General features: G+C 44.0%; 4 protein-coding genes, 1 long non-coding RNA gene, 1 other non-coding gene and 3 pseudogenes across 9 annotated transcripts; 6 read left to right on the top strand and 3 right to left on the bottom strand.

The window, feature by feature from the left end:
• Positions 1-13,009: 13,009 nt before the first annotated feature.
• LOC133900898 (biogenesis of lysosome-related organelles complex 1 subunit 1-like) lies at positions 13,010-14,336 on the top strand. 2 transcript variants are annotated; one of them, XM_062342173.1, is made up of 3 exons: positions 13,010-13,277; positions 13,392-13,597; positions 13,701-14,052. In XM_062342173.1, exons 1-3 carry the CDS (start codon positions 13,049-13,051, stop codon positions 13,809-13,811), a joined length of 546 nt encoding a protein of 181 aa, XP_062198157.1. In that variant the 5' UTR covers positions 13,010-13,048; the 3' UTR covers positions 13,812-14,052. The 2 variants fall into 2 exon arrangements, with proteins under 2 accessions (XP_062198157.1, XP_062198158.1); XM_062342174.1 differs by lacking the exon at positions 13,701-14,052 and adding an exon at positions 14,096-14,336 and having other exon boundaries at positions 13,029-13,277.
• Positions 14,337-22,063: 7,727 nt separating this feature from the next.
• TRNAP-CGG (transfer RNA proline (anticodon CGG)) lies at positions 22,064-22,135 on the top strand. The gene has a single exon. It is a non-coding gene; the product is annotated as a tRNA-Pro (tRNA).
• A 131-nt stretch (positions 22,136-22,266) lies between these two features.
• Positions 22,267-23,670, bottom strand: LOC133900763 (uncharacterized). Its single transcript, XR_009906588.1, has 2 exons — positions 22,763-23,670; positions 22,267-22,664 (listed from the first exon to the last, which is right to left on the bottom strand). It is a non-coding gene; the product is annotated as an uncharacterized LOC133900763 (long non-coding RNA).
• Positions 23,671-25,161: 1,491 nt separating this feature from the next.
• On the top strand, positions 25,162-29,228 carry LOC133900839 (RNA-directed DNA methylation 4-like). The gene is made up of 10 exons (XM_062342089.1): positions 25,162-25,375; positions 25,472-25,567; positions 25,879-25,973; positions 26,418-26,489; positions 26,707-26,748; positions 27,808-27,956; positions 28,042-28,160; positions 28,505-28,586; positions 28,659-28,729; positions 28,823-29,228. Exons 1-10 carry the CDS (start codon positions 25,270-25,272, stop codon positions 28,966-28,968), a joined length of 978 nt encoding a protein of 325 aa, XP_062198073.1. The 5' UTR covers positions 25,162-25,269; the 3' UTR covers positions 28,969-29,228.
• Positions 29,229-34,692: 5,464 nt separating this feature from the next.
• Positions 34,693-37,253, top strand: LOC133900302 (uncharacterized; annotated as a pseudogene).
• A 6,006-nt stretch (positions 37,254-43,259) lies between these two features.
• LOC133900051 (regulatory-associated protein of TOR 1-like) lies at positions 43,260-53,582 on the top strand. 3 transcript variants are annotated; one of them, XM_062341132.1, is made up of 23 exons: positions 43,261-43,847; positions 45,094-45,196; positions 45,847-45,929; positions 46,013-46,171; positions 46,266-46,382; positions 46,518-46,675; positions 46,796-46,950; positions 47,072-47,216; positions 47,293-47,371; positions 47,490-47,591; positions 47,813-47,896; positions 47,993-48,103; positions 48,192-48,545; positions 48,624-48,804; positions 48,920-49,531; positions 49,649-49,975; positions 50,081-50,204; positions 50,294-50,418; positions 50,489-50,628; positions 50,727-50,828; positions 51,665-51,750; positions 51,900-51,984; positions 52,116-53,582. In XM_062341132.1, the coding sequence occupies exons 1-23, from the start codon at positions 43,545-43,547 to the stop codon at positions 52,449-52,451; spliced, it is 4,071 nt and encodes a 1,356-aa protein (XP_062197116.1). In that variant the 5' UTR covers positions 43,261-43,544; the 3' UTR covers positions 52,452-53,582. The 3 variants fall into 3 exon arrangements, with proteins under 3 accessions (XP_062197118.1, XP_062197116.1, XP_062197117.1); XM_062341133.1 differs by having other exon boundaries at positions 43,262-43,847; positions 50,084-50,204; XM_062341134.1 differs by lacking the exons at positions 51,900-51,984; positions 52,116-53,582 and having other exon boundaries at positions 43,260-43,847; positions 51,622-51,741.
• On the top strand, positions 52,577-56,122 carry LOC133900301 (double-stranded RNA-binding protein 8-like; annotated as a pseudogene).
• A 253-nt stretch (positions 56,123-56,375) lies between these two features.
• Positions 56,376-59,147, bottom strand: LOC133899998 (pentatricopeptide repeat-containing protein At4g13650-like). Its single transcript, XM_062341063.1, has one exon. The coding sequence runs from the start codon at positions 59,087-59,089 to the stop codon at positions 56,660-56,662; it is 2,430 nt and encodes an 809-aa protein (XP_062197047.1). The 5' UTR covers positions 59,090-59,147; the 3' UTR covers positions 56,376-56,659.
• A 187-nt stretch (positions 59,148-59,334) lies between these two features.
• Positions 59,335-60,925, bottom strand: LOC133900300 (uncharacterized; annotated as a pseudogene).
• Positions 60,926-69,813: the final 8,888 nt, after the last annotated feature.

The raw sequence follows: 69,813 nt of genomic DNA, 5'->3' as shown, positions 1-69,813 counted from the left end.
GTTTCACACTTGGTCTAGGTGTAAATATGCCGGTATATATATTTTTGTGTATGTGCAAGTTTTGGTAGTACGTAGAATGAGGCAGCAGAGCAGGAGTTGAAGCCTGATCGCCGGCCGCCTGTGACTTTGTAAAAGGACATCATCACTGAAGACTGTAGTCTAGGACGGCATGCATGCAGATGCAGCTCTGGACCTTGTGGTTCTGGTGAATGAGAACACTTGGACCTGTAGTATCAAAGCTGGGCGACACAAACACGGTTACGTAAAGGCACATTGCCCTTTTCTTAGGGACGGTTAAGCAAAGCTTCCATTCCTGCTACTGCTACTTGTTTATGTTGCCCGCCATTCTGGATGCGTTCCCCGTAATTTTTGGTAAACTGTTCATATTTTTTTTCACCAACAATTTCTCTTGCAACAGATGTCACGGCTTCAATCCTGCAATTATCAGGATGACATGATCCTACCATCCTCTTGGGCTCTTGGGCTCTTGGCTTTGGTTATTGCAATTTACAAATGATCGATCTTGATGGGGAGAAGAATTTTCTCTTGCTCTTTCTGTTCCCTTTTTGCCTTTTGGAGGAAATGAAGTCCGGCCTGGCCGGAAGCATTCTGATCGTCCTCATCATAGATGTCAGAAACATGCATGGTCAAATATGTATGGCACTGACTATTCAACTATTCATCAAGTCTCCTTTCAAGGTTATATTAACTCTTTACCCATAGGATAAGATATGCATAAAGTCTCTTTCAAGGTTACAGATTATACTTATTATATATTAACTCTTTACCCGCAGGATAAAATATGCTATCTCTCACGCTCGGTTTGTTCTTAAGTCTTCATGGTTTGTTATCTCCATTTGTCTGTCAGAACGTCGGCAGGAGTCAACAGTCTCCAGGCTGAGGAGAATATTTTGCTTCAAAGCTAAGTTGTTGCGAATAGGACAGGCATATGCATCCACAAGCTCAGGGCAGTCCATCCTCTCAAGTTTCTACAATATAATGCCTGGGCCACAACTATCTACCATCTGTTGATAGTGTATTTAAATTATGTTATTGCAATATTTGTTTCTAATTGTTTGATCAAAGTATATGATAAAGCCATTAGGTACGGTTCACTGTCGCACACCCAAGTACCCAATCACCCTTCTCTCGGTCACTTAATCGGAACCCAAGTAGTAGGACAAATAAATCTTTTTCATTTGGGCATGCATTATTCTAGACCTGCAGTCTTGCTTCTGATTCAAAGGAATTGAAAGGATGGAGAAGGTTCCAAATGGTGCCTCATTTTAACAGTGATTAGTCTAATCAGCTTTTTTTTAGATCAGCCATATGGAAATGATTTGAGTATATATAGTTTTCAAGAAAAAGAATGTGCATCCTTTTTATTTCAAGTAAAGTGAGTCAGTGAAAACAATTGATCCTGCATCCATGCGTGTTTCCTCTGATTTTACCTGAAATAAAGGCTAGCAATATGTCATGTGGCATTTCATTTCCCCATGGCGGTCGGGATTTATATAAATGAAATGAATTGTCGTTGATCTGCAGGGATTCATTATAGAGTGGTATCCTTTCCTACATGCTGTTCCACAGACAAGCTAGTATTTTAAATTCGTAATGCTGATAGATTGTCATGAGGGATGAGATTGTAGTTTGAGCTCATGACATTGACTACATATCTATCTTACGTTACCCCACACCTAGCTAAAAGATAGATCGATGCTAAACAAAAGTTGCGTAAGGTGAGCTAGATCGATCAATCAAAGAATCAGGCAGGCAGCTGGTGCAAAGACAGGATACAGCAGGTGCAGACATGTGGCTCAAGCTGACTGTTGGAGGAACGGATAACTAATAAATATAAATGGTTACTACCTGATATAACTGTACGATCTAATAATGAAATACCCATTAGATCAAGGATTATATATTTGTATGGGCATATATGCATTTGCCATGAGATAAAACAAGCCAGAAATTTATCATAAACTAAAAAAAAAAATCTCTTAGATATTTAAAAGGTAACACTATCCGGCTATTCCACTAATACTATATATAATGAGGGACATGGGGCACATTTAAAGGTCCCGATCCAATCCCTTATTCCTCAACACAAATCACATCCTAACAGAGCCCGACAACGCAATCCTATACAAGATTCGACACACTGTGTTTATCCATCTCTCTACAGTCAAGTAGTTGGAGACTCAGGTATCTCAGGTTTTATAGATATTTGCTAAGATCGATTTACCTATCTTGGACGATGACCATCCACCAACACGCATGTGCAGGCCGGGCATGTAAATGTAAAGCGATACTTGGGGGACAGAAGTTCAGAGGTAAAGAGTCGCATGCACGACATGACATTTGTAGAAGACTCAAGATGCCACGGCATCCGAAACCTTTTTTACTAGTTGGGCTCCGGGCGCCATTTCGTCTAGATATATGATTATTGGATTGGAAGAGTCGTAGCCTCGTAGGTCGTCGTCGTGCATGCCATGCCATGCAGCTAGCAGCTGTCTGATTTTGAAAACTTTTGACGCCGCGCGGCCGGCCGTTGCTAGCTTTACCAACCCCATTGATGCTCAACCAAAACTCAACTTCTATCGACTAGTTTGACAAACGGTGCAGCTAGCTAGCTGTATGCATGATCGATCGATTTTAGCACATTAGTTTGACATCGTTGCCTTATTCGCTCTTGGACCAATCAAGCATGCTAAACATCTTTGTGTTATGGTACATGCATGCCTGCAGTTTGACAAATTCACCTTTTTTAACTTTGAACTCACTTGATTATTACTGGTATCAAATTTCGTGTTATTTATGTTTTCTCTCTTTTGGAACACTGCAATACAAGTCCTCAGTCCTCATACGATGCCCCCTCCCCTCGATCGTGGTGGCAGCCTGGGATGCTTGGGCGGGCACAAGAAGATTCATAGGTGTACATATGTACATCTAGTTTTTTATAAAAAATTCAATATATAGTATTATGTATTAGGTATGTATCAGATATTTAGCTAACTAACTAAGCCCATGTGACCAAATATAGCCTAGTTGCCCACGATCACACTCCACCTCACTGGCCCATACGGCCATGCCGACTCCCCACGCCCACTCAACGCACACGGCAGTACGACACATACACAAGTCCAACAGTCAACATTTCAGTTCTTCACAAACGTCGAAACCTAGAAGCAACGATATGGAAGGCGACGGTGCAAGCCGGATTGAAGTGGGCCTGGCAGGGCACAGCGGCGGCGCGGGTGCAAACAAGACAGAGGAAGGCCTGACGCTGGTGGGGCACGGCAGCGGTGTGGGCGCCAGTAGGGCAGAGGCGGGCCTGCCTGCTGGTGCCGAAGCAATTACGAGTGATCTAGATTTTTTCTTTCTTGCTGCAGATGTGAGTTAACACATGAATCTAGACTTTAATGTTGTAATTCAACAACCGTTTTATATATCAGTCATGCATATTGATATGCTACCTTCTCTAGCTAATAGAGTTTATTGAATATGGATGTATGTGTTTTTGTTGCAATATACAAACACTTAGCTAATGTCATGTTCTGTATGTGTGCCTGGTGATTGTGCTTCACAATAACTCAAGCCCATATCACCATGATCTGATCGGTGTTGACACGGCCACAACTGTCACGTCCTAAATCCGTAATCACCTAATTAAGCATAATTATGCTTCTTAAGCATTATGTTTAAGTTTGTGTGATTTTGTTTTGTAACTCTAGAGCAATTCATTTAAAGTCATTTGGATAAGAGAAAGAAAATTGGGAGAAAAAAAATAGAAATCGCATTGAAAATACCTCCTTTATCTAACATGTGGGCCCCACAAGTGGCCCCACCATCCCAACCACCAAATGGGGCAGAACCACTTGCTCCATCTCTCTCTTCCCTCACTCCCCACACCCTCACTTGAGCAGCACTGCTGCTGCTGCTCACTCAGCCCCCTCGCTCTCAAGCTCTCTCTCACTCCTCCCTCGAATCCGCACTCTAGAAGCGAAGCCAAGGTATGCATGTGGTACCATTGTGTTCTCTAGCTCATGAGTTACTCATCTATCCAATCCATTGTCGTTTTCGTAGAAGAATCGAGTAGTTCTTGAAGTTCTTGATGTTCTTGAGCTTTTTGGAGCAAAAATAAAGTTTTGGTCGAAAATGAGCTCTAGAGTCGTGTTGCAAGTTGATGAGCGAGTTTCAGGACCCTTGGGCTATCCCTAACATGTCCCCTTTAGGCTTAGAAAAGATCGCAACTCGAACCGACCAAAAATCCACTCGAGAACAGCTTTTATGGGCTGACCCAAATATTCCGGCCTCACCCGGATACTCCGGGTTCAGCAGAAATTGTCGAATTGTGTTCAAAATTGGTTAGGGTTTAGGGTGCGAGATCTGTTTAGAATCCTTTGGATGGGGTATATGCATGTTTGTGTAGCACAGATTTGTAAAGTGAGTCGAATCACCTGAGGGAAAAGTTGTGAAGAACCCAAGTCTGTATCACCTGGATAATCCGAGTAAGCCCAGAGACTCCTGGTAATTGCGTTATCGAATAACCGAGAGCCTCTTCCGGAGCCTCACTCGGAGTGTCCGGCATATCCTGGATAGTTCGGACCAACCTGGAGGTTCCGGGTTAAGTTAGAGTAGTGGCTAACTGAGAGCCTTCACTGGAGGATGGCCTGGAGGCTCTGGAACCCGGATGTTCTAGATTCAACCGGATACTCCAGGTCAGTTAAGAAAAAAGGCAGTAACCGAGCGCCTCTTCTGGAGGTTCACCCGGAGGGTCTAAACCCGGATACTCCAAACCAACCCGGATACTCTGGATGGCTGTTATTTTTTCAGATTTCGTTTAGAGTTGCATTGATTCGCATGTCTTATATTTCCAGCATGTTTTTAGCATTGTGGAATACCTTATTGCATTCATTCATACTCATCATTGCACGCGTTCTTGTTTAGTGAACAAGGAGCCGAAGCGTGGCGCGGTTGTAGTTGAAGACGACTCCAATCTTCCAGATTTCTGCGAGTGTTGCGTGGGTAATTACAGGTAGCCACCTGAGCAGTAAGGCAAGCAACTAAGCATATTGCACGTTTATTCAATTGAATGAAGTTTAAAATTGATAAATTATACTTATGTATATTGCATGATTAGCGAGTCGGTGTCGGGTATAAATGGGTAGATCCTATGCTGGTTGCATTCGCTCTACCTTGAGATATTGTTTACTCGCACCCTTGTAGCCTTGAGAGTATGTTGTCATCTAAGTACATTTTCGATCTAAATGCTTAGCAATGCATAGGTCACCGGTAGAAGTCGAGCGGTGGAATATTCCATCGTTCGCGAGTGATAGGTTTAATTGTTGATCACAATGTTGGATATGGGTTGATGATGGTTATATGAGTGGTGCTAGGAGGTGTTTATCCTGCCCGGATGTGGAGTTCCCTTGGGTAGGTTGGGAGAGGAAACCGGACACCGTAGATTATTTGCGTCGTTTAAGCACCGATCGTCGGTGTAGTCGGCTTTAGCACTTACCGTGCTCACCACATGCTAATCTAATGGTAAGGCGAACCGAATACCTTTGTAGTTGTGGTCATTTGGGGCGTGAACATCGATGGTGTGAGCGGATGGGCTTGTAGTGGTACTAGTTTGCTCTGGGAGTAGTTCTAGTACCGCCGCGCTGAGCGATGCATGTTTCAAATGATCGGGGCTTATTGGGAAAGGTTGACATGAGTACCCCCTTGTATGGATCTGTGTGGTCATGCAAGCCGTATGGTTCTCAAGTCGTGTGGGTCCAGGAGTATCCCCCTGCAAGACGTAAAAACATTTTGAAATATCGCGCTCTCGGTCATGAGCATGCTTCTGTCCATCTGCATTGGTCGTAGAGTTTTCATTTGTGGTTGATGGTTGGATATGTGGGAGATGGTTGAGTTGGTCTTTGTTACATGTATGTTCATAATGGTTTCGTTTATTTATGTTCAGTTGGTTATGGCAGGTTAGAGTTATGTTGTTGTTGATTAAGTTTGTTGCTCACACATATATGTCTAGGTTGCTTACCGCTTATGTTTAACTTAACCTTGTGGCTTTTTCTTGCTAATGGCTCAATGCATAATCCTTGGAGTCGAGCTATGTATTTGTGCTCTATATGGTTTAAGTCTTGCGAGTACCTTCGTACTCATGCCTGCGTTTTCAGGTGCTGCCGGTGAGGAAGAGCTGGTGTTTGGCTACTTCGTGCCTGCCGATCAGGGTGGCAGGTAAGAGTAGTGCATCCTACTCTCGGAGGTCGTGTTTTTGGGGTGGAGTCTAAGGGCATGTGGCTCCACTCTCCTTTGTTGTGTAGGTTTATGTTTCTGCTGTGTAGTTGTTGTTACCTTGTTGTAAATTGTTGGAAATAGTTGCATGCTTAAGAACTTATAATATAAGTGTTAATTACTTGCTCTTTCTTAAGCTATGTTGTAATACTAATTGTTGGAAGGCATGTGTTTCGATTTTGGGCACAAAACACGTGCCAGAACTATCGGGATGATATTCTGTTTAATCATCGAGGTTGTGATTATAAATAATGATCCTCCTGGTGATTAATTAGAATATTATTTGGACGGTTCCCCACAACAGCCCATGACCCACTACCCACACAGCCATGCATAGTGGCTTAGGTGCCCTCAAGACACAAGTGATGACTGCGTACATGAGTGCGTCGATCATTGTAAGACCCCAATCTCAAGATATCTTGTACCTCCTGTATCAATCTCTAAATCAAGTAGCTGATATGCACAGTACAATAGTTATAGTATCATAGTCAAACTTCATACATAATTACTAAGGTTCGGAGTACAAAAGATTATAACTCATACTGTATATTACAAACCTGCCCGAGAGGCCAACATAACATAACGGAAAGCAAAGACCCAAGACACAAGCAGGTAGGGTGCGAACGCGACTTCTAAGTCTATTCTGCATCCTCGCCTTCACTTCCGGCGAAGTCAGCATCGGCTTTCTCATCTGAATGACAGTAAGAGTGAATATGGAAGGTCAACAAGTCCTATACTACTTCAAGGTATTGATAGATGAATAAATGGGGTAATTCAAGGATAAGGCTTTACGGTTTAGTTTTAAGCGTGAAGAAATTTATGTAGGTATCCAATTGTATCATCTACGATTGACTTCAAAATAGTTTAAGCAGTTCAGAACCATGTAACAAGCTATATCTTGAGGTTTTTGGTCCTGGGAGGGTTTACATCTCACTCCGCAGATTCTTTCATCACATCTGGTGTACCTCTAGTACCACACAAATCCTAGCGAATTTAGCTAGCAACCTCATCACACGGATATCTAGTCTACACACTCACTCATCAAGATACACGCACCCAGAGTCTAGTCAACTCAATTGCTGCTTTCGCACGTCCATGACCATGGACATGGCTATTCGAATAGGTTTACACTCTATAGAGGTTATACACTATACCCACGTGATATGCTCAGCCTCCAACCATTGCAAGCGGAGGAGCAAATCATACCGAGAAACTCCGATCACCTTTCATGTTAGGTTTTTCTACAAGATTTTCCCCCAAGCATCAGGATCCATATACTGAAGGCCAATCCCTTTTTTAAGCCTAGGCTGGTACTAGTAACCTTCAAACAGAGAGACAGATGGACACTTGACTACTCGATGCTCTCAGCCTCCTAGTATATTGCTCAGGACAGTCCGATGAAGAAGAAGTCAAGTTCTGCCCATTCAAGACGCATGGTTGCACGAGGTGGCTAGACTAGAAAGCGCAATGACTCGGTCCTTAAGCGACCGGGGTAGGTATCTTTTGACAATGAACACCACAGAGGTGACTTAAGCCCCTAGGAGCATCCTCATCTAGAATACTACTCCACCTGCCCCCGCCAAACAGTTTCACCCATTTGTACACATCACCCGTCATATCACACACGACATCAAGGATTTCACAATTATGAATTCACAACCATCAAGGATTCATGGTATATGAGTTATCATTGATAACACTAAATCTTATCTCCGAGGAGAGGTGTTTTAAAAACGACGTCTCCGAGGAGACATATTCAATCCTTAGCATGCTAGATATTAAGACGTCGTCTATCATTAATATAGATAACAACACGTAATCCTAGGGTGATATGTATTTTGGATGATAATATTTATGGCATGACAAGTGTTTAACATGATCAACTACTACAAGCAGTTTGTAGAAGCGCATTACATAGCACATGCGATATATATCCAGTTTTAGTTGATCATGTAGATTAGTTAAAAATATAGGTTCAATATGATCAAGAAGATAAGACTTGCCTTCTCTAAGGTTTTCTTCAAGATCTTGGTTGTAGTCACGATCTTTCTCGCTCTTGACGCTTCCCGCGCAGCACTCGTACAATTATGGATATACTAGGAAAGAATCAAATAACACCAAATAAAAATCCAAATAAGACCTAATGGATATCACACTATGATGGATAGATAGTTTTTGAATTTAGATAAATTTTGGCGAAAGAATCGCCAGAATCGAAGCGTACACGGAGAAGTTGTGATTCCCAAAAGATTTAATCTAAAATTAAATCGAGAAATTACAAAACTATACTATTCATGAGTGAGGCCCACAGGTGGGACCCAGTAAACAGTAGCATGGGCCCACATGAATAGTGACTTGGTGGAACCCATATGAACAGTACCATTTGGGCCAAAATGAGCTCAAATTGGGCCAGGTTCAGGCCTGGATGGGTTGGGTCGAGATTGGTCTGTACAGTGTTTGGCTGCACAATATTGGCCCGCTCGAGTTTGGTTGGCTGGCTTAGCAGGTTGCAGAGCTGGTCTGGCTCACTAAGGTGCTACTTTTGGTGGTTGGGCTAGCCTGGCAGGCCAGCCACTACTGGGCCTGATCCATGGCCTGCTTGGCCAGGATGAGCAGTGCGCGGACAGTGGCCCAGCCACTAGCGTGCGCGAGTGCACGAAGCTTGATGCGACTGAGTGGCGAAGGGGATCGTTCGGCGATGAGGAATCATGGTGGTGCCGCGCCAACGAGCTCACCAGAACAGGGTTTTCGTCGGAGGTTCTCGACAATGAATGGAAGTCAGACTTCTACATGACATGGCAGACTCGGCTTGGGGCTTATCGGCGACATGTTGTGGCCGGAGCGGTGCCAGACGACGGTCGGAGCAGGTCTAAGCGGCAACAGAAAATTAGGCAGCATCTCACCTCAACTATGCGTGATCTCCCTACAAGAAAAGGATCATAAGGCTCCCTGGACTACACGACACGATGGTCGGACCACAAGCAGAGGCACAAGCACACCGGTAGCGAGCTAAAGCACCGCGACGGAGCAAAAGCTCGGTGGCATGTGGCTACGCGCGAGAAGGAAGCACAGGGCGACAACATGCTATCTAGGGGGTTGCACGAGGGGGTAGGAAGCTCACCGAGCTCAGAAATGGCTAGAAGCTGGACATCGACTGGTGATGCAACGAAGCAGTGGCAACAGAGGTGGCTCGGCTACCGGCATGAGCAAGCACCCGTCAGGCTTCTAGTGAACAGACGGTGGCGTCCTCCTCGAGCTCCTAGGCAGCACGTGGACGATTGATCGATGACGGCGAGCTGTGTTGGCATGCAATGGTAGTGACGGCGGTGAAATGGGAAAAACGGGGAAGGAGAGGGGTTGGGGCTACGCTATTTATAGAGGGGAAGGGAGCTACATGGAGGCGGTGCGACCGCTTGCACCACGTGGTGGAAGGCAGCAACACGGCAGTGAGGTGGCAGGACGGCACCCACAATTTTTCCCGTGGCATGGGCACGCTGCGCCGGCCACGCGTGTGCGTGGGTAAGAAATTCGCGGTGCCAGACGGTATGGGCGGCGCGTGAGAGAGCGAAGAAGAGGGGGAGAGAGAGAGAGAGAGAGAGAGAGAGAGAGAGAGAGAGAGAGAGAGAGCATGAGGGGACGGCAACCGTAGAGGGATGGATGAGAGAGGCAAGTGGCCCTCGTCGGCCGTCGCGCTGGAGGAGGAAGGAGAAGGCAACGGTGACAGTGTAGCCATTTGGATGGGCGACGCGTGGATGGCCACGCTCACGCAGGCGCGGTGAGCCGTGGGTTGGGAGCGCATGCGAGGGAGCGGGCCGGCGATGCGAGAATTGGGCCGTGTGGGGCTGCGGCAGCCTGCGCGAGCGAGGGAGGGGAAAGAAGGTCGGCAAGTTGGGTGTGGGCCGCGCGAGGGAGAAAAGAGGGGGAGGAAGGTCGAGCCGACTGGGCTGAGAAAAAGAGATGGGAGGGAGAGATTGAGCCCAAGGAAAAATGGTTGAAAAGGAAAAAAGGGAAAAGGAAAAGGAAAAAAGTAGGGTTTTCGAATAAATTCAAAAGAGAGTTTTAAAATTTGGATTTGAGTTTGGTCATGACATAAATTTAGTTGGGGACATTTGAATCATGATTTGGATTTGGATCTTGAGATCTTGAAGTTGATTTTAATTAAAAGTTTTGAATTCAAATTGGAATTGAGCTGAATAGAATCTACGAACATATTTGAAATTGAGAGACAATCAATTTCAATTCTCCACACAAAGAACCATAAAAAACATAAACCAATTCACACGAACTAATTTAATGCAGGGATTATTTTGGAAACAATTTTAGTGGATTCTGTAATACCTGGTCAACTTAATACATTTAATATATAAATGTATACATACTGATATATATACATTTATATATATATATACCTCTTTGATTTTAGTTAGCCTAATTAATCACAAAATTTTTTAATTTAGAGTGAAATTTGTAACTAATTAACATGTTAAACTCAAGATGTTACAATCATGAGAGGCTGAGACCATGTGTAACTGCGTGACAGCTACGTTCTTGAGATGGAGGGTGGCGACGGTGCAAGCGCGGATGAGGCAAGGGTCACGGTGGCGGAGCGAGGTGTAGGCGCGGTCTCAAGCCTAAAGGGATGCGGCGGTGGCAGTGCGGGCTTGAGCTAGATGGGGTGCAACGGCGGCATAAGCACTAGCAAGGCGAGGCGCATGTGGTTACGTGCGTGGGCACGAGCGCGATAGGTATGTATATCCAAATTGAAAATCTTGGGCCCGCCGCTGCTGGGATGTCTGAATCGGCGAGGTGGTGGGTGGATCCGCACTGGATCTACACGGTGACTGGCGAATCTATGCGATGATGGCAGTTGCCATGGCCACCTGCTATCATGGTGGTCTTCCCTCCATGGGTCTCACCTTTCAGATCCGCGTGGTACCTAGGTTCGACGTGGTTGTTGGAGCTCCCTTAGAGAGAAGATGCTCACATGAAGCTCATGGGTTCGCCGATCTGGTCATTGGTCATGTTGGGTAGTCGCCCGTTACTATTTGATGGTGGTGGTTGGTTGTGTGCGGCTTAAAGTCTAGTGTCTTACCGGTCACCGGAGGCCTTACTAGGTTATAGATGCTTGTGAGCTATTTTAGGTACCCATGTTGTTTGCCTCTTATTCGCAGGAGGAAATCGGTTGTTGGGTAGTCTTTGAGATCCACTCAATCTAGGGTATAAGGCAATAAGTGTTGGTGCATGAAACAAGCATTTTTGTTCTGGAATGTGGGGTGGTTATGAGCTGTAGGTCTAGGTTTGAGATATCAGTGTTGCTCTATGCACATCTAGTTTCAGTTTATTCTCCTTTTATTTTTTTAATAATAGCTTGGTTCATCAGCACTTTACAGGGTGTAAAGGCTAGAACATTATTTCATCTTAAATAAAGCTTCCTTCATCTAAAAACAATCTCCATCCATATTACTTATTTGTAGTAAAATTATCATCACACTTGCAATATGGAATATATCACCCTTAAGATGCAGAAGGCCAAACAAGTGCTCTTTCCAATCACAAATATTTGAAATTTTGGACAACAGCATGACCTACGAACCGTAGCTTTGTCAACTATTTTGTATTAAAATATATGTATAAAATATAATACATTTATGATATTATGAAATTACTTATTGAGAAGATGGGTGTGCATCTGTCTGCTCAATCCCGTCTCCTTATATCTTTGCTTCACTTTTGTATCTCTTCGGTTGCCCAGGCCCACCCCAGTCCAGCCCAGTTCAGGGGTCCAGTCGGGTACCTGACATACCAACATGATGCAGCTTGAACAGTTGAACTTGAGATGCATATAGGTAGGGGTTGTTTAGTAGAGCTTTCCAACTTTCTGATTCTGTGGTAGAAATAATTCTATGGTGAAAGTGATTCTATTTGTGAAATCGTTTGGTATGTTAGTGGTAGAAGTGATTTATGAAAGAAGATTATGTTGAAATTAAGGAGAATCAGTCAGGAATCGGTGGAAGCTAGATTTTTTGACTCCCACCTCGTAGTACAAAACGCAGGAGTGATTCTCTCTGATTCTAACGCGAAATCAATTCACCTACAGAACGTTTGGTAGCGTTCCCGTCGATTCTGAGACGAAATCAGCCCACAGAACGCTACCAAACGCCCCGTATTCTTCACCACAGCAACGACAAACCTTCTCAAACCACATGGCTCACTGACAACGCCATGGATGAGCTAGCGGAATCTCCTCCTCCAACCCAACTAAAGAATTGAAGAGCTTACAAGCAAGCAATTGCAAATCGAAGCCCCCAGTCCCATGCACTTGTGATGCTTCGATTTGTATCGTCGCCTCCACCGCTCCGTGAAGCATTGCCAATGTTGCGTCAACCTAGCCGTTGTCACCATGGATGCGACTCAAGAACGGTTTCCAATTTTCCATGTCAGCCGCATGCAGGTCATCTGCTTCTTGGTCTCCTCTCTTGATCCTCATGTCGTACTCGACCAGGACGGCGGAGCGCATCTGGATGCCTCTCTTGGGGCCGGTCATCTCGATGAGCGAGCCCGGCTCCAGCGTGATGGGGTCGTCCCTGCTCCCCCTCGCCTTTCCCGCCTTCTGTGCTGCTGCTCGCCATGTCGGAGATCTTCCAAACCGAGAGGGAGGGACTCGTTCGAATAGACAGATGGGCTCGGATTTCTAATCCGAATCGATTTCCATTGGTTTTGGTTGGAATGGGCTTTGAGACATCGCACTTACATGGGTCGAGGCCCACTAATTATCAAGCGAATGCTCTCAGGAGAGAGAGAGAGAGAGACGAAAGGGGAATTGCTCCGGCGACCGGGAAGGAAGAGGGAGCGGAGACGGGACGGGATGGACGGAGCCAAGCCCGCGGCGGCGGCGGGTGGAAAGCTGGAGCTGGAAGAGGCGCTGCTCCAGATCGTGCATCAGCACCACCAGCAATCCCTCCGCCAACGCCAACAAACTGGTGACCCATCCCTTTCTCTTTTCTCACTTCTCTTCTGTGATTTGATGATGCAAGTTTCAACCTTTTCTCCTTAATTTGCAATTTATGACGCTCTCTTCCCGTACGCACCCACAGAGAGAGCAAAGAAGGATGCTTTGAGAAGCGCGGTGCGAGTCGCCGATCTCCTCGTGGACACGGTCGACGGCGGGGTGCAGGAGCTCTTCGTCAACGAGAAGCGCATTGAGCTTGAAGCACGCACGCTGCTCGGTACTATCGCGCGGTACAGGAAGCAGACTGATCAGTGGCTGGCTGCCACCAACGAAATCAACTCAGTCTTGAAGGTGACTAACCGTGATGCCAGTCACATGCCCTTGAAGTCTTTTTAAGCACTTGTCAAATTCGTAGATTAGCATTTTAACTCGCACATGACCTTTGTTCTGACAGTTCGTTCCAAAAAAGAAAAACTTAGTCCTGAGTTCCGACAGCAGTTCAGACCACATAAACTCAGAACCTTACCATCATGTACGAGCACAAAAATTCTGCAGCAGATACTAATAAATTGGAATTTATCGTCACGCTGTAACTGCAACTTCCAGTTCCTGGTATAACCTTTGACCTTGGTAAATTTAAATCCTACCGTAAACTGATTAGAGAGTTAATTTATGAATGTTCTGTGATCACTAAAGATAGAAAGGTGACTATTATTAACTAGGCCTCCATTTTTTGGTTTGGTTAATATTTTTTTTGCAGAACTGTCAATGCATGACACTAAGCATTGAATCCAATATTGCGTGCCATTTGTTTTCTCTGAAGCATCCATTGTTTTATTATATTTGTAGGAAATTGGAGATTTCGAGAACTGGATGAAGATTATGGCTTTTGACTGTAAAAGCATTAATGCAGTCATACGCAACATTCATCAGTCATGACTCTGCCTGCAATCACAATGTTAGGGAAGTATTAATTTCATTCTATGCTCTGATTGGAATTATGCGAGCTGTAAAGTCCCTTGTATAGAACTGTTTCACTGTGTAAAATTGTAATACTAATCCTAGCAATGCATTCGTATTATGAGAACCATCTCTGATTCCTTCGATTTCAAAGTGGTGTTGTTCTTGTGCCATTATGGAACAATTTTTATTATCGAGCTTGCAAGTTCAAGATAGGTAGCTGAAACACTGAAAGGCCGTACCAATTACTTCATCAAAAACATCCTTCACACCATTTTATTCCTTTGACATATATACTTTAAAAAGCAGTGGATACATCTTTGGAGAGGACTACATCATCAGGAAAGGGACACTTCTCCCTTCAATGGAGATTACAAGGTACTAAACCACAAACCTGCACAGGGTGCAATAATGCGAGTCTTAGTTTACCTTCCTGCGGTTTTTCCTTGTCTGTCCACTTGATCTAGTGAGGGGACTAATGTTGCCCATCTTCTCCATCGCTGCACTGAGATCGGTAAAGAATTTTGCCATGTTTGATGAGTAGGTAGTATTATGGGAGTCTGCTGAGTCTCCGTTGAACAGTTGCTGGTCAGAATCCAGGATAACCTTCTTGTTCAGCAAGTTTTTGTAGTAGAAATTGTCAAAAACATAGGGTGTTGAGGCGTCAAGGGGGGATATGTTATTGTCGCCAGTCTTGTTTGGACAATTTGATTTCAGGAATGTTGCAACAGATGTTTCGATGTTAATTTCGCTGTATATGCGATTGCGGAAGTTGGCACATCTGGCCTTCCCAATAGTACGAGCCCGTGGCTTTTTTTTTGTTTGGCATGTCAGTAGTCAAGAGTAGTATTGTTGGCATCAAGGAACGAATCTTGCATTCTTGCTTGGACTATCTTTTATAATACCAGGTATATGTTTCAATCTGTAACCAAGCTGCGGCGGGGATCAAATTTTGGGATAAATTTACATGGCAGGTTTCTTAAAAAATAACATTTCAATATTACAATTTTGGGATCAAACAAACTTTGACGTTGTAGTATATAAAAAAAAACTTTCATCACATGATTTTGATGGTAAATTCATTTCAATATTATTACAGTACCTGAGAGTGCAATCATGTCAGTTGCATTCAGTCCTTTGTTTGAGAAAAGGACTTCGTGAGATCACCAAGGTCATGGGTCGGTGCAGGGATGTCATTGTTTGCAGCATATAGGCTTTCTGTCGTTGAGTCCCGCCTTCCCAGATTGACAACCCAAGTAGGCCCTCCTAGTTGAAATAGAAATGGTCTTCTTTTACTATTGTTTGTTTGCATTGGAGTCTCTGAATATTAGGGAATGTTGGCTTTAATTTAGTACTTCCTGAGTCTTGCTTAAACATAAAGAGTTCTTCCATCATCATCTCAGTTAAAAATACTGGATAAACACTAACCACCTGCGGGCAGATCCTCTCAAGATTGTGCTTTGATGCTGTCAGTCACATCAAATCCACGCAGGGAGTTGTTGTTTGGAGCAGCGTTCTCCCCTGTGAATGTTGGGGTGTCATCAAGCAGCACTGAGCTATCGCAACCCTGCATAGTTACGAATTCCGTGGTTAGTAAAATTTGAAGTATGAAATATATGTGCAGGTTTGGAGACACTTGCATTGACAAAGCAGCCATGGAAGTGGAGGCGGAGCAATGATACGCCCCTGCGGTTCTCCCTTGCAACTGCAGATCTCACGGTTGTTTGAATGGTGCACAGTGCATTTGGACATTACTTGTCATAGAAATTTGCTGTAAGCTGAGCTGAAACCAAGCTTGCAGCGAACAGCAAGGCCAAGACATAGAGGATTTCAGGGCTTTAGAGCAGTTTGTTGGCCAGTGTCAATGTTAACAGATATTTATAGGCAGAATTTGTGCGCACGCTGAGTTTTTCACTTTCAACTGTTTCTAAAGAAGCATATTATACTTGGAGTTATGACCATCATAGGCAGCAGGATGACATCACATAAATGCAGTATTAACCTTCGAAATATTCGTGTCAATATATTTTGATATACAGTGTCACATAAATGTTTCAGAATAGGTGCACTTCTGCAAGGGAGCACGGAAGACTAACACTTCAACACAGTCACATACCCTATTACAGGTTTAGTGATTAGATGTCAACACATGACAACGTTTGAACAAAACCACGAGCTTATGATATTAAGTGAGAACACAAGGGAGAATTGTGTTGTTGATAATAAGTGATTGATGTAATTGTTGATTTAGAATTTTTGGTTTGTATAGTATGTTTCAATTGTGTTTGATTATGTTTATGGCTAACTGGGAGTGAAAATGGAGGATGACAGAGAGACATGTTTCTTGGCTTATGATATGTAGGTGTATGGATGCGACATGACGGTCAACAGCAAGACGGTGAAGAGCAATTGGAAGCTTGGTGCCGATGTACCGTGCGAGGCCGGGTGGAGCCATAGGCGATCCGCATCGCTCACATGGAGGGTGTAAGAAACATGTTGGGAAGAAAAGATGATGAAGATAGCGTTGACTAAGTCAAGATGGAAATACGATTTACAACTCAAGAGGCGGGCCGGTGGCAGGAGCACAAAGACTTGAAGGCGTCAAATGTCATGGCGGAGGTTGAACACACGTTGATATCGATGAGTCATGCTTGGAGAAGCATGCAAGGTGGTTTTTTCAGTTTCTCCTCAAAATCGGAGGTGGAGTCAAAGGATGTGTGGCATCATCACGAAACTTGCGTGGAGACGAAGTAGAGTCATGAATGTGTCGGGTCCATCTGATGGACAACAAAAAAGTTGGACCATTTTGCTCTTCGGGAATAATATATATGTATTAGTCTTTATGGGAATTTTGGGAATTGTCCATTTGCCTATATATATGGGAGAGGGCTGGTGCAAACAGGCCTCTTCAGGATTTACTTTTATTTTGTTATTTCTTAGGCTTGGTTAGAGTTTTAAAGAGAGAAGTTAGGGTTTATAGCTCTAAACTTAATCTCATCAAGAGTGGGAGGATAAAGGGTGGCTTCTAAGTCATGTATCTATGAATCTTGCTATGTTCTTATTTCTATTCATCGGCTGTTTAGCAAAATTGTGATGCTATTGATCTCCTTCCTTTTAATCTCTTGTTCTTGAAGATTTGGTTGATTTTTCACTCTTCGCTTTTGGAAGCGATTTCGAGTGATTTTATTGGGGCAAAAAGTTGCTAGGACATGTGTGAGAACATCTAAAGTGATTCCAAAATGATTTCCTCATACGAACACCTTTAAGTTATTTTTCTCTAAATTTTCCCTCTCTATGTGATTTTGGTCAAATCCACGAAATTGAGAGTGAATTCTTGATGATCCATGACATGCATGCACGTCGCGCGTGTATATGGCTCGAGGCCATATTTCTTTATTACTTCTATGACTTTAGTATTGATTTTGTGGATTCGGAGAAGAAGCATTTTTCTCAAGTCAGCATTTATGTGCCAATCCTACTAGTTCAGAGAGCAGTTTCTCTCAAGACAAGTTGGACACCCTATCTGAGGTTGACCTAAACAGTTTTCTTTTAGCCTAAGTTAATACTAGTTCTAGTTGTAATCATCATTATTTTGCTATGTAAGATAATGTTGACTTGTAAGAATAATGTGTCAATTGTCAGTACCCTTATGCCTATTTTGCTATGTTAGATGTGACTTCTTTTTTTTTGTTAAATGTGGTTCTAACGTACTCAATTATAATATTGTATGTGTATGCATTCTATCTATCGACTTCTTCATGGTTATCTCACTCTTTCGACAGCCTCTCTTCCTCCCTCGTCGGCTTTATCTCTACCCCCCTCCTTTCTCAGCTCTCTATATGTATACTACTCAACCACTCGTCGTCATCGTATGCAGAACTTTCAGGAAGGAATGGCACCACCAACCACCGTCCGGCCCAGGTGCCAGAAGGAGATGTAGTGCCACCGTGAGAGGTAGAGGGATACTGGAGTAGCTCAACTCAACTAACTTTTTGTTTCGTGGACTCGAAACATGTTGCTGTGTTCGAATTGCTGTACTGTATAACTGTGAATATAACAACTGAGAGCGTGCTAGTATACACAAAGTATACAAAGTAAAGAGACAATAACTAAATGGAAACACTGTTACCTTCTTAATCCATTTGAATCCATAAAGTACAAGTTTCCGATTACATCTCATTATCACATACGCCGTACACACGTACACGTGTATCTGACTAAACATCTAGCGACTGTGTCCTCCTGGTTCCCGCGGCCTTCTGAAGCCTCCGGTTAATTACGCTTGTCTCTCAGGCTACCTTCGATTAAGCTGCGTTGCTGATCGTCATACTCAGGTCATCTCCGAGTCTGTAAGGCTATAGTCACACACATCAAAACAGAGCAGAGTTATTGCGTCAGAAATAAAAGCAATAAAGAAAATGGGACAACAGTCTAGCATGAGCTTTAGGGACTATTTATGTATCTCAGATCATCATCGGCTAAAAGGCCTCAAAATAGTGTAAGTGATTGAGGCGAGCTAGGAGCACGGTACGACACATAGCTACAACCGGTACAGTAACGGGGCCGCGACCAGGAGCCTAACGCCGTGCTTAGCTCACTAACTCCCTCAGGCCTCGAACTTAACCTCATCGGCCATCTCCGAAGGCAACAAAGGCAACAAGCCACAAAGGCTAACGCCATAAAGGCGACATACCACATAGGTAAAAGGTAACATAACCAAGCCAAAAAATAAAAGGCCACAAAGGCACAAGCCACAAAGGCAAAAGGCCACAAAGGCAAAGGGTGATCACAACCTGTATCAGCAAAACCAACAATAGGGCAGTATCAGCCACATGGCAAAATCAAGCCACCAAGCATCACAGAGGCAATGGAGGGCAAGTAGCAAAAAGCCGTAGTAGCAACAGGGCCATCATGGCGTCAGATAACAAGCAGCAAAGGTAGCTGGCCATAGTAAACTCATCTCAGGAAAGCTAACTACCGGCATAGCCAACATCAACCCACATTATATTGCTATCACTAGCACAACCGTCATTAGGTAGACAAGCTCAGAATCATCCATCAGATAGAGGATAATAGAGAGGCTACCAATCCACCTATGAAGAAAAGGATCACAACTATCATCCCATCGCCAAGGGCACATACATCAGCGAGGCCCTTTAAACAGCTCATCAGATGCAAGCTAGCCATCCTAGTCGTCAATAGAGTAAAGCCAAGACACATAGGGAAGATGACTATATCACTATCCCCCAATGCTGACCAATAGCAGGGAAGATGAAGCCATAACTATCTTCCACAATAACATCACAGACATCAAAGGGGTACAGCTGACAATAGCATGACTGCAATAGCAACTCAATCAGCAACAGATCAACACTGATGGCAGGATGGCAACAGGTGTCCAGCATCCACGGCGAACACCAGAGAAATTCACGTGGTAGAGAAGGGCGATGGTGTCAACACATCAGCCCTGCTCAAATCAACACACACACACACACTAGCAACATTGACAGGCTGGGCAAACGCGTACAACGACACTCAGATTACCAAGCCGACGATGAATGTCGACGGTACTAACTCCCAGCCGGCGGCATCACACCCTGCGACGGCACAAACCTCCATCGAGAATCACCTTGACGAACTCAACAGAACAGATCACTTGCCAAAGTGCGCGAAGACCGGGCACGCACCTGATATGGTGAACTTGGGCACAAGCTTGTCGGTGGCCAGACATATGCACGGGCCAAGTAACAGAGCCGCGTCAGAGAGACATGGCTCAAACACACGCACATGACAGGAGAGGCACACACAGCGGCGGAGCGCACGAACATGGCCAAACTTTGAGCCATAAACAACCATATTGACCGGTGGCACGGTTACAACGAAGTGAAACACAGAAACACGCTAGCCAAGCAAGCAGTAATTCCAACCAATTCGGGAGCTCACATGCGCAGCAGCGCTCAGATGCCCTGCCAGCGAGTCGGCGGCACTCTGACTCCCAGCCGGTGCACGACAGATCACGGCGACGACACGAAGCTGGCCGGAACAAAGAGAAAAAACATGTACACCTCGACAGTGGTGGCATACGAGAATAGCACACGCACACACCGATCAAGTCATACGGCAACATGCTCGCTCCCACGGCCACGGCGTGAACACCGACCAGAGCCCATCACAGATCAAAGTACTTAAGACGACAAACACCGCGACGGCAACGACATAGAACCGCCCGGAGCAAAAAGACATGTTGCTCACATGGCCACAGCACAAGCACCGACCGGAGCTTATTAGAGATCGAATGATCCGACGACCACCAAATCAAACGAAACTCATCTCGACGGTCGCGGCAACAAGGCAATGGCCAGAGGCACACCTGTTTGCACGGACGCGGCACGAAGCCGGCCAGCAGGAGGCGGCGGGGATTGCAACCATACGTAGCAAAATACCATCATATACTTTTCAGGGGGGTGACTTGTAATATTATGTGTTTGTCGACGCCTAACTTGTAATATGTGTTTATTACTATATATTAATGAGGGTGTTTTTATTATTAATTTATAGTAAATATATGTATTATTGTATGCATGTATTGAGAGAGACGGAGAGATTGAGGAGAGAGAGGGAGAGTACAAAGAGGACAGAGAGGAGGATCGTGGAGGGGGGAGAGGGAAAACATTGCCGGTCCAAACCTTCGACCGGAAGTGATTCCAACAAATCACTGTCGGCTCGGTGGAACGGCAGTGAAGGGGGTTATCACTGCCGGCCGAAGGATTCAACTGGCAGTGATACTAGCCGGCAGTGATAACCCCCTTACTGTCGTTCCACCAAGTCGGCAGTGATAATCGTCGACTATCACTGTCCGTTGCACACTGCTGACTCCAAAACCGGCAGTGAAGGGGGTCTTAAAGTCGGCAGTGAAGGGATTTTCTGTAGTAATATATGCATGTATAGGTAGAGAAGAGACTAAATATATATTCATGTGTTAGGCCAAATTAAGTAAACTGGAAGTACAATAACAAGGGATATGCTGCATCGATTTACTGATGATTAAGCAGAGAGACTAAATATAGAAAGCTAAAAATTAAACAATATTAATGGAGATCGAGTGCGGTTTGCAGCTGGCATCGACGATATGCTTGCGTGGTGACGCAACGCAAACGACGCGTCTAGCTTCTTCGGACGCATATGCATGTATGCTGCCATGCACGCTCATCGATCGATCACTAGCTAGAAAGCTTGGTGGCAGCTCCGTCCTATAGTGCAAGACGATGGAGATCGGAAGAATAAAGATGGGTTTGTTCTTGTACGTTTCGGCTAAAGATTACAAGCTCTCGTGGGGGCGTGAAGCTGTGCATGCCTCCAAATCATTCTCACGGCACGGGTTCTCATCCGATCCCCTTCCCTCCCACTGAGACATGATGTCTCTAATCAACACTCCAACACATGCTTGCATATATTGCATGCAGAAATCCATGACATGCATTTACGTCGCAAGTGTGTGTCTATATATAATATATATATATATATATATGTGGTGATTAATAAACTTGTCTCTTTTTTTTACTCTTCACCACTGAATACAGCTGTAGTATCTGAATATGGACGGGCGCACTCACCCTCCACACACACCCATTCCACACATACCAATCGCACGCACATGCTAGCATAAACTTGTCTTTTTTGTTATGCTAAAAACATGCACATCTTAAGTCGTGTTAAAAAGCTAAAGCATTTCACCAAGAGTGGGCGTCTTCAACTCATTTGAGCAATGCAAGCTGCTGCATATATGGGGTTCTGCAGGGCGAAAATGGCGTGCACTAACTCAGTTATGACAGGAAATAATTACACATCTGGCAAGCTGGGTGTTTGGTCTAGTGGTATGATTCTCGCTTCGGGTGCGAGAGGTCGCGAGTTCGATTCTCGCAACACCCCATCGACTCCATTTTAATTTTTTATGAAGTTATTTGGCTTTGCTAGTTGCTAGTATTTGTTCGACAAACGGCAGTTGCTGTCTGTCTTTTCGCCTTTTATTATTTTCCAGCAAGCTTGGCAAACGGCAAGCATTCAGAACAATTGAGTTCATAATTGTATAAAAGATGATCGCTCATATTCGACAGATTCATAAGCTTCGCTAATGACTACTCAACAAGATAGCGGCAATCACCAGAATCTTTCAGTTTTTGTGCAGGCATACATTCTACTTTTGCTACAACTATTGTTACACACGACCTATCTACTTTCTTGATGTCCCAATTGATCACACTAGTTGCTTACTCCAAACAATCAGCAGCAGAGACAGCAAAATCGCTGCGAATCATTTTTCTGCTAAATCTAACAGCCGTTTCTTCAGAACCAGTTTGAGTAGTCAGTCTCGGAGCTTCCTGAAATGCTTCTCCACATCTTGTCTTGATTTCGCCCACTCTTCTCTTTGGATGACAGTGGTTGCATCGTCCCTTTTAGTCTGATATAGTGATGATGTTAATAGCCAAAATTAATTTTAATTTTTAAGCCCATTTTAAAAAAAAACAAAAGACTAGATATTTGAAGTAAACAGACTACCTTGTCCATTATTCTAAAATCTAAAAGACCCCCTCCATCGCGTATGAGTAGCAGGTCGTTTCGCCTATCTCTTTTCTTTCCTTCAGGAACACTAACTTGTCACAGATGGGTAGATATCAGTGATTTAAGTACAAGTATGTCTTCTTTTGTTTAGGTGATACTCGGTGGCATGAAGGAAGAGGACCACCCAAGTCCTAGCTTTATGAAAGTCACTGCAAGCAAAAGATACAATCAGTTTCTTGTAACATATTTTTTCTAAAAGTTTCTTCTTTTTGTCTAACATAGTCAAGCATTATTGGTGTCAAATTGAGAGTCTTTTGATGGATAGCTGACACCAATAATCTGAAATTTGAAAATGACCAAGAACAGTGTTACCACAAATTGTAAATGGCCTTCCCACTGAATGACCGAAACGTCTGAAAATCTGTAATTCTGCCCAGCAGTTTGCCCTGTTCTTACATGATGTTATGCTCCCTTACAATTGTAGCTGGAAATCTGGCATTGTCTTTTGATGGGTCGATTAAACGGACGAAATTCAAACTAAATTTTAATGTGAGTTTCAATATGCTTCTGAAGGCACTCCTAGATGAAGTTATGGGACAATGATCCTTACAGGATAACATACAGAACACTGATTCCGTCTAATGAAATTATGGGACAATGATCCTTACATGATAACATACAGAACCCTGATTAAAGGTCTTCAATCCCTAGGAAAGATGGACCTATCTGCAGGTACACGGTTGGATGCAGAAAATGAGTATGGTACCTTGGGCTTCCTTGATGAAGTGGAGATCGACAAGGCTTGCATAAGGGCATGTTTAGCAGAGCTGCAATTATAAGAATTTTTGAAGCTAGTTATCCTTAGCTCTAAAAATTCTTAGAGTTAGAGCTAGATAGATCGAGGGTTTTTGGTTGAAACATTTTGTTCTTATTTTAGACTCAAATCTTGCATAGATTTTGAAGCTGAAGCTCTATCAAATAAGATCTAAATAGAGCTTTTGATCCAACTCCAACCAGCAGGAGTTATATTTTGCAAAGTATGGTTGTATGGCAACTTGGCAAATATATCATTCCCAAACATTATACATTATTTTGAAATCAGAACACCAGAACTTGTCCAGAAACGTTGAAGAAGGGCTTCCTGCAGCTTTGTCAGTCCATGTTATCTATTGTAAATTTTCTATTATTTTGGTGATGACTTAGAACATATTTAGATAACTCCCTATATATTCATATAGACTCCTAATCTCGCTAGAGTCTCTTTGAAAAATTCCCTCAATATTTCTCTGCATACTCCAACCGACCCCTTAAATCTCACTCCCGAATTCCACTCACATATATTTTAACTCGGACGAGGCCACGACTGCACAGAAGAGTACGGTGGCTGGCACGTCGTGAGCTCGCCGGTGGCGAGCGGTGCACGGCTCTACCGGGCAGGGGTGGCGAAAGCCTCAGCGCATGAACGCAAACCTGCTTGAGTAGTTCCTGGCCAGCGGGCACTGTCGGAGCACGGCCGGCGGCGTGCACCCGGCGTGGTGGCCCTTGGAGCTCCGTGGAGGGCCGCACTGGCGGCAGACCAAGGAGAAAAGGGTGCACGCGAGGTGAGGGGATCCTCACCGATCACCCAGATGGGCTGCAGCGGCGGGTTAACGGTGAGGTGGTGATGTGGCACTCGATTCGCTTTGGGAGGCGACAGATTCAGCGTGAAATCGGTTGGGGAAGCTTCGATCGTCCTTCTGTCGTGCTCCACCTCACTCAGGCCCGGCTGATTTCGGCAGTGGCATGGAGGATTTGGCCGGCGGGCTCGGCAAGCTTCTCTGTGCTCAGTTTGCGGCTGAGAGGAAAATGGCGCGGAAGAATGGAGGAAGAATGGCGCTAGTCAGATTTGGAGGCAACCGATGGTGCGAAGGACACTCCTGCGAGAAGCTCCGTGATGCCGAGCTCGCTTGTCGTTGGACGAAAATGGCGAGCGATGGGAGGAAATTCTAAGCCAAAAAGATGGCGAGCGAGAGTACCGAGCCGGCTGGAGCCAGGTTTTTTTTTTTTTTTTTTTTTTTGCCCAATTGTTAGATATAGCGATGGGGAGATGGATAACAACTCGACTGGAGTTGCTCTTAGATGCTATAGGTTCAGAGCCAAAGAATATTAGACCTAGAAAAACTCGCAAGGATCAGGTGTATCTTCAACTCGATCAAGGTCGTGCCAGGAACTCAGCACTAAGAGCTTTATAATTTAGCAATGAATGGAGCAGATCTTGAGCTCATCTTAGCTCCGGGGAGGAGGGGGCCTCAGGGCCGTGAAATAGGCTAAGGGCGCTAAAGGTTATGATGCTATGTTAATGCTTTATTTTTGATAAAGTTTTTTTACTAGAGGGTTCATTTGCAAAAAAAAAAGTTTTCGAAAAGCAAAACAAATAAAAACTCCACCCTCCTCCTCGGTTCCCTCGCCTCTCTACGGTCCCTGACTAGTTTGGTTGGTTAGTTAACCCTACCTCGCCGCCGGCCATGGCGTCCGCGGGAGATGGGTCCGCTTCGGATCCTGCGGCGAAGGAAAAGCTCATAGTCGTCCGGGTCAAGCGCAAACCTGCCCAGACCCGTCCAGACGCTTTCTGTGAGCTCCCCTTCTCTATTCCTTTCGTATTGCTCCATCCCTCAATGTTGCACCCGAAAAGGAGGGATTTTTGAGCTTCTTTGTGTGCTCTATCAGGGCTAGAGATTAACGAGAGGCCAGTGAAGAAGGCGATGCTCGATTTCTCCAGCCTTTCAATCTCCGAACCCTCCTCTTCCTCCTCCAGTGCTAAAGGTACAACCCAAACAGAGTGTAGCCGTCCTCTAACATTGTCAATAACTTGTGTATGCAAAATCATGATGAATGATAGTCCTGTCTGTTAATGGAAAAGTCCAAGTCTACTTACCAGGCAAAGGTTAAAAAAAGGTAGAGGAGATTCCTTGGCACCATGATACTTGCTAATATGAGTTTGTTATCGTAGTCGTATACTGATACTGTAGATAAGATAATATAAATTTTTGCCTGATTCAAGCGATTTGTTGGACTAAATTATTTTATTGCGTCCTTCGCCTGCAAAAAGTTTAATTTTCTTGCCGTGCCCACAGCTTCGGAGGAACCACGAGTTAAGAAGCTTCTTGTCCAACACATTGAGACAGTACACCATTCTGAAGCTGTTGAAGATGTTTTACACTCTCTTTTGGTAACATTGCTTCCTTTTCCACTAGTTCTTTTCTTATTTATTTCTTGTTGAACAGGCTTACCATCCGGATTTGATATCTTCGCATGACAAACTCGTTTGGTTACTCGCATTTCAATTTGACTTGACATGTCATTTGTATTATAACAACATCTCCTGATGCATACGGCCTCTTGGTATTTTTCTTTTCCGTGGACTCCATAGGGCTCACAATTAATCTTCATCTCAACATCTGTATTGCCTTGTGAGAGTTAAACTACTACAACTGAGCAGCTTCTTTGAAATAGAAAAAATGTTGCCATATGTACCTTAAGCCTTTCCTTGCATAGAGGAATCAGTTTCTGTTATGCATCCAAGTGTGGTTACGAAATGGATCAGCACTCAGCAGTACTTGTTCTATAATAGTGCATAAGACTTTTTATAAAACAATTCCATTTGTTATTGTAGCTTGCTGACTCAAATAACAAAGAGACAAAGAGCAAGACAAAGGAGTGGAATGACAGGATCAAGCAAGACAGAGTAAGTGAAACTTTGCGCTATAGTTTACCGGATTAATTAGTGTCTTCTCCGGTTCCCGTGAGGATTATGTAATAACTGAACCTTTTAATTTCTCCTTGAACATTGCTGGTAATAGAAAATACGATTATGATCAGGCAAATAGTGTTTTCCTCATATCTAGCTGTTGAAATGAATTTAGTTGTTCAAATGCTAAAGTGGTCCCTTTTTGTGTCAACAGAAACAAGACCAGCTACGATCAGCAGCCAGACAGAGGCATGAGGTAGGTACTCACATCCTATTATTCCTCACTGCAGTCAATTCTTTATGCTCAACTTTCTGCGAGTACTAACGAGGCAAGAAATTTGATTGATGGTTTATACCATTAAATGTGGCGTAAATAAATGTATAAAAGAAAACTAAAGGCTGGTATGATTATTTTGTGCACATTTAATACATATTCAGCATTGTCAACATGAAAAGCATTTCCTTTTCAATGCTGTGTCAAATTGCATTCCTTTTGCAATATTTATGTGTACACTATTTTGCATAGTCCACTGTTAAGATTGTTGTGCATATACTCTGATTGGCACATATTTGACTACTGCAGAAGAGCGTCCCAAAATAATGCTATAGTATGTCTTTTAGTTGTTTACTATGCCATTTCTACTTCTGCATTCTTATGTGACTTGTATCTGTCACCTCACACGCGAGTATATGTGTAATTCAGCTTAGCTCCTCACAGATTGTCCAGGTTGAGCCTGATTGCTACATAGTTACTGTGGGAACAATCAGGTTCTAGGTTACAAGTCGTGCATCCCTAATGTTGTTATGGATTGGGAATTGGGAATTGGAATTGGAATTGGAATTGGAATCTGGGAGCATCCCCTTGCCACATGCACATGGCAAGCTAGGCATGCAGATGTGCATGTACAGCTACAACACATGTATGTATATTGATGGATGGTTCTGGACAGTTATTGTGTGGGTGTGTTGAGTAATGTGGTCAGCAGGTTCTTTGAGAGCGCATATTTGATAGGTGTGAGTGGAGAGGCTTAGTCCAATACGGATTATTTTAGGTTGTGACTGACTAGTATAGAATTCTCAAGGACCTATCCATACCGAGTTTTTCCCTTTGAGAGAAGTTGGGATAGTCCCCAGTAGTTGCTCTAGCCTGGCCCGTGAAGCGTTAGATTATGTGTGTTAGGTAATCATGACGGCACTACTATTACTTAATTTCCTGAGACTAGAAAATTGTGATTAAGTATTATATTTTCTTAAATGTCATGGTTTTCTGTTTTGTGCATTGTTATGCATGGTTTTGTTCATTGACCCTATATAGGATCTGGGGAGAAATGCTCGCTTTGCACAAATATGGAGGAGTCGAAAAGGAGAAAAGAACGAAGCTGATGAATCACTGAGAGAAATATGTCATCTTTATGATGCTGTACAGGTAGATCCTGACGAGGAGAAGCATCCGGCAGAACCACGGCAAGTCTTGCTTTCTAGCAATTTATCAGATCTTATGGAATCTAAAGTTGTACTGTTGCATGGTTTCTTACGATGTTCCCTTCAGGATCACCTCTTTTGAAGAGGGTGCTGTTTTATGCAACTTTCTTCCGCTTATACGGGAGTACTTGCCATCAGCTGCTGAAGAAATTGAATCAGATATTATTTCACTGGCACAGTCGGAAGGTATGTAAGCTTCTTGCCTTTAGATGCTCTCAACACTAATTGAAAGATCCTTGGTGTTTTTGATGGTAATAAAAAAACTCGACCAACCTAAGAGGAACTAGATGGCATTGTAAATAAGAAGAATAGGCACTCAAATTCGCGTCGAAAAGGACTCGAAACTAGGTGGTCTAGGCGTATATCCACATCCTCAACCAACTGAGCTAGGCTCAGTTCCTACTTTCAATAGTAATAGAAAGAAGTGATTACGAACTCTAAGAATGATACATGTGCTAAAAAAGTAATATTGAGCAGTTTTGCTCCACACTAGTTTTGACCTTGACGAGTCTATTTCTGCGGACTAGCAGATTCAGAGGTTTATGACATATATACTGTCAAGGAGGTGGATGATACAAGCATGGAGGATACATCAGCAGCTTCATATCCACGGTAAATATGAAAACCCTTTGTTTACTCTGTTCCATTCCTTTGTGTGTCTTCTAAACGATCTTCTTATGTTAGTTTACAAGTTGACGATGACCAAGGTGAATGTTACGATGATGTCTATCTGTATGATACAGATGATTCAAATGGTAATTGTACAATCATTCTACTTTGTAATTAATTGGTGAAATCCTTTTATCTTATTTGAATTAGCTGAACTCTTTTTCGCCTTGAATATGCAGCCGAAGATAATCCATTGTTTGACTATCCTGAAGAGCTGTCCGGGGATGAGGATGATGGTAGCACCGGTGAGGATCCTTTTGGAGGCATGGAAGGTTCAGATTCTGAGTACGAGAAGGAAGAAGTAGAGGTTGAAGGTGATGATTAGTGGCGATAGGGAATTGTGAAGAAATGTGCAGTAGTAGGTGCAGGGGGAAGCTAGTGTGGTGCCTGAGCTAAATGTGTAGTATTGGTTGACTGTTGAGAGGAATAGGTTCAGCAGATTAACGGCCTTTCAGATGCTCGTAATGGAAGGTTACTTTGAGAATTCGACTTGCTCAATGCTGTAGATGATTTACTATCATTTTACAACAGTGCATGATAAGGTACTCTCTGCATTGCGAGGAAGAATCTATTCTCGATTTTCTCTGTGTTCGTGTTGTTGTTTTTTTTCAAAGGGGAGGCCCACATCCCTCAGCCACAAAGGGACTGAGGGACGCCTCCGGGGTGGGAGCCGGGGATAAACCCGGGCCTCCCATCTAGGGACAGCCTTCAGGAACCACTCGGTTCAGCTGTCCCCTTCTGTGTTCGTGTTGTTGTGCCGGTGAATTCTGTTTCTAGAAGCAACTACTTACATTGTTTAGAGTTTCGACATCAGCAACCAAACTCAACATTGCGGTGATGCTGCTACTAATGTTTGTGGCTCGCCAAATAAGAATGGTGGATGAGTGCAAGATGAGGTGAAGCCAAGCGAGTTAGCCATTTTCGCTGAGAAGCGAGCCCAACAGAACACAGACAGATGTGCGATACCAGCGTGGAAACGAGAAACCAATAAGAGCGGCTCGGCTCCGCTCCACTGCAGGAAGAAGAGCGGCTCCAAATCCTGTAACCGGGCGGTACGGCACCCAGGATTCTGATTTCCGGTAAATTGCGTGCTAATCTTGTGTAGAATTCTTTCTTTTGTTTCCTCCAAACTGTCCGGAGGCCATGATCGAGGAGCTGGTGGCAGTTGTAGCAGCAGAGCGTGATGGCGCTTAGCCGTTGGTTGATGCAAGTGGGGGCGCCATGGAAGCCGGACTCCAGGAGGAAGGACAGCGAAGCAAGTGACGGCTGGAACGCGGCGGCGCTCCGGCGAGCCAGGCCTAGCGGTAGAGGCGGGGTGGTCGTTGTTTCAAATACCGACCACCCCTTGGGCCCGTCAGATCTGACGCGTGGAGTGGCGCTCGGGCGTGGTCGTCGTCTTGCTCAAAAGCCGGAGGGCGGAGGTCCAGCCCGGATCGCGAGCGAGTGCACGATGCAGCAGCAGAGCTCGATGGCCGAGGTAAACCGTCAGGAGGCGAGCGTGGCAAATGCGAAGGCAAACGTGTCCCGGCGTGGCGCGGCGGGCGCGGGGAGGACCGGAGGCGCCATGGCTTGGTTTCTTGCCTTGTTCCGGGAAGAACGGCGCTCCTCAAGCCAGGGCATTGGCTTCGGTGATCGGTTGTTCAATCTCCCCTCCTCAATCCTGCCTGATTCGTTTGCTATTACCTTGTGGTAGCTCATGGCGGCATAAAATTGATCACTTGTCAGAAATCCCCATATTAATTCGCATCTCGGATCGTGCCCAAGTGATCCATCCCGCAAGAATTTGTAGCCTTCCTTTCTGACGAGGGTAAGTAAACTCATGGAGACCTTGGTGTCCAAAGTCCTTAAATTATTTGGCTTGATCACTCCAACTATCAATCAGTCGGCATAATGGACAACACTGTCGTTGAATCTGTTCATTGTCTTGTCTTGAGGGTGATCTTCAGGCTCTAGAACATATGAAAAGAGGAAAGAATTTTTGAGACAGCACCCATTACCTCAGGAGGTTCCAATTGTATCATTCCACACAGAGGCAAACATCACTCCCAGTGTGCTCACCACGCGCTTTCATGTTGCACACCTGGAGCTCCCGATTGCTGCCGATGGCAATTCCACCAGAATCCCAGTTGTAATGCCACTTTCTGGCAGCATGCTCACAACTGCTGGTGGCAAGGTATGGTGAGAAGAACGAAGGTCTTGTGACAAGGAAGGATGATGAGGTTCCGGGATCAGCGGTGGTCCGGCCAGAGCAGAAGCTTAGACCATGCATGGATGGTGTATTCGTCGATGAAAGAAGAGCCTGGGGATCAGGTATGCGAAGCCCTGCCGACTCTGCTTGTCAAGTTTGCACAGAAAAGGAAGCATGAGATGGCCATGAAAGATGAATGAAAAATGTTGGTGTTAGACGCTGATGAATCTTTGTAATTGTGTGCTTCCTTTTGTTGTCAGCTGTACAGAGTTTTGTTTAGGCATATTTTAAAAGGTGCTTCTGGGTCTGCTGTTCATTGTAGACATCTTTCTGGGAGCTGCAGAAATTCTTCACTCCATTCTGCTACCATGAAAACGAAACAGGCATTGGGAACGGATACCCTAGGCTAGCGCAAAAATATAATTTCTACTATGTTTATTTAAAAAACCATACGAATAGAGGATCATAAATCGCTACAACTAGATGCCTAGTGAATCGTAAGAAGAGTTGGAGCAGGTCACTCTAACATCGTGCACGATAGTGTAGAGGAAATAGTCGATCATAAGCCGAACGTCTCTTCTTCGCGTCCCTGTCACCGATGAGCACCGGAGCAGGGCCTCTAAGGTATCCACACGTTTAGGAATAGATGAGACCCATTATGTAATTATGTGTTTAATCGGGGCAGAGATAATCCTATCATATTGGAGCAGAGATAATCCTATCATATTAGAGCAGGTGAGCATATATCTTGGCTCATTATCAAAATTATTAATTGATAAAAGCTTGAATGTATTTTTTTCCTTTAAACCCTTACTTTCTCTATTGTTTGATTTGTACAATTTATTTTATTGTTAATTTCTTTGTTGTTTAAGACATCAACATGATGCGGGGAACACCTTTGATTATAACCATGTCAAAGTAGTTCTAAAGTGAACATATTGTAAGATTTTACTCTCGATTATTGTTTATATTTAATTTATCACTCATTTCATATTGTACAGAGGAATTATCTATATTATTCAGAGTTATTAACTAAATCAAATAAGATAGTTTCCTCAATGTTATGTTTCTTTTTCACTCAAAGAAGTTAAGCTCAATATAACATGAGTGGCTCTCTTTGTGACATTTTATTATACTCTGATGACCGTTGTTTTTTTTATGAATGCCAAAGATCCTTGCCATTACATTACAAAATACCCCTTGTACTAGAGAATATCTTCATAAGTTCACCAGTGGACATATTTAGCTCAAGATATTTCTATTTTACCCTGAAGAGTTAGTAAATACTAATTTTGCAGCTAGGCTTGTTAACTTGAACATACAACTTTTGAATAACAAGAGTTGCTCTCTATATGACACTCCTTTAGACTTTGACGACCACTGATTCTTTGATGAGTGCCAAGATCCTTGCCCTAACATTACAAAATATATGTTCTACTATACAATATCTACATACCTGATACTCCCTCTATTAAAAAAAAATGACATTTTGGGTTGCATGCAATCAACTTATCAAAATTTTGACCATCAATTGCTTTGCGTACATTGAGATTGAAAACATTTGGAAGTTGTCTATGTACATTTGTCTCATAACGTAGTTTCATAGTAATATACTTTTGCTATGGTTTGTCAATATATTATAATAAAAAAATAGTAGTTAAAGTTGTATTTTGAAGATTGATGTCCAAAATGTCACTTTGTTGTGATTGGAGGGACTACTTTATAATTGCACTCTGCCATATATTTCTACTTTGCCATGAGCAAACTACTAAATAGTAAATTTGCAGTGTTCACTTATAGAGATGACCGGGCCTAAAAGAGTTATTGGGATGCGCTCTGCCGTCCTAATAGAGTATGACACGAGGATCAAGAAAGGAGAACAAGAAGCAGACGACCTGCAATTGATCGATGGAGTGTCATGCTTCTATGAGATAACCACACCATCATGTAAACCATTCTTGAATCGTGTTGATGGTGTTGGTGGTGCAGTTGACATAACATTAGCTATGTTTCACGAACCCATGGAGCCAAGAATACCAGTGGACATATCACAAGTGCATGGGAGTGGCCTTAGTTTACCAAGTTCTTTTGTTAGTGGGCTAGAGAAAGAAATTCAGCTCTTTCATGGTGTTGTCAGACAGTCATATGGATTGAGAAGGTTTGTGGTTGTTGTAGTGCTAGATACTTGGATGCATTTGAAGTTCAAGTTTGGTGATGAAAGAGGAACCAATGAAGTTGAACGATGCGCTTCCTTCAAAGCAAAAAAGCATGGATGTGGCAGTCAACAAATAAAGCCGGGCTGCGTGAAGCCTGCCTGTAGAAGATGCATGGCTACATGAGAAGAAAAGGTGAGCTCTGGTGGACATGCGGGGAGGACCAAAGTTAATGTAGAACTATGAAAGAAAGAAAGAATATATCTGTCATGGCATGCCAAGTGGCAATACTACTATCCATATCATCAAAACCACCGAGTAAAATGCAGGGGTTAAGTAAACAAAAATTACTTCCAGGGGTTATATATGAGGACTCTCATGATACTTCAGGGGTGTAAAGTAAACTTTTTCATTTTATCTATATTAAAAAATATGCTCAACTGCATATGTGTGTGTGTATATATATATATTTCTTCCAATTTTCAAGGCTACAAAGTTTGGGTGCTAAGCCACTTTGGCAAGAAAAAAAGAAAAACTAATGGAATGGAAAGGAATATTACGAAAAGAGAGTGCAAAACATCTCCAGCAGTTACAGACTTGTGTACCGTTTCTACTCGTGTAGGCATGTTCCCGCAAAGCTACCATGCATCACGCAAAATCTAAGTACCCGCGTGCGATTGTCATATCGCAGGAATGTAGTTATTAGCCACGAGAATCACTGTTAATTCGAGTTAGGTTTCGTTGTTATTGTTAAAAGAATAGTTTCAAGTAACAATTTTATCTGAATTTGAGCGGTGATTTTTAACAGCCATCGTATCATCAATCGATGCCTAAATACATCTATGTATCATCAACTTAAAACGGACGAGGTATATCTATCTACGTATTATTGGTTGATAGCTTTCGTTTGGCTAGTGCTAAGCATCACGAGAACAAATGCCAAGGAAAAATAGGAAACTCTACTGAATGACTCGTCGCGCACTCACCCCCTGGACCTCGACCTCGATTCCACCGTGGGAGGCCAGCCCAACGGTGGGTGACGCGGCAGGCGGCGGAGCCACGGGTGGTGGCTGCGGGCAGTGGGCTAGGTCGTCATGGTGGCTGGGTTAGCGAAGGGCGGGGAGGAGGTGGCAGTTGGTGGGTGGTGGGAGGTGCAGCGAGATGGGACGCGCCGTCGGCCGCAGGTGGTGGAACGGGGTAGCCGCGGTGCTGGTGGAGGGGCCAGTGGCTGTGGCGAGTGGAGGGACGATGAAGTGTGACACCGGTGGCAGTGGAGTGGTGCCTGACGCAAGGAAGATGACTTGTTGCGCATTAATGTGCTTCAAAAAGGTTCCTCAAAAAATTGCAAAATTAATTCCTTAAAATGTGTATAATCTCTACTACTTAAAATGTTTCTACTGAATTCATTTTCTACCCGCCCTTCATCCGTCCGCCCGCATCTTTCGTCCGCCCAAACCATTGTCTATCTGCAATCATCCTGCGCCCGTGCATCATCTGTCCGATCGCACGTCTTCCCGTCCACATGCATCGTCAGAGCCCTGTCAACACGCAATCCAACGCACCTCGATCCCCCCTCGCTTGATCCACACTGCCACAACTCTCTCCCAGATCCACGTTGCGCTCCTTGCTCACTCAATCCACATCGCCACAATGCCTCTTCCCCTTCCAATGCCCCCACCTCGTCCCGCGCCCCATCTACGCCGCCTCCATGGCCTCCCCTTCCAGCGCCCGCCTCGCAGTTGGGGGCGGGCACGGGCTCGCAACCGACGTATGGTGCCAGGCGCAATCAAGCGACATGGACGGACGCTACATGCGGCGATGCGTGGAGCTTGCGCGCGAGGCGGCCAGCCACACCAGCCCTAACCCCATGGTTGGCTGCATCATCGTCTGCGATGGCCGCATCATTAGAGAGGGCTTCCACCTGAAGGCCGGTGGTGAGGAGATGGTGGACGGGGATCGGCTTACGGTGAGTGGGTCTTGTACCTCCTGGCAGCGGATCTGATCCAACTTCTCCACGGTGCATTGCCCTCCCATCGTGCCGCTGGCCTTAGATCCACGGCCTCCTCATCCCAAGTAGTCGTCTGGTCCTCACGGCGTCAAATTTGGCGTAGGGAGGAGAGAGCAATGGTGACCAAGATGAGCATGGGCACCCTAGAGGAGGAAAATCCATGTCATCGCCATACTTCGAGCCCGCGGCCGTCTTCGCGTCGCACCCAACGCCGCTGGTCCCCCATCACCATCGACTGCGCGGGCTGTCGCTCTGTAGGGGATCGGTGACGTCCTAAGTTGGGGGGGGGGAGGGTGAATTAGGACACTTAGAACTATTTCAGCTCCAAAAACAACACAAGATAAATCTATATCAAATTTTATCTAAATGTGCTCTAGGTTTATCTAATGTATCTACTCTACCGATCAAAAGAGTTTGCAACCTATCTAGGGAGGTAAATTGCAAGAATATAAATGTGGAAATATAAATAAGGTAGAGAGAGCAAACTCGGTATAAGGATTATTTTCCGTGGTAACGATAGCATGAATGCCACCCCTAATCCATGTTGAAGCTTCACAAAGGATATGCTCCCGGTCGGCACCCGGTCACTACCTTTGAGCCACCAAATCACAAAGACAAGGCCTCCACCCGGATGAGCCACCAAGGCAAGGTCTCACAACTAGCCTCTCTTCCAGTTCCTCACTGTCGTGATCACTTCGGAGCTTGAGCCACACAGGCAAGGGTCTTCGCGTCCGCGCACAATCGTCTTGTCGTCGCTCCACACCAAGTTGGAGGGTCAACAAACTTGCCAGCGAGTCACCAAGACTCTAAGGTACCAGCATACCAAGAGGTACACTGTTGGATCACTTCTTGATCCACTCTCTAGTCAACAATCACCTAGCAACTCGCTCTCTAGACCTATAAGCACTAATCACTGTCTAACCTTGTGCTTAATTGCCTTGGATGATCACTTTAAGCACTTCAGTGGCTTGGATGTCTTCTCAGGTGTATATGAACTTCTCTGGACTCCAGTACCATCAAATGATTGAGTGAATGGGTATTTATAGCCTCAAACTCGTGCACTAGCCGTTAACCCAACAGCTCTAAAAAGCTGTTAACACCGGATGATCCAATGAGAACAATAGTACTAACACCGGATCATCCGGTGAATACTTCCTCAGAAACTAGCCGTTGGAACCCCACTCAAGCCTCTGTGAACACTGGATACTTCGATGTATACTCTATCTTCATCACCGAACTTTCCGGTGAGTATATCTTAGCCATCCGAGCCAACATCTTCTCTGTGTAAATTGCTCCGATACTTTCTCTAGTGCTTATCACATCATCATGGGACTATCTGTGAGGTCACTGTATTATCCCATTTGTCAACAATGCTCCGGTGATTTTCTCCAGTGTGTTCAAATAAATCACCGAACTATCCGGTGGGGTCTTCTGCTTCTTTTTCATCTTTGCTGTTCATTATCCGGTGTATTGTTCGGTGTTGCGAACCCTCGATCATCGGACTATCCGTTGAGACTTTCATGCATCTGTCCCCCTTTGACAGAGATGCTCCAGTGAGTGCAAATACCCGGAGCACTGGACCATCTGCGCCGCTCGACATGGACGCAGCCAGCAGGAATGCGGAGAGGCGACTCAAGGAGAATGGGGTGTCATATGAGACCGACGAGTGGGATGGCTGCAAGTTTCCATCATCCTCGTCGTTCATGGCGCACCTTCTGCCACTGCCGCCGGTGGCAAGGTGGAAGGAGCCGACCAACCACTCATCGCGCGGGCTCTTGATGCACTCGTCGCGGAGGCTCATGGGCAACTCATCCTCCTTCGACGAGTACGGCGAGAACTCGAGGAACCTCTTCTCCTCGAGGAGCCTCTCCTCTGACTCGTCAGACTTCTACAACTGCTTGCGCAAGAACACCACCATGGCGCGTGCATCCATGTCCGACCCTTGCCTCGCGCTGCTGCCTTCTGCGTGTTACAGTGTGTCTTAGAGCTGTCGGTACAACTTCAAGCTACCGCGGGGCTCGATGGCATCCACTGTGATGGATGGTGGATTCGTGGTAATGAAGTGCTCAACCGACCCATACGAGGACTTTTGCAGGTCAATGTAGGAGATGATCATCAAATGGCCAGCAGGCGGTGACGACGATAAGGGGGAGCACAACGCAGAGCAACTGCTTGAGATGTACCTCGTGCTCAACTCACCATGGCACTACCTGGTGATCCTTGCGGTGTTCATCGATGTGTGGGAGACGCTGTTCTCGTGATCTCATCTCGATCGATCGCCCGACGCTGCTGTGATGTTAATAGTGTGGGTTATGAACGCTCGTCTCATCTCGATCGATCAATCGACCGGCACTGCTGTGATCAATCGGTCGGTGTTGTTGTACGTGAATTAGTGTGGGTTCTGAACCAATTGTAAAAACATTTTCTTTAGTAGTGTGTTTCTGGTGTTAGACTCGTGGTGTTTTGTATCAGAAGTTTAACTGAATTCAATGTTTTTTTTTTATTTTTTCGTAGAATCTGATGCATGTTCCTAGCTTAGTGAGAAGTGTGTTTGACGGGTAGACTTACGTGCTAGATTACAATGAGCTATAAAAATTTCAGAATGCATCTTTTTTACTGAAGCATACGTTGTAAAAATATTTGTCTCCCATAAAAAAGGTCATACTTTTGTTAGAGTGGTAGTGAGTAGTGCAGCGGCTCTGGTTAGGTACGGATGTGCTATGATTTTGAGGCTAAGGTGGTCTATTTTAATTTTGAGAATTAGTTTCTTCTTTTTAGGTCTTTTATATAAGTTGGCATGCAACTCTTCATGTGATTACCTAACAGTTCAGATGATACTTTCCCTAAAAGCTGCATATTGGCATATTACGATAGTAATAATTGACGATTGGAATATAGTATGCAATTAGCACATGTTTTAATTGTGTTGAATGAGAATGGTAATCATGCTAAATATTTGCACACATTGACACTACCTGTATTGTTCATTGTTAGCTCACATACACTGATTGTGCCATGCATAAGTGATTTCCTTCATTGAGAAAAAAGATTTGATTATATAGGTTGTGTTGATGCTGCTAGGCTGTAATTCATATATGTGTGTGTCAACTAGCAAGCTATTCCTGTTTCCTCATCTATCTACATGTCTCTTGTTTTGGTTCTAGATGATAGTGATCAGATATAGCAAGTCAACACTTGGGTTTAGCTTACAACAAAGATAAATGCTGTTGTATAAGGCATTAGCTCTAATACTGAAGGTTGTTTGAACTGATTGCCATCTCTTTTGAGATACCAATGATGACCATAATTTTTCTAATTGAAGTGATTTGCATATGCCAATACTGGAGCTGGTTGAAGCTAATGTCATCAAGTTGGTTAAGATGTTCATAGGGTAATGTATTAGTTCTTAAATTTTTTAGACATTACTGTTTACACCAATTTTCTTAGACATTCACCTCTTATATTTTGATACCAAGACTGCATGGTATCCAAGACTATTATGCAAATGTATCGACCAGACTTGTGAATTTCAATTTGTTTGCAGCTTGTGTCTTGTTTGAGCAATGGAATACTCAGAGTTGTGATGAACTGAGTTCTGAATATGCAACACTTAAGTTTTAATTTTACTTGTGATAAATATTGTGACACCCCAAATGGCTTAAGCATGTCATTAAGCATCATTGGCATCATGCTAATTGTTTTGATGAATTATGAACATGCATTTTCAATTAAACATAATTTGTGAAAATCAATGTTAATTGGTGCATTGTTAAGCGACTCACAATATTGCTATACAACATAGGATTGGAAACAATTTTAGAAATTATTCCATGCAATATGAAGAATATAAATGAATTTTCCCAAATTTTTGGAGATGGTTTTGAAGGCATAAAATTACCATAAGTTAGAAAAGGTGGCATTTTTTGAGAATTTAGAAAAGGTGACATCTTTTGAGAATTTTAGTTTGAAATTGGCTCAGGCATTATGGGTCAAACTAGTTAAAATAGGTTGCACATGAATTGTAGTTTCACACAAAATTTGTCCCATAATTTTTGGACCACAGAAAGATATTCTTTTGAATAAAAGAAGTGAAGGGGATATTTTGCTTCAGTTGTCACTATTCATGGGCCCCCACCCATCATCCTTTCTTTCTCTCGGTCTCTCCCTCTCTCACCGAGCTTTGCGCAGAGGGTGGCGCCGGTTTTGAGAGTTGTGATGAACTGAGTTCTGAATATGCAGTACTTAAGTTTTAATTTTACTTGTGATAAATATTGTGACAGGCCAAATGACTTAAGCATGTCATTAAGCATCATTGGTATCATGCTTAATTGTTTTGATGAATTATGAACATGCATTTTCAATTAAATATAATTTGTGAAAATCAATGTTAATTGGTGCATTGTTAAGCAACTCACAATATTGCTATACAACATAGGGTTGGAAACAATTTTAGAAATTATTCCATGCAATATGAAGAATATAAATGAATTTTTCCAAATTTTTGGAGATGGTTTTGACGGCATAAAAATTACCACAAATTAGAAAAGTTGGCATTTTTTGAGAATTTTAGTTTGAAATTGGCTCAGGCATTATGGGTCAAACTAGTTAAAATGGGTTGCACATAAATTGTAGTTTCACACAAAATTTGTCCCATAATTTTTGGACCACGGAAAGATATTCTTTTGAATAGAAGAAGTGAAGGGGCTATTTTGCTTCTGTCATCACTGTTCATGGGGCCCCACCCGTCATCCTGTCTTTTTCTCGGTCTCTCCCTCTCTCACCGAGCTTTGCGCAGAGGGTGGCATCGGTTTTGTGGACTTTAGAGGCCGGCCACGTCGCCGGACAAACCAGAGCATGGCACTGAGGCGTGGCTCCGATCCTTATCCTCTCCCTGCCCTCGCTCTCTCTCTGCTCACTCCTCCCTCTCTCACTTGGCCTCAAACACAGAAAGCAGAGCACCACAATAGCGGCCGCCTCCAAATCCACCACGCCCAAGCACGACTCCGTCGAGCCCAAGTCGCAAGAAGCAAGAGGGAGAACCCAGGGAGCATCACCGACCACCTCTCACGCAGATTCCACCCTTCCTCGGCCAAATTCACCGTGCGAGCGTTGTCTTCCTCGCCTCCGGCAACTCCACCCCGCACCTCAACGCCAAGCCGCTGACCCGCTGCCTCTCCGGCCCATCTTGGTAAGTGGTGAGCTCCCTCGTTCCCTCGTATAACTAGTGCACGCGCCGTTTTCTTTTTGGCCTATTGCCAGCGCGCTTCTCCGCGTGAGCCGCCCGCCGCCACCACCTCGGCGCATGCTGCCAGCTAGGCCACCGTCGGGCCTGTCTGAAACTAGCTACGCTGTTGAGTCCACATGCCTGCGTAAATGCTGTAAGAGTGCTCGGCCAGGTCGATTATCGCCGCCGTTGATTGCTGCCGTTTGCCGTCGATGGCCGCCCTCCGGTCGTCGCCGGAGACCACACGACCCTCAATCGAGTCCCCCGTGTCACTCTGGTGCCGTCGGTGCCCTTCGCTCACCGCACCGCACTGCCGTTCGCCGCCGACGAGTTCGCCCGTGCCGCCGCTGTGTGCCCTAGGCGCGGGTCGATTTTGACCCGTGGTCAAATGTGCCCGGGCCCGCTGTCATCGACCGTGGCTAGCTCGGCCTGGGTGCAAAAAAATTTCAGCCCATTTAATACTTGGATTTAATTGGTAAATATGAAATAGAATATTCATTCAACTATTAAATCGAGTGAGATTTGTAAAATGCATAGAAAATAGAATATTTCTCCAAAAATAGTGAAACCAATTTTGTTGGGTTTGTGTGAGGATAATCTACATGTTAAAAATACTTGGAGCTATGAAATATGTATTTAAATCTCATAGGTTAATAAAAAGGGTTTGATCTTCATTAATCCATAATAAATTATTGGTAGCTCTAAAATTGATGAAATCAATTTTGTAATCTTGTTTAATTATGCCCTGATCAGTAAAAATACGCACACTCATGCTAAGCATAGTTAATTTTCTAATTAGGGCTAAGCTTTGTTTTAAGCTTAATTAATCCAGAAAATAGTAAATGTTTAACGATAAGTAACGTTAAGGAAATTGTTAATGATTTAAACTCATGTCATGAAACATTGCACCTCCTTCATGCTCATCATTGCACGTGTTATTCATTAGTGAACGAAGGTCCAGAGCGTGACGCGAGTGTTATCGAGGGTGACACTGAGGCACACCACTTCTGCGAGTTCTGTTCGGGAAGTATCGGGCAAACCCCAGAGCAGAAATGCAAGCATCTAAGCATATTGCACCCTCTGTTCAAATTAAATAGAGTCTAAATTGATAAATTATGTTTTATGTATGTTTGCATGTGTTGAGTCCAGTTTCAGACTGATATGGGTAGAACCTATGTTGATGCATTATTTCTACCTTGACTTATTGATGAATTATTATCCTTGTTTAGCAATGCTTAGGTCCTCGGTAAAAGTCAAGCGACTATGCTGCCGTTGTTCGTGAACCTAGGGTTTAATCACTGTTCATAGATACAAAGATGAGGTTGGGATGTGAGATTGAGGCGAGATATGGGCGGTGTTAGGGCTATCTTCTGTCCAGGAGGAGTCCTCTAGGTAGTTCGAGAGAGGAGCCCGGATGTTATAGACCGCTTGCATCGTTTAAGGCCATTCGTCAGTACAGTTGGCTCTAGCGCTTACCGTACTCACCACATGCTGATCTAATAGTAAGGTAAGCCGATTATCATATACCGTGCCGACACTTGCCTTGCGACTCTACGACACGTACAGGAAAAGAAAAGGAGAATCAAGGTGGCGGGGAACCAGAGGTGTTCGGGACACGCTCGCGGTAACCCCGGTGCCATAGGGGCATTGCAAGTGGGTGGTTCCGGGTATGAGAAAGGTTGACTCGAGTACCCCTTGTGTGTACTTTTGTGAGTAGCACAAGCTGAATGGTCCTCGAGTCATGTGGGTAAAGTTGTACCCCTGCAGGGTGTAAGAACAATTCGAATTGCTACGCTCTTGGTCATGAGCATGCTATTATTTTATTTATATCGGTCATAGAGTTTACGAATGTGGGATAATGTTATGGTATAATAGAATTTTGTTGGTAGTTTGTTGGTAAGATACTATGGTTACTATACATACATGTTCAAGTTGTAGATACTACATGGTAGAAAGGTAGTTGTTTTTAAGTATAGATGCTCACCCATATGTATCTAGGTTGCTTACCACATATGTTTTACTTAATCTTATGGTCTACTCTTGCTAACAGCTCAATGCAGAATACTTAGAGTCAAGCTAAATATATGTGCTCTATATGGTTTAAGTCTTACGAGTATTTTCGTACTCATGCCTGCGCTTTTAGATTCTGCTTGTGAGGGTGAGGCGATGTTTAGCTACTTCATGCCCGCCGATGCAGGTGGTGGGTAAAAGTAGTACAGATTATTCTGGTGAGGCATAGTTTTTGGGGTGGAGCCTAATAGCATATGCCTTCACTCTTCTTTAGTTGCCGTTAAGGTTTTAATCTTTCGCTGCGTAGTTTGTCTTTTGTAAACTGTTGCAAATAGTTGTATGCTTAAGAACTTGTAATATAACTCTAATTAGTCGCTCTTTCTTAAGCTATGTTGTGATGTACGTGTTGGAAAGGTATGTGTTCCGATCTTAGACACAAAACACGTGTCGGGACTACTGGGATGTTATTCTGGTTAACCATTGAGATTGTGATTATAAATAATGATCCTCCTGATAATTAATTAGAATACTGTTTAGACGATTCCTCATAAATATGTGTTATGACTTAATTTTACTTGTGTCTTGTTTGAGCAATGCAACATTATCAAATTTATTTTGTTACACACGTGGATTCTACGTACACACTTAACTATCAATCTTAAATTTTAACTAAGTAATTTTAGAATTTATATAGTTTTTATCATTCTATTTTTTAAAACATTCAACGATGATTTATAACAATTAACCCATCTATATGTACAATTATTGATCACGATTTTATGATTTCCTGTAATAATAATTAAAACTATTTCATTCTTATTCTCATAAGTAATAAGCTGTGATCGAATTTCTACGGAAAAAACACTAGTCAGAAAATTACTTTTTAAATCTATTAATATAAGTAATATATATATATACTTGATATCATACTGTACTAATTTTATTTCCGTTAACGCACCGCTAAAGCAGCCCACGGCCACAAACCTACGCATCTCATACGGTGGGACCACCACCCCGAAACTAGTAAAAAAACGGAAAAGTGAGAGAGGTCCAATTTCCAGTTCTCTGTCCTCCCGGCTCTCCGGCGCTTCCCTTCTCTCACCTCCCCTTCTCTCTCTCTCCTCCCAGCCGCATCCAAACCCTAACCCTAAACCCCTCCCCACCAACCTCCGTCCAATCTTTACACCCCCAGTGACCTGGCTCCCCCCTCCGGATTCTTCGCGCCGGGCGGATTCGATCGATGTAGGTGAACGACCTCATGATGGGTGCGGGGTGACGAGGAGGGGAGAGAGGAGAGAGAGAGAGAGAGCAAGCGTCGATGGCATTGGGGGACCTCATGGCGTCCAGGCTCGTCCACTCGTCGTCCTCGCCGTTGCCGCCCTCGGCGTCGCTGCCGAATCACCACCACAACCACGTCAGAGATGACCTCCCCGTCGTCGTGAATGTTCCAGAGCGCAGAAATGGCATGGAGGCCGATGAGGAGAAGCCGACGCCAGTGGCGTACCTGTCCCAGGTAGTGGTGCTGTGCGAGCAGCGCCACGAGGGACTCGACGAGGCTGCCGCGGCGGCGGCCGGGCCCTCCACCATCGGGCTCGTCCCCAAGTGGCGGCCCAAGGACCGGGTAATGGATGTAGCGCGGTATATTGCTGCTGTTTATATTGCTCCTGCTTCTTCCGGTGTTGCTCAGTTGTTCACAAAATATGGTTTAACATAACTACGGCCCTTGAAAAATATGTAATGAGGTTTACAATGAGGTTTCCGAATGATCTCTAGTCTCGCAAGCAGAACAATCATGATATGAAATGAGTATCACTGTATCACTGTACCAGAAGTGGGTATCTTCTAATTCCCAAGTGTTGCAACGAGTTTCCATTGCTTTGATAATGATTGATACAAAACGGAAATAGTATGTTAACGGTGTTTCTAATTTCATTGACCAATTAAGTGTAGCATGGTGATCACCAGCTTTTCAATCAGTATGTTGCGGATAAAAAAATCAAATAAGCAAGTAAGCAGTATTACTCTGGACTTTCCTAAGAGGCCCTGTCAGCATATGTATACCTACATATACAAATTTCTGTGTATACAAAATGCATATTTTTTTAAAGAAAATTGAAATCGTGTGATTCTTAAATATTTTTTTGGGGTCCAATAGTCGCTGTTGGTGAAGCTATAAGTTAAATCATGGACAAAACCTGGATCAAGACGGTTAATAGCCATCGGCCGAGGCAAAGTTCGCTGCCCAAGGTATTGGTATCACTGAGGCTTAAGAGATTCCACTGTCATGAAGCTAGTATGCAACCTTGCAGTGGTTTCAGGGATGCCACATCGTGCATATTGTAATGGCATGAACCATCAGATGGGAAATAGGGTCTTGAAATCTGTGGGAAATTTTATGCTTTCTCGATGTCTTTGGGCAAAGAAAAATACTACTTCTGTATATACAGATGTTCCATTTTCCTAGATTCCGTCTGGAATTTTGTAGAAGCACTTGGTGTAACAAAATATCATTTACATGAAGCTGTCCTTTCACCCTTGAAACAAAGTCCCTTGAATGTTTGCAGTTCATATTTGCTTGTTTGAGCATTGTGTTGAATTTACTGACCCACTGTTAAAAAAATGCATGCAGAATTGTACAATCTACAGATTGCATAAATTTACTGAGGTGTACATATTGTATAAATCGGCCAGGTTGAAAAGTTTTATTTATTTCTTCTATTTAAATTGACTGTCTACTTTGGTTGGATTATTGGTTTGTATTATTATACATCACTGATCATTCTTTTAGGATGGTATTTTCTTTACATGTGGTTCTCATCTTTTACTGTTGTACATGATATTTACTAATAATGGATTTGGTGGTGCAGATGAAGACTGGATGTGTTGCACTTGTATTATGTTTAAACATTAGTGTTGATCCGCCAGATGTAATTAAAATTTCTCCTTGTGCAAGAATGGAGTGCTGGATAGGTAAATGTTTAGACGTGTATATATCTTCTCCAAATTCTAATCAGCTGAGAAAAAATACAGTTACCTGCACTTGATAGTTCCGTTTCGTCTTTAATTTTTGTGGAATTCAGCTCCTCACCACATGACAATGTCTTGGAAGTTAGGATACACTGAAAATGACCCGCTTTTCAACATTTCAGTAAAACTATTTCTTTTTTTCCATCTTTTGTATTCATGAGTGCCAAATGAGGACATATTGTTAATCAGAAGTAATTGCAACAAAGAAACTGTCTGCCCCTTACTGTTTTAAAGGGACTGTTGAAATTTATCTTCCCAAAACGAGATTATTTTTACTCTATAATCTTTTAGATGATTTTATGCATGTGTACCACTTTTGAATTTAAACTTAATAACTGGCATTCAATTATAGGGGAATTAAAATTTTTTAAGTTCAGATGCTTGTCTTGGTTGTGGAAGATATGAACTTAGTTTCTTAATGTTTGTGTCTTTGTGATGACTGCTGATTATTTTTCAAGAAAGTTGAAATGCACCAGATTTTAGACAACATGGTGATTCATATTTGTTGATAGGATTGTACTTCAAACTGTTATTGCACTTCGTGCAGTTGCCTTGATATATGTTTTCATAGCTGTTCATTCCTTTGTTTTCAGATCCATTTTCTATGGCACCTCCGAAAGCTCTCGAAAGTATTGGAAAAACATTGCACTTGCAGTACGAACGATGGCAACCTAAGGTGAGGAACTTGCTTTCCTGTTTAACTTATATGATATCTTGGTAGTCATTATTTACATCTTCATGTCCTAATGGTGCTTTCAGGCTCGTTACAAGCTTCAGCTGGATCCAACAGTGGAGGAAGTTAAGAAGCTCTGTAATACTTGCCGCAAATTTGCCAGATCAGAGAGAGTCCTTTTCCATTATAATGGACATGGTGTACCAAAACCTACAGCTAATGGTGAGATTTGGGTGTTTAACAAGGTAAATTTTATTAATACACTGCATTGGTTGTTGCATGTACTGATTATAGATGCCTTTGATGAAATGGTCTTTTTTTCCCCACATTTTGTTGCAGAGTTACACCCAGTATATTCCACTTCCTATTACTGATCTTGATTCATGGCTAAAAACACCTTCAATTTATGTATTTGACTGCTCAGCGGCTGGAATTATTGTTAAAGCTTTTCTAGAGGTATGTTATAAGCTTCTAATTAGTGTATGTTTCTCATGTGCTTAAAGTTGAAGGTCATCATGATCTATGTGTTTTGTGTTTATTTTCATCATTCCTGGATTGTTTAGTATCCGTTGTGACTCTCATTTAATTCAGCGCCTAGACTGGAGTTCTAGCAGCTCTGCGTCTTCACTGAAGGATTGCATTCTTCTTGCTGCCTGCGAGGCACATCAAACTCTTCCCCAGAGTGCAGAATTTCCTGCTGATGTGTTTACAGCTTGCCTCACAACACCCATCAAAATGGCATTGCACTGGTATGGATACTGTATTTCTGTCTTTACCTGTATACTGTATTACTGTCTCTTGTCTCATACTCTCTCCTTTTCTATTTACCTTGTTGTCCTAACCTGTGGGCATGTCTTTAAACTATGCAGGTTTTGTAAGCGATCATTACTCTGTGGTTCTCTGGATCATTCTCTTATTGACCAAATTCCTGGAAGGCAAAATGACCGTAAAACTCTTCTTGGGGAGTTGAACTGGATTTTCACTGCTATTACAGATACTATTGCATGGAATGTTCTTCCTCATGGTACGGCATCTTGGAGATAGATAGAATATTTTCAAGAACAAGAAAAAAACAAAGGTCATTTTGAGTTCAAAATGAATATGCCTCGTTATGTAGGGTTTGTGATACAAGTTTCACTGTGCAGATCTATTCCAAAGGCTTTTCAGGCAAGATCTTCTGGTTGTTAGTCTCTTTCGCAACTTCTTACTTGCTGAGAGAATCATGAGATCTGCAAATTGTTCTCCAATTTCTTTCCCGTTGTTGCCACAAACACATCAACACCATATGTGGTAACTAACCTGACTAGTCCTTCTCTTTCTGCATTAGCTACTTTTTGTGCATTTTCCGTAACATGGTAAATGTCAGGGATGCATGGGACATGGCTGCTGAGATATGCCTTTCCAAGCTTCCTCAATCAATTGCTGATCCAAATGCGGAGTTTCAGGTTTACTACTTGTTATTTAGCACTTTCAAGAAATATCAACACTTTTTGTTGATATTGTTGTGCCATTTGAATGGAATCATTAGTATTGCCAATTTATTTGTCTTCTTATTTAAATCAGCCAAGCCCATTTTTTACGGAACAATTGACGGCTTTTGAAGTATGGCTTGATCATGGCTCTGAGGAGAAGAAACGGCCTGAACAGTTACCTATAGTTCTTCAGGTAAGACATTTTTCTGCTACAGTTACTTGTAAGTCAATATGATTTGTAAAACACAGTTTTAACTTACTTTGTTAGCTATTTTTCAAGTACCTCATCTCCCATCTCTTTGCTGCTACAATTTTAATTTGGGAAAATGATTTGCATGCATTCCCTTTTGTCATCTTATCCACTATATTTCTTTTCTTGTTTTTCTTTCCTCTTACATCTTGTGTTTTGTGTAGGTCTTGCTTAGTCAATCACACAGATTCAGAGCGCTTGTTCTCCTTGGAAGATTTCTTGACATGGGACCATGGGCAGTTGATTTGGTATGTAGCTGACCTCTTCTGCATGTACCTTTTTAATGAAATGCTTGTTGTTTATTCTCTTTAGAATTTTTAACATCTGGCACTTCATTGCTGTAGGCCTTGTCTGTCGGAATCTTCCCTTGTGTACTCAAACTGCTCCAAACAAGTGCAATGGAGTTGCGTCAAATTCTTGTGTTCATATGGACAAAAATTCTCTCTCTGGATAAGGTATGCACTATACTTTGGAATCTTTTGAAGTTCCTTTTGTTCTTCTAGGTTCAGGTGTTTACCCTGTATCTTTTCCCCCAAATGACAGTCATGCCAAGTTGACTTGGTTAAAGATGGAGGGCATGCATATTTTATCAGATTTCTTGACAGTTTGGATGCTTACCCAGAGCAGCGTGCAATGGCTGCTTTCGTTTTAGCAGTTATTGTGGATGGACATAGAAGGGGTCAAGAGGCTTGTATTAATGCAGGTCTTATAGATGTTTGCCTGAGACATCTTCAACCTGAGAATCTTCATGATGCACAGACAGAGCCTTTGCTTTTGCAGTGGCTGTGTTTATGCCTCGGCAAACTCTGGGAAGATTTCCCTGATGCTCAGTTACTTGGTCTGCAATCAAATGCGCCAGAAATTGTTATCTGTCTATTGTCGGAGCCTCAACCTGAGGTACGGTGGCCTTCAATTGTATCAGTTCTTTCTTTTGCCTACATCGCAAGACTCATATTAAATATTTGGTCTTACCAGGTCAGAGCTTCTGCTGTTTTTGCACTTGGGAATCTCCTGGATATGGGATCTTCATCATTGAATGGAGTTGATGACGATTCTGATGATGATGAAAAGGTGAAAGCTGAAATAAATGTTGTTCGAAGCCTTCTACAGGTGTCTTCAGATGGTAGTCCCCTTGTTAGATCTGAGGTTGCTATAGGTATGTGCATTAGAAAAACATGTTCCTCCTACACCACTCTTTTCAATTTGTTGAACGTTGTAGATTCTTTTTAGCTTTTTGGGAATCAATTTGAGTTGACCTGATGTTTTTCCAGCGCTTACCCGCTTTGCATCGGGTCACAACAAACATCTCAAATCTATTGCTGCTGAGTATTGGAAACCTCAAACCAATTCATTGCTGAAGTCACTACCATCATTGGCTAATATAAGCAATCCAAGTAATGTTTACAATCCCAACAGCATTCTACAAGGCAGCAGTGGCCTTGCTTCTCATATAGGACCTGTGCTAAGGGTCGGCAGTGATAGTGGTGTCACTGACCGTGATGGAAGAATTTCTACAAGCAGCCCGATTGTGACAACTAGCATCATGCATGGCTCTCCCCAATCAGATGATTCTTCCCACCACTCTGATTCAGGCATATTACTGAAAGAGAATGCAAGTAATGGTGGTCTCAGCTACACCAGGTCAAAGCATGTTGATAGTGGATTTTTTTCTCAATTTATATCGACCATGTGTTCTGTTGCTAAAGATCCTTACCCAAGAATTTCAACCATTGGTCGGAGAGCACTGTTCCTCATAGGTGTTGAGCAAGTGGTCATGAAACATACTAGATTTAACAGTGGAGGTGCACATCAAGGAGAGACATCTGCACCTCCATCAAACTCTGGAATGGCACGCTCTTCTTCCTGGTTTGACATGAATTCTGGTAAGTTATAATTGCTTTCTTTGCTGTGTTTTTGGAACTCCTCACTTTCTTCTGTGCAATAGGTGTTCAAGGGAAGAAAAGAATAAATGTTGAACTGAGTCTACCAATATTTTGCAGGAAACTTCTCAATGGCATTTAGGACCCCTCCTGTTAGCCCCCCTCAGCATGATTATCTTACAGGATTACGCCGAGTGTGTTCTATGGATTTCAGACCACATCTTATGAATTCACCTGAGGGCTTAGCTGATCCCCTTTTAAGCTCTGCTGGAGCTCCCAGTAATGCTGAGCTAAGTATACTTCCCCAGTCAATAATTTACAACTGGAGCTGTGGTCACTTCTCTAGGCCACTTCTAACTGGTTCTGATGATAACGAGGACACAAATGCTAGAAGAGAAGAGAGAGAACGAATTGCACTAGATTACATTGCTAAATGCCAGCGTTCGTGTACGTGGACAGATAGATTATTCTGCATTACATTATTGTTGTTGGTATTCTTTACTTATTTATCCGTTATTTTGTTCCCTCTTTTTTGGTGGGTGGTGGGAATAGCAGCTTGCAAGATGACCAGCCAAATTGCTAGCTGGGATACGAGGTTTGAGTTGGGTACAAAAGCAGCATTATTGATGCCATTTTCTCCGATCGTCGTTGCAGCTGATGAAAATGAGCAAATAAGGTGAAAAAAATATTATTAAAATGAAAATTGAAAATCCTAGTTCTTCATATGCACTGCTGCAGTTGCTAAAGTTCTGTGTCTCATATCAGAGTGTGGAACTATGATGATGCACTACTGGTGAACACTTTCGAAAACCATAAGTTCTCTGACAGAGGGCTATCTAAGCTTTTGCATATCAATGAGCTTGATGAGAGCTTGCTTTTAGCTGCCTCAAGTATGCCTCTCTTCTCTACACGTTTCATTATGTACTTGTACCGTTGTGCTATCTAATTTTCATATTTCAGGCGATGGGAATGTCCGCATATGGAAAAACTTTACTCAGAAGGGACGACAGAAACTTGTAACTGCTTTTTCATCAGTTCAGGGTCATCGAGCTGCCGGTCGCAGTATTGTGATCGATTGGCAGCAGCAATCTGGTTATCTGGTGATATTCCGGTGTCATTTTCTAGTAGTTCTGTAATTTTGTTTTATGCACTGTATGTTGTTCTAATACAAGGACTTGCTTCCTTTTGTTTTAAATAGTACGCATCTGGTGACATGTCTTCTATCCTTGTATGGGATCTTGACAAGGAACAACTTCTCAGCACCACCCAATTATCGGCTGATAGCGCTATTTCTGCTCTGGTGAGTTATTGTTGCCATGTGCCATTTGAGTAATTGAAATATCAATTTAAGTAATTTATTTTTGTTCTTTGACTAGGCTATCTTGTACTTTGTCACTGAGGAACTCATCATTTATCTGTGATTCTGTGTTTTATTTTCTGTTATGCAGTTCATGCTACATACTTGACGATCTTCCCTTTTCATATTAATCAATGACTTACAACATATACTGTGCAACTGTATTTCACTGCTAGTCATTTGATATCATGGAATCCAAGGTTTATATTTGATAGTTAAATTGTGACAAAAATAAAACATGTGGCTGAAAGGAGCTGATGTTTATCTGTATATGAATTGCATAGCGACAAAATGGAATCATAATATTCCTTCATGAAGAATGATGTTCATGCATTCACCTAGTATAAGCATGTGCAATTCAAATAGCTAAGTTTTTTTATGAGTGGATGTGGCTTATGGCGTTGCGTTCTTTAGGAGAACTGTCAACTTGTCTCAAGTAGGTTTAGCAATGTGAGCGGGAGGTAAATAGGAATTTGCCAAAGGATTTGCTCTTGTGGTACCATAAACTATGATTTTTACTTTAGCAAAGAATAAATAGTGTATTCCCTTGTAATGGTTTTGTCAGCTTATCTTGTTATTCTCCTTTTTTCTTAATGGTGTATGGAAGCTGTATATAACATTTTGGAGGTTGGTTTCTCAAGAACATATGTAATTTCGTTCCATAGGCGTGAAATGAGCTGTTTGATTGCTTTATGCATATGATTCTAGCTATTGCACCAAGTTTTATGTTTATCAGGTCTGCGTCTGTGCATGACTTTTGCTTGCTGCTTCTGTTTCAGTCTGCATCTCAGGTCTGCTCTGGTCATTTTGCTGCTGGTTTTGCCGATGCTTCTGTCAGGATATTTGATGTTCGCACTCCTGATAGGTAAGTAGAGTAGTGTCTACATCCTTTGGCCTTCTGCCATTTGATGAATACCATGCATATGTCCCATATGCCCTATTCAATATCCTGCCGCCTCTTTCTTTTCCACCAATTTATGTTTTAACTCTTAATATTGTTTTTCAATACTGTAGGCTTGTCTATATGACCAGTCCACATGCCCCAAGAACAGAAAAGGTTGTGGGCATAGGGTTTCAGCCTGGGTTTGATCCATTCAAGGTGAATAATATTACCACTTCTTTGTTATGCCTTTTTATTTTCAGTTGTTGAAGCTAGCTAAGCCATTCTATAAATGTGTGGTCTTGTTTAAGCTTTACAGTGCTCCCTTTTTATCATTTATGCTATCACAGATTGTAAGCGCATCTCAAGCTGGAGACATTCAATTTCTTGATGTTAGAAGGGCATCAGAACCCTACCTCACTATCGAGGCACACAGGGGTTCGCTTACAGCACTAGCTGTTCATCGGCATGCCCCAGTTGTTGCAAGCGGCTCAGCCAAGCAGATGATTAAAGTGTTTAGCCTTGAAGGAGAACAGTTGACGATAATACGCTACCAGCCATCTTTTATGGGCCAAAGAATAGGCAGTGTAAATTGCCTTTCTTTTCACCCATACAAATCACTCTTGGCCGCTGGTGCTGGTGATAATGCTCTTGTCTCTATCTACGCGGAGGAAAATTACAAGTAAGATGAGGTCTACATCTCGTGACATGCAAACACAGTGCAACCGGTGGGCCTATGTTTGGCCAAATGATGGCTCCACGCCATGGTCCAGCTACAGCATCCAAGATGATGTGAAGCCTGGTCACCGACATGGCGGTGATGGCGCCGTGGCTTTCGGTGCATATTGCCTGTTGGACGATGTGTGCAGTTTGTAAGATAGATCACAAGATTCATTAGCCTCCTTGCAGAAGGTTGTCAAACCCCACCCTGGTCTTGTCATTGAACTTGGAGGCTTCCCCCAAATAATCATACCTAGGTTAACCAAAATGTAAATAGTCACCTCATCCGGATTGTCCTTTGCTGATGTCCTTCCTTTCCAAAGTGTAAAAAGGCTTCACATCATAAGCCAGGTTTGGTAGGGGCTGCCTGGGCAAGTGGTTGTGCATATGGGCCCAGGTAGAATGCATGCACATGTCCCTCACACAGATGTTCTCCAATAGATAGTTGCATTTGTCCAGCTAATATAGCAGTAGATGGGGTTAGTATGGCCTGCATGAATCAATGCCCTCCAGCCTTAGCCTTGCATTGTAATCATTGGACAGATTGTCCATTTGTATATATGAATCGTGTTTGTACAGTTGTCAGCTATCTGGTCTCAAGATGTAATGTGTGGAAGGATGTTTTTTCCTTGGGTATAGTTTTCATCCCAGAAGTGAAAGAAAGAAAAAAGAAACATGAGCGAGCTGTTGAAGGCTTGAGGTCTTGTGGTATCTGTCTACGTAACTACTTTCCTGCGATGATGTCTTGATACTGGAGGTGCATTGATGGAGTAGGCTGTGCATCTGTGAGGGATTATCTACCCATTGGCGATCTGCCTGGCGCAGAGATTGAAGCTATACAACACAGCTTGTGCGTGTTGGGTGGATGTGCTTAAGCAGTTAAGCATTTGCTTCAGAATTCAGAACTTGGAGGAGCCATCGGGAAACCATGGAAAGTTGGTCAACCTTTATTGTTCTATTCTTCAACAATTGAGGAGGGGGATACATATACCTGGATATGTTGTTTCTGGGCAGTGAGTTGTAGAGCAAATGTACTGAATGAAACTGTTGATAATGGCAATACCACCCGATCGTGTGCTCTGCTATTTGTGTGCTTCTATTGTTTTGTTATGCTTGTTCCGTTAACAATATTGTCTTGGTTTCTTTCTCTGAGAAGCACAGTGACTGAGCATGTGACGTGAGCATAGCTTTTGAAAGTCCCATTTCATATACTACAGCTGCCTAAAAATACCGACATTTACAGTCAACCAAGTTCACCGTTGCCTGGCTTAGAGGAACGTCTTGGGAGGCAGGCAGGTCTGGTTCACCGTTTCCTCTTGTTTGATTCGCTCAATTTGTTGGATCATCTTTGCTACCTCGTTACTTCATACATTTTCTTAGCCCTCCGGATCATAGCTTAAACATTTGTAAACAATCTACGGCATTAACATTTCCCCCCCCCCCCCCTTTATTTGTTACCAAAGCAAAGCTTGTTAGTACATCCTATTCGAGGCTTCCAAAATAAAATCGAAATTTCTATTTTTTTTTTCCCGTTTTCTTAGCTGTGGCGTACTTCATTTGATCCAGGGGTTGAGAATTGCTATGTATTCAAGAGCCGCCTTCAAGAGTATGCGCAGAAAGCTGGTCTTCCAACACCAGAGTAGCATACCCTCAAAGAAGGCCCTTCCCATGAACCCATCTTCAAGTCCACCGTGGTCATTAACAACACCAAGTACGACTCGCTGCCCGGATTCTTCAGCCGAAAGGCTACAGAACAGTCAGCCGTGGAAGTTGCGCTCATGGAGATAGTCAAGTCCGTACCAGCAAATGAAAACATCCCAGCAGTTGTAAGTTACTCTTTATGTCTTTCTTTTCTTTTGGGTACAGTTAGTAAAGATTTTAAGCATATACAAAAGCGACCTCAAAATAAATCTGTTCTGTGTACTTTAATCTGTAAGCGAATGAGTAGCAATCTAATTTTTTTCTCCTTTGTCCTTTGGAAAAAGTTGTGTAGTGCAATTTCACTGTTATGCTGCTGCCTAGAACACATGCTTCTTAAAATAACATAGGTTGAGCTCGTAAGATATTCTTTCTGTACTTTTATTTCTAGTGATGCGAAATTATCTGCTTTATAAACTTGGTATGATGAAGCCTCTGCAGGACGCTTCGTAAGAATGCTAATAGTTCCTCTGTACCTTGTTGTTATTAGTTTTTCGAGTAATGTTAACTAGTTTGATTGTGGTCGACTAGCAGTACCTGAAAAATGATCACGAAAGCTTGTTTTTGGTTTCATGGTATTTCACCTAGTTTAATAATGTTTTTTGCTCTGGTTATTTGTTTGTAGTTGTGAAAGCTCCCGATCACGCTAAGGTCTTCTCTAAATATAGTAAGGAATTAGTAATGAAGATGCTCGCGAACTTGTTCTGCCCAGTTTATGAACCATGAACCATAGTTACCATACATAGGCTACATATCTCACAAAATGGTTATTAAATTTTGTTACCATGTCCAAAGGCATTCTTTTTATAATTTGAAGATTCTTTACTTCTTAGGTATTAGATGACTAAATTAGCATAGCAGTGTAGTATCTCTTCTCGATCGATGTGTTTCTTTGATACATCTTACTATGCGTTGCAGCAAGAAACTGGCCTGTGCAAGAATCTTCTTCAGGAATACGCTCAGAAGATGAATTATGCCATTCCATCTTATATTTACACTAAACAAGCTTCAGACGTAGCTCCATTCATATGCACTGTTGAGATTGGTGGCATACAATACATTGGTGCTGCAGCTAGAACAAAGAAGGAGGCAGAGATAAAAGCCGCCCGAACTGCTCTTCTTGCAATCCAGGGTAGTTTTCTTATTATTAAATCCAGGGGCATTCATTGTGCAAATTTTATTCCTCTTATTTGGCGCTGGCTTGGATGTTGAGTCATAAATGGACAGTGTTTGGTGCAGGTCAATCAGAGGGTTGCACAAATGGTGCCACAAAGTACATTGTTGTTCCTGGCCAAAGGCAGGTTAAGGAGACAGAAAAAGCCAGTTGAAACCCCAAAACCACTTAGAGTCAAGAAAAGTGGTTACAAGAAGAAATGGAACAAGAGGAAATTCATGAGGAAGACTGACCAAACAGTTGATGCTGAAAAGGATGGAGCTATAGTGGCCGGGGATGTTCATGATTCTGATGTCCCAATTCAAGCAACAATAACAGAGGAGCCATCGAACCACGTTATAATCTCACAGCCTGATGAGGAAGCTAGAAGAGTAGAACGTGAGCTTCTTAGATATACTACAATGATGCAATCTAATGAGGAAGCTAGAAGTATAAAACAGGAGCCACTCAGTAATGCTGAAGCCTATCGAGGCAGCTAAAACCATAGGGCTGGAGACACTGAGCACCTCTGTAGCATTGCAACCTAATGGGGAAACTACAATTGTAAAGGAAGAGCCATCAAACAATGCTGCAATATAAGGAGGAAACGAGAACCTCAGGGGCCAGCTAGCAATACTGAATTCGTGCAACCTAATTAGGAACCTAAGTTCGAGAACAGCAAAAATTTCTGCGAACAGGAAAACCAAAATTCAGGAGATGCATTGCAGGAGACAAATAAATTGTGGTGGTTGACTCCAAATATAATGGCCTTCCGATGTTGATGATTTATTGACACGCAAAGAAGCAGTATTTCCAGTTTAGAGAGATTTTTTTTTTGGGGGGGGGGGGGGGGGGCAGATGGGAGTGTGCCAACCGAGGTACGTAGTTCACATTTGCCATCATTAGCCGATTGTATTCCTGATATGTGATCAGGTTTTCCCTGTAATACTAGTGAGCACTGCTTATAAACGAAATGGATTTGAGGTTGCTGATCTATACCTCTCCTTGAATTGCATGATCTGATCACTGGATGGTTGTTTAAAACGTCATTTTTTATTGTTAGAAGTTCTCTTATCTCAATTATGAATGCCAAAAAAACAGCAGCATCCTTTCTGCGTTTGCAAGCAGTGTGCACCGATTGCCCAAACAGCAGCTGATCTAACCTATTTTCAGGATTACTTGTGTGTGGCTATCTGTTATCAAATTTTTTGGCAAAACAACGTATTCACTATTCACATTCAATGTGATACGAAATGTTGCTTGCCCTAACGTGGTTATTCTGACTATTACCCCTAGTCCCCTATGTGCAACATCCCTGAATGGCTAAATCTCAACACTGCTGTAACCTTGCACCTTGTGCACTTGATTCTCAGCCATCCTCCTCCTGGTCTCCTGTGCAGACTGCCAGTCTCCATCTACAGCGTAGACATTCGACAGCGACACATATGCGCCATCGCTGCTGGGCGCCGTTCTCAGGATCTGCTCTGCTGCAAGCACGCCCAGTTCTTTGTTCCCATGGATCCAGCAACCGTTCATCAGCGACCTCCAAACTACAGGCCACGGCTGGAATGGCATTGCCTCGATGACGCCTTTTGCTTCGTCAAGGAGCCCTTTTCGTGCCAGTAGATCGACTAGGCAGGCATAACTGGCCCTTGTTAGATTCATGCCGTGCTCAGACAGCATGGAACTGAACAGAAGCTTCCCTTGCTCAACTAGCCCAAGATGGCTGCACGCTGAGACGACTGCGATGAACGTCGCTGGCGTTGGAACCACTTGAAGTTGTGTCATCCCTTGGTGGAGGCTGAGGGCTTCATGGATCAGACCATGGTTGGCATAAGCTGTCAGCATGGTGTTGTACAGAATGGCGTCAGCGGTTGCCGGTGAAACATAAGTGAAAGAGCTTTCAGCAGCAGTAATATCACCGCACTTTGCGTAGGCGTCAACCAAGGCACTTGCCACGCAGAAGTGCTTGCTGTGCCCTGTCCTGACAACGAGCGAATGGATGCATCTGCACTGCCTGATCAGTGCGGCATTGGCGCAGGCATTCAGGATGGTAGCCAGGATGAACTCATCAGGCTTCTCTCTGCAGTCACTTCTGAACAAGTTGAAAAGAAGAAGGACCTCATTGTTGAGGCCATGCTTCAGGAATGCAGAGATGATGACTCCCCATGACACCAAATCCATCTTTCCAGCGTCCCCAATTACTTTCAGTGAACCCTGAATCGAACCACTGGCTGCCTTTGCTTTGATTAGTGAAGTTGAGACGAACTGACATGAAGCAAAACCATGTTTCAGGATACCTGCATGGATCTGCTCGTGGTTCCTTGCATCGTGAGCTTGTTGGAAGGCAGACAAAACAGCTGGATAGGAGAACTCACCCGGTCTTGCTCCGAAGCAAACAAAGCTGCGGAAGAGCCTCAGTGCATCTTCAGAGCAATTGTGCAGACCATAGCCTGCAATCATCTCATTCCATGTCATAATATTTCTGACACTAAGGTTACAGAAAAAGCCATAGGCGCAGTTGAGCATTCCACATCTAGACATCATGTTGATGACTGAATTTGCTACAAGAACATTGTCAGAGTAGCCATGACAATAGGCAAGGCCAAAGATCTGAAGTCCGAGGGAGGCGTTCTCTTTAGCGCCACTCAGCCTCAGCATGGTAGAGAACGTAACTTGATTAGGCTTACAACCGCATCTTGCCATGTCGGCGAAGCAGCCTGCAACTGCCTTCTCATCCTCATCACGTGCGAGACCAGATATCATTGTGTTCCAAGAAACGGTATCCTTTCGTCGAATCTTACTAAAGATAGCCATGGCAACTTCCTTCCGTCCTGCTTTGAAATACATATCGACAAGTGCGTTCATCACCGAGGTATCAGACTCGAACATGTTGTGGATGACAAGACCATGAAGCTGCCGCCCAAAACTCAGCTCATCCTCGGTCGAAGAAGCCTTCACAGCCGAAATGTAAGTGAACACGTCAGATGCTATTCCACGCTGATGCATCAGAACCACCGTCCTCATCGCGTCGTTCCCACAGCCATTCGAGACATAGCCCTCCAGCAATGCGTTCCAGCATGCCAAGTCTTTGAGAACTATGTTTCCAAACAAGTGCTCTGCAGCAGAAATATGCCCATGCTTGGCATACATGAGCAGCAACGAGCTCCCCACGTAAGGATTGCCATCCAGGCCAGTTTTGGCGGCGAGGCCATGGAGCAAAAGGCCGAGCTTGGCATGGGCCATGGACTGGCAAGCACCGAGCACGCTGGCAAGAGCGAACTCGTTTGGGCAGAACCCGCTCCTGATCATGGAAACAAACAATTCGAGTCCCAGCTGAGGTGCGCCATTGCACATGGAGGCGGACACCATGGCAGTCCAGGACACGAGGTTCCGGCACGGCATTTCGTCGAACACGACCAGCGCGCTGGCAAGATGCCCGCGCCTGGAGTAGAAGGTGAGGAGGTGGTTCATGGTGAAGGTGTCGCCGGCCATGCCGAGCTTTATGAAGCGCGCGTGGAGCTGCGAGCCCATGGATGGCGGCGAGGAGGAGGCTGTGGAGAGCGCATTGGCGGCGGCGAAGGGGTCCCTGGTTGGAGTGGTGGGGCAGCAGCTGGCGAGTGTGGAGAAGGTGGAGGCAACGGCTGCTTGGAGCAACCGCAATGCGAGGAAGGTGGGCCGGCCGGACTTATTGCGAGGAGAGAAGGAAGAGAAGGAGAGAGATGGCGAACTGACGGGGCTGGTGGTGTTCATGCCTGGTGCTAGCTACTACTCAACACCATGCATCTTGCTGCTGGCTGCTCCGGCGAATTTATTTATTTGCCACCCAATCAAAAGCCTTTATTTTCTCTCGTCTCGATAACTTACTTTCGAGGAGAATCACGAAAGAAAAGAAGAGAAAATCTCATCCTAAAAAAAATAATCAAAATCTCTTCGTGATAAAACAGCGAAGGAAAACTAACTGGCACTGTTTTCAGTGATAGAAGTCAAAGAGAGACTCAACAAAGAGAAAATGGAGAGGGCCTATTGTTAGGGCAACTAGTAACCACCACGTTGGCCAAGATGAACCAAGACTAACCAAATAATTTTAAGCGGAATTGCTTGTACAAAGGACTTGAAGTGTCTGGATTGAAGCCCATTTCTTCAAACAATTTCAACTGCAGGGTACAGAATATTCAACTAAATAACAAATCAGAAATTTCCACTGGGAGTTCATATGTTGCACACAGATCATAATCGAATCTCACCTGGTCAAGAAAACCATCATTCGGGCACGCCAACTCAGAAATTTCCTTCAAAGATTCTAATGTTTCTGGAAGAAAATAATAAGCAAGACATGCCACGTGAGAAATATTCAAGTAGAGTAGATGAAAAATTTACATGTTTTCTTCTGAGGAAAAGAATTCAGACCTTCAAGAGATTTCCTCTCTGATCTCATAAGATAAGCAACGATGATGGAAGCACTGCAACGAGTTGTAAAGAAATTCTGAACGCATGTATGACAAGTAAAATTGCTTGTGCTAATCAACTACTAAACAGAAACGATATATGGGTAATCTAATTCTAATTTGGAATTGTCAACCAGCAGCCTACTATAAGTGGTTAGTGTCACAAACATTCAGTTTCCATGTGCGGCCAATTGGTTAAGTCAAAATCACATCTGTAACAGTTAGATTCTTATCTTTAACAACTAGTAAGAAGGGAAGTTACCTGAAAGTACTAAATGGTAAGAAATCAGGGAAATCTGGCTGGCGTCTAATTGGTTAAGTCAAAAAATCGTATCTTTAATTTATAATGTACTTCGCCTAAAAAATGTACCCCTCCCTCCTCGCTCTGCCATATACTCACTCTAGTTAAAAATACATTACGTTTTTATTTTTCACGGTCATCGACAGGTAATTTTTACCATTATTTTCTATTAGAATATAGTTATAATATCTAATAAAAATATAATATTATGAAAGTATTTTTCACACGTATGGTTTTTATGTTTTCGAACTAAATATTTTAAAAGTTATTGATGTTAAAGTTTTAAAAGTTTAATCAGATCTTGATCAATTTATGACCGGAAGGAGTAACATATAACTTTTGAGTGGTTCCAAAAAACAATAAAGTTTGTTCAGGTCAAACCAAATTTCATGGCTTGACGATGCTTCAGACGCCAGAAGAGTACCTACCTCCTGGAGACCCCGGCGAAGCAATGTACAAGGACATTCCCTACCTCCCTGCCCTAATCGATGAAATTAAGGTACGGCTCGAGGTGGTTGAGCAGGTCCTCCTCCTCCGTGTCCCGCAGCAACACGGCCATCTGCGTGACCCGCAGCCCGTCCCCGGCACGCTCCACCACTCGCATCAGCCGCCTGAGAGCAAACGTGGAGTCTGCCGACGCGCCCTCCTCGCCGGAGACTACGTGGTGGACCTCCTCGGTGGGGATGGCGAGGCCCGGCGGTAGTCGGTGATGATGGAGATGGAAGCGGAGCTGACGACGGAGAGGACGTGGGTGAAGTTGGTGGAGGAGGAGGTGGTGAGGGCGGTGATGGCGTCGTTGATGTCGCCGAAGAAGAGGTGCTCGCGCACGAGGTGAGGCATGGCATCGGCGGCGAGACATGGAAAAAAATTAGTACAATACCATGATATGTAGATAAAGTAGTTGCAGAAAGTAAATTATCATCATCTTCAGTACCACCAGCTTCTAACGGAGGGGGTGATTATATTCGGTTATATTATACTCTTGGTGGATATGAGCATTATCCGTCGTGTAGGTAGCAACTCTGTCTTAAACTCTGCCTAACTTAGTCCCATCCATGCAGAAGTGGTTGATCATTGTCCTTACAATATGGCATCAAACTCAGGGCCTTGCCACTTATAGACCCATCGAACAGGAGGCTCTGACTGAGCATCGGGGACATAATAGTCGTACGGATACGATCCAAAACTACTCTCTATGCCATAGTTGCTGGAATAGCTCGCACAATCTTGTGGTCCATCATGGTCACCCTGTATGACATGCCTTTGTGAGGATGAGGCACCGTGGTCTTCGTCCTGTGCGATATGTGTAAACGGACTCTCACCAGTGAATTGCACGGGAGCAACGGAAGAGGATGGGCGTGGAGGAGCATCGTCTCCCTGACCGTCATCGTCACCGCTAGCTGTCTTTGAGCTGCTATCATTAGACTCTTGGTAAGTTAGACTCTTTGACGCACTATCCGTGCTCTCATCACTTTGCACTTTTTTTTTGCCCTTACCCTTAATCTTCTTGCTCCTCTTTGGATGCGTAAATTGCTTCTTCCTCTTTCTCTTGTGTGTGTCACCTACCATTTTAGCAGCTCATTGTGATAGTGTACGTTGCAAATCATGTGGGTTTACTATGTCTGTCACCATACGAGTTAGTACGATTATGTCATTGTCTGTGTCCTCCTCATCAAGCTTTGGGCAGTATTTGATCTACCGATCTCTATCCAGTCTTAGAGCGGATTGTTCTCTTCATTCAATGTGAGTTCTATAAGCCGCTGAAATGGATTATCATCAACAATCAACCTGATGCCTGCATCCAAATTATTCTGTATTCTCAAGTTGTAGTTTACATTTACTAACTAATGAAGCTTATTGTAGCTTAAACAGTTGCGAACTTTCGTGTGGATAAATACAAATGTATTCCAATTACTCTCACACCCACTAGATGAAGCGCACTCTGAGACACTAGGCGTCTGACAAGCACCGTTAGTGTAGGTGCAAATGAACTGAGCATATACCACCATTGCGCTGCAAGTAGGTAAAGTGATCTAACGTTTAGAAAAGTAGATAAATAGATGTAATGGTTAGATATGTCAACGTAATTCGTGCCAGGTGGAGTCCTACCGTCACATGCCATCCATGAAGCGAGCGGACCAACGAATGACCGATACTTTGTTCGATATATTTCAGCCTCATTAAGTGCTTCCACGGTAGTACAGAATCGACAACCATTTTAAGGTTGTCCCACCATGTTAAACTAGATAGGCAAACATGTGCGTATCTCTCAATGTCAGAACCTATGTAACGAGACTGTTGCAGGTCACTAGATGCCATCCATTGCATTAACCTATCCTTTAGGCGTAGAAATCTCTCAAGAAATAGATAGTTTGTGCTAAATCTTGTGGCATTCCACCTCACCAACTCTCCACCAATCGTGGTCTTCATCATTTCATAGAGCTTTGAATGATTGTACATCCATTATGATATGGACCTTGCACTTTGAATGACAATATCGTGATCTCTAAATTCACCAATTGATTTCAACATTAAATTTATCGTATGCACTACACAAGGCTGCCATGCGATAGCAGGACACTCCCTTCTGAGAACGTGACATGCCTTCTTATAGTTGGACCCGTTATCAGTCACGATCTGCACAATATTTTATGGCCCCATATCATCGATCACTTATCTTATCTCATACATAAACAAATCAACAAAATAAATATACAACAATTGCAATACTAAATTAACAACATAGCACAACAATGTACCTTGTTCAAATACTTAGCATCTTGGTTGTACCCAGTCGCAGCTACGGACTTGTGAAAAAATATATGACCATTGCAATTTAAAAGGAAATTAATAATACTCATGTGCGTCGATACAGTCCAAGAATCACACATGATGGTCACACCATACTCTGCCCATTGGTCAAATATCTTCTTCAATGCACTCTCGTTCTTGTCTAGGTACTTATCATCTATATCTCGGGCAGTTGAAGATGTTGCACCCTTTTCTGTTATACAACAGATGATCAAAAGTTAAAATTAAAAAGAAATATGACAACAATAATTTCATTACAAACTTTATCATTCACCCTATTTCTGTGTTTCTTTCACTGCAACCACAAAGAATGCGTCGTTTACTCTTCTACCAGGAATACTTGAAGTGCGAAAAAATTTGGACCATGCCAAACCAATAGCATCCTTTGTATTCTTTCCCTTCGCACTCTATGACCCGGTGTCAATCCTCTGTTGCACAGAGGTTTTTGCTACAGCAACATTGTAATTCTTAATACTTGGTGGTGACTCTCTAGTTGAATATGCCATCCTAAGCATCCTATTTAACACATTGCCTACTCTGACACTTCCACTACCACCTTCATGCTCGTAGGATTCACCTTCCCTCCTCATGAACTCTTCCTCCTCCCTAGACTAAGCCATGGCACGCTGCATCTGTTCCTCTTCCGTCTCCTCATTATCGCTTGTCAAATCTACCTAAACTCTTACCGACTCTTGCCTCCGAAGCCTCTCCTCAGACCTTCCTTTTCTCTTATCTCTTGTCCTCTCTAGCTCACGCCTGAAGTAATCACGCACATCTAAAGGCACCATATCCAATGTATAACATTCGATTCGCGTCCTGCCAAATGTTCTTTCCACCTTGTGGCACAACCGCCTTTCTTTTCCTTATTGAAGTAATTGCACATAAACCTTGAGACCAAATTGTCCCCATACTACCACACCACATCTCTATCTGCCATCGATTACTGCACAACAACATATATCATCCTATTAGCACTCCACAAATTCCAGCAGCGAGTAAACATTGAGCCAAACTAAGTACTAGACGCTAACCAACGCTATCGGACACTAACCAACCCTAACAACCTAAAAATGAACCCTAACCGACACTAACCACTTTAACTAACCCTAACCAAGCATACACATACCAACCGAGCCGCATCATTTAAAACCGACCGCATTTGACCGATAACCGAGCGGAACGCATAATAAATCAATCGCAACGACGCCGAACGCAACTAATCGTGATAAAGGAGTATATCCAATTCATGTATATGGTATATCATAGTAAGGAGTATGTACTCTGAGAGTACAGACTAGTTTTTCTATATATATGTCCTAAATCTTCGTCTCGTTCCAGAACAACAACAAATCGTTGCCCTAACCAAACTTTGAAATGTTTTGTTTGATTTCCCATCGTCTCATTTGTTCATCCGCATATAGCTGGATCACGCCACTACTCATCGTTGCATCGAACTTACTGAAGCTGTTGTAGTGGCGCTCGTTTTCTTGAGCTTGGACAACTATGTATTTGGCCCCAGTAAGCACAAGCTTTTGACGACGAAAATTGCTTTGCTTTTCAAGATTCGTGTAATTTTTCTCATTAGCCGAGGAAAACACATCTGTACAATAACTTGTAGTTGGGTAATAAAAGCAACTGTTATGCTAGATTTGGTTTCATGCCATTGATCATCAAGGAGCTTGATGCGAGGTTTTTCATGCTTTAGCACCAAGTTGGCACGCTTAGTACGCAGGCACGAAGCGCAACAGGGTTGGGTTCCAGGAAGTTTGGCCACGAAAGATCTGGACTCCTAAAGGAGACGGGAACGGCGGCGGATCCCGCGTCGCCGGCGTCGGCCTCGCTGGAGGCGATTTTAGACTGCACCCGCACCGACCGGATGCATAACCTACGCCCCCCACCCCCCCAGTTCCAACTGTGATGTCTATATATGAGTAGAAAAAACAAAACATTGTTCTCATTAAGCACATATTTTGTTTAGACTAGCTAAGGTATGAAGATGTAAATATGTCGTAAAAGCATTGTCGAATAAATATGTCGAAAGCGATACTCGTAGTTTGGTTTCAGATAGGATAAAAAAATAAAGAGATTATTTACTAATTTTTGTATTTATTTTTATTAGTATATGTCTTATATCTATAGCTAATAATGAGATAGGAAGTTGAATAATAATAGTGGATAACAAAATGTGGATATATTATTCGAAGTTCAGAGGTTTTTATTAGAATAAAATTTGTTATGTGCTACTGAAAATTCATCTATTCTTTTGATATGTCAATGACATGTGAATCTAATTGTGATGGACTCAGATGAATCGATCTTCATAAAGATGAGAGATACACATATAGTTGACACATGTTTTAGTGGCATATAAGGGAATGGATTAACTTTCAACGGCACAGGAGAAATTCTTTTTTTTTATTACATGGGAGGAGAGTAATGTAAGAGGTGACGTGAGAACCAACACCTGTTTTATATAGTAGAGATTATATTTCTACAAGTAGTAGCGGACTCGGGATTCAAACCAGAGGTGACAATTTCTAAGCACAAAAATTTTCACCAAGGAGGTCTCTTATGGCTAATATATCTCCAAAGGTTGGTTTTGACAAATATTTGGAATAACAAACATGTTTTCTAAACACGTACCATTGTCTCTAGATTTCATAATTTTGTGATATGGTGGATGCAGCGTGCACATGTTTTTTTATAAAAAGCTCTGTTTCTTTTCCTTAAAATACGTAACTAAATAAGGTCGATTTGTCATGGTTACAACAGTACAACTTAACTAACCAAATGAATCCGTAACGTTTCTAAGATAAACCTAAATACTAACGATGCGTTTGGTTGGAGTTAGATGTTAAATAGGATAGGACCATTCTTGTTTTTAGATAAGATGATATAATTTTTTATTTGGTTTGAATTGATGAGATGGACTAGTTTTCTATTTGTTTGATGGGATTATAATGAATATGATGAGTCAGCATACTGTATAGTTGGATGGATTTGATGAGCTTAGACGATTATGATGATCTTTTGATAAACTTGCCCCTTATTTGTGCAACATTTAGATGAATTTGTGCATGTTTGAATTTGTTTGAGTTTAAATTGAATTAAAAAGAAATATCATATCCAATTATAAAAATACATAGAGCATTATAAAGGAACTTAATCTTTCATCAAATAACCTAAGGTTGAAAATATTTTTATAAATTAGTACATCATCTGAGAAGAATATTAGTGATTTTTTTTTCTGATTTTTGAAAATTTATTTGAGACATTAAAAATTACTAGAAACTATAAAAGTAGATTTTTTGAAAATCTTGTTTGGGAAATAAGTGGGAACGGAAACAAATGCGATGGCTGGCGGGAGATGATTGCCCTAATGCGAGGAAAAGATGGGTGCACTGAGGTTTAGACAGGTTCGGGCCGCACGGAGGCGTAACACCCTACTCCTGTGTGAGCTCTATATTTATCCTTGAAGGGAATTCTTCAAGGATGTATCTGGTTCTAAGGGGAGAGCCGTTTACAAAGAGCTTGAGGCTCTCATGTTCTAGCTTGGCTTAAGCTGGTTCGAGCGTCTGCGTCCTCTTCTTCACACACTTTCGGTTCCTTCGGTCTTGTTCGTCGGGGGGTCCTCTCTTTTTTAGTGTTCTCCATCCTTTCCTTTTATAGGCGCGCCGACCTCAACATATCCTGAATGGGAAAGAGGGGATGCGAATGTCAAGGTGCCACGGAGAAAGGCGTAATCATTTCATCTCGACGAAGTGACAGGGGCGGTGGAGAAATGCGGCGCGCATCCGACCACCCGCCACTGTGGAAGCCCTCGGGTGCCATAAAGGGGGCCCGCCGGGCAGCCTCAGATGTGTCCGGGGCGCCCATCCTGTCTTGTTCTTCCGCCATGGCAGGGTGGCAGACGGAGCACTTTGATCTTGGCAACGTTATCCCGAGGCACCCGGATGAAACGGGACGGGACCCGTGCATTTAATGGACCCACGCCCCCCCTCCTGCCAGTGCATGGCAGGGTCTGACACTGGGGCGTGGGCAGCTGAGAATGTCAGGATGTCAGGATGTCAGGCCGCGCGTGCCTATTAAATGCGGCATTGGGCCTTTGACTGGATGACACCCTGACGACGGGACCCTTCGGGTCGTCGAATGATCTTGCGCGAACCTTCGAGGAACCGAGTCCTCGGGGGCTGCCACGTGCAGCCCCGATCACTCTCCCCCGAGTACTTGAGTGAGACCTTCGGGGAACCGAGTCCTCGGGGGCTGCCACGTGCAGCCCCGAGCACTCTCTCCCGAGCACTTCGGTGGGACCTTCGGGGCACCGAGTCCTCGGGGGCTGCCACGTGCAGCCCCGAGTACTCTCTCCCGAGCACTTCCTTCTTGGTATTTGGGCTCTGCGGATCATCGGGGAACTAGGGTGCTCGGGAACCAGAGGCGGCGGCCCCGAGCACCTTCTCCCGGGACTTAGCTTCTTCTTACCTTGCAGGGCGGTGACATGTGGTGGATGGCCGGCCTGGTCTCGGGACTTAGGGACCCCTGGTTCTGAATACACCGACAGTAGCCCCCGGGCCCGTTGGTAGCCGACGGGACGGAGACTGCGGATGGGCCCTTCGTCGCGACCGAGGCCAAGGCTGGCGCGGACGCCATGTGGCAAGCTTTCGAGAGGTGGCCCTTGCGGACCTAGACCTCAAGTACGTTCCAACGGGAAAATGAGTGGACGCGTGTCCACACAACTTCTGAAGGGTATGATAACCATACGGGCGGCACGCGCGGTCGCCGCGCAGATCGAGGAAAATACGCCTGGCAACCGCTGACATCGCGCGATCGGCGGGAGATTCGCCTGGCAGTTTGTGCCGATCGAGGCGACGCTTCGCCGAGCGAACCGTTCGGGCGGCAGTTTTTGAATTTTGAGATATAAAAGGGGGAACGGATCGGTCCGTTCCCCTTTTTACGCTCTCTTGCACTTGTGCTCTTGCCTTCTTCGTGCTCCGAAGCCTTTAGGGGATTCTCAGGCAACCGGAGCATTCTTCCTTCCCTCTTCCTTCACCACCAAAAAAAAAACACCTTCCATCCTGTCGAGATGACGAGGGCTGGAGGAGGTCGCCGGGACAAGACTTCGGACAGCATTTTGCCGGAGTCTCGTCTGAGGAACGAGGAGGCGGCGGACAAGATTAGGAAGCTGCTGGTGCCGGAGGGTCAGGAGGGTGCTGTGGCGGTGAGGCCGGCGACTCGAAGGGCGACGGCCCCGCACGACAAGTGTTGGGGCTGCAGCAGGTCTGCGAGCGCCTCGAGGCCCTGCCTTGGGCGGTCCAGGAACTCGCCGCCCGGGAGGGACGTGGCTTGGCGCATGCAGTGGCCGAGCACGTCCTGGCCTGCTACCGAAGCAGGGACCCGAACTTCCCACTGGAGCCGGCGCGGGAGGGAGTGGTCGAGGCTGAGGGGGAGGCTGCCCGGGCAGCGGTCCGGAGTACCGCCGCCGAGGTGGCGGCCGGCTTCAGGCGAGAGGTGCCACCGCCGTCAGTCCCCGGGGATGACTCAGAGGATTCAGCCGACGCCTCTGCCGCCGACTAGATCTTTTGTAGCCTCTTTTCTTTTGTTGTAGATGTAGGAGTGAACCCTTAGAAAATGCCTTGGAAATATCCTGTGAATATTAAATGGCTGTTTTTCCCTGGGCTCGCAACTCCAGTTTCTCTGTGTGTTCGATGCTTCTTCCGATGTTTTACTTCGAAGTCCCGGGGAGTACTCAGTCGGGCCGTTCCCGACCTTCCCGTCCCCGAGGATGAAGTTGTCTTGATCGTTGTTGCTGGCACAGTCGGCCTTCAAGCTCTCACGAATCCGCATCGCCTAAGTTAAGAACAAAGACACAGACTTCTTTGCCCGGGAGATGGATCGATCCCGCTCGGAACACGCCGTGCCTGATGAACACTTTTTCACTTTGCGACCACTCAGTTAGTAGAAGGGAGACGCGTGCGGGCGAGAATGTGACCAAGAGTCCTCGCGGTCCGGTGGTGCCCGGGCTTTAAACGGGCCAAGCCGAGCACTGACAGCCCGCCCCCGAGACCTGAGCTCCGGACTACCCGAGTAGCTCGAGCGATAGGATTACCCAGGGCACCCGAGGACTCGGTAGTGCTCGGGGTCCTTAAAAGCGGACCGAACACCACGACCACCACGAAGGGCTTCGGTCAGACGTTATCGCAAGCACGCTACTCTTTTCTGCAGACCGTTCTGTCGTTCTGGGAAAAAGTAGTCACGCGGCAGGGTTTTGCGTGCGAGGAGGCCACCTCGCCGAACAGATTAAACCGCGAGAGCCCCCGAGAGTGACTCGAGGACATAAATTTACTTAAAGCAGACTTGTCTGAATATAACCACTCACCGGACAGCTGTCGGCCTTCCGGCTCATCGATCCAGGAGGGATGTGCTTCCGAGCTCGGGTGCCCGGGGACTCGATTCTTTTAACGGAGCGCCCGAGTGCCCAGAGGCATACGAGGCTCCTAGGGTCGGGTGATCTCGACCACCCATGCCTAAGTGGTAGGACCGCCCGAGGACCCTGGAGCCGACCAGAGACCGGGGCATTGAAGCCCTCGCGGCCGAGCTGCTCGTGATCGCCAGCCTGTGACTTAAGAGAAAAAATAGGATTTCTTTGTCTGGTGCGCTCTGTCAGTGCGGTACTTGCTATAGACTGCTCTCGTTTTCAACCCGAGACCTCTCGAATACCCAAACCGGCGGACAAGAGCGGTCAGAGGCATAACCCAGAGGTCCTATGGTTTGGTGGTGCCCGGGTATGACAGACCAGACCGAGCACCGACAGCCCGCTCCGGGGGCCCGAGCTCCGGACTACTCGAGCAGCTCGAGCGATGGGATTACCCGGAGCACCCCGAAACTCGGTAGTGCCCGGGAGCCTGTCACGACACCGAACA

The sequence above is a fragment of the Phragmites australis genome, chromosome 19 (genome assembly GCF_958298935.1).
Source record: "Phragmites australis chromosome 19, lpPhrAust1.1, whole genome shotgun sequence".
Lineage (NCBI taxonomy): Eukaryota > Viridiplantae > Streptophyta > Magnoliopsida > Poales > Poaceae > Phragmites > Phragmites australis.
The sequence above is the reverse complement of the archived record's forward strand: the minus strand, read 5'-3'. Positions and strand labels throughout refer to the sequence as shown.

Excerpts from the sequence above, each read along its gene's own strand:
- LOC133900051 (XM_062341132.1), top strand. The coding sequence starts at position 43,545 with ATGGCATTGGGGGACCTCATGGCGTCCAGGCTCGTCCACTCGTCGTCC. Across the intron at positions 43,848-45,093 it reads AGTGGCGGCCCAAGGACCGG|ATGAAGACTGGATGTGTTGC; the intron begins GTAATGGATGTA and ends TTGGTGGTGCAG. Across the intron at positions 48,104-48,191 it reads AAATTCTCTCTCTGGATAAG|TCATGCCAAGTTGACTTGGT; the intron begins GTATGCACTATA and ends CCCAAATGACAG.
- LOC133899998 (XM_062341063.1), bottom strand. The coding sequence starts at position 59,089 with ATGAACACCACCAGCCCCGTCAGTTCGCCATCTCTCTCCTTCTCTTCC.
- LOC133900898 (XM_062342173.1), top strand. The coding sequence starts at position 13,049 with ATGGGTCGAGGCCCACTAATTATCAAGCGAATGCTCTCAGGAGAGAGA. Across the intron at positions 13,278-13,391 it reads CCGCCAACGCCAACAAACTG|AGAGAGCAAAGAAGGATGCT; the intron begins GTGACCCATCCC and ends ACGCACCCACAG. Across the intron at positions 13,598-13,700 it reads AAATCAACTCAGTCTTGAAG|TTCGTTCCAAAAAAGAAAAA; the intron begins GTGACTAACCGT and ends TTGTTCTGACAG.
- LOC133900839 (XM_062342089.1), top strand. The coding sequence starts at position 25,270 with ATGGCGTCCGCGGGAGATGGGTCCGCTTCGGATCCTGCGGCGAAGGAA. Across the intron at positions 27,957-28,041 it reads AAGCATCCGGCAGAACCACG|GATCACCTCTTTTGAAGAGG; the intron begins GCAAGTCTTGCT and ends TGTTCCCTTCAG. Across the intron at positions 28,730-28,822 it reads TGATACAGATGATTCAAATG|CCGAAGATAATCCATTGTTT; the intron begins GTAATTGTACAA and ends TTGAATATGCAG.